Here is a 72,089-nt window from a genome sequence, read left to right as displayed (position 1 = left end):
TTGGGGCCTTGGATGGAGGTGAGGGGGGAGGTGTGGATGCAAGTTTTACATCTCTTGCAAGGGCAGGTGCTGGGAGTGGAGGGCAAGTTGGGAGGGAGGAGGTGGCATGGACCTAACGAGGGAGTCACGGAGGGAATGGTCCCTGCGGAACACAGGTGGGGTGGGGCCTGATTTTAGCTGACAAAGATGGCGGAGGATAAGCACTATTTCCAGAGGTTAGTGGGGTGGAAGGAAAGGACCCGGGGGTCTATCCTTGTTGTGGTTGGAGGGGGTGGGGTTCAAGGGCAGAGGTGCTGGAAGTGGAGATGGTGCTGGATGGCATTGTTGATGACATGGGAAGGGAAATTGCTGTCCTTGATCTGGGATGTCCTGGAGTGGAGTTGCTCCTCCTGGGAGCAAATACAGCAGAGATGGAGGATTTGGGAGTAAGATATCACACTTTTACAGGAGGGGAAGCTGCGAGGAGGAGTAGTCCAGGTAGCTGTGGGAGCCCTTGAATCCTATCCCTCCAACTGCACAAGGAAAGAAACCCCCTGGTCCTCACCTTCCACCCCACTAATCTTCGGATATAGCACATTATCCTCCACCATTTTTGCCACCTACAATCAGATCCCACCACCCATCACTTACAATCAGATCCACCACCAGGGATCCATTTCCCTCCCCAGCCCTATCCGCATTCATACGACAATCAATGGGACTTACATGGCCACCAGCATCCACAGTAACAGCATAGCTACAACAGATTTTGTTTTTTATTTGTCTCATAAAATCCCTTGTACGTTATGCACTTTCCCAAGCTGTGGGATCAGTCCCCAACCTTGTGCTGAAGGGCCTCAGATGGTGCAGTCCCTCAGTGTTCAGAATTCTGTTATGTCTCAAAAGATTGATTTTTGTTATGCGGGGTGGAGATGAGTATTGGGCCATAGATGCTCATGTGGTTAATTTCGGAGAGAAAACTTTCCTCCTCATTGCTGGCCCATGTTTGTAGCAAGTGAAGAATTAGACGTCTTTCTGAGTCTGTGGTATCAGCTGTGTGAATTTTTTACTGCTAAACCAATTCCATATTACGTGCTGCCTCATGGGTTTTCCCCTACCAGAAGAATGCACATGTTTTTTTCTTAAAGGGATTTACATTGCAGCGAGCACAGTTTCTCGCAGGACAGCAATGAGTTTTGTCAGTTCTTTGTTGATCACAGCTGCCCTGCATGTTCATTAAACTTCAGAGAGCTTTAGGTCAGGGCAGGATGTCTGGTTCCTATGCTCCAGCTTGACATAGGAAAAGTTGATGTACTCTTTTTCCTTTGTATGGCTTGGTGCATTAATTAGCAAACTGTTGCTACTCCTGTCGTGCTAAATCATGAAGCTGTTATATGAAGCTGGGAAAATATTGTGGAGACCCAAGTATCAGGGCCTTCCTCTCAGCATTGCCAAAGGTATGGGTGAAACCAGCATTGCCCTGTACTAGCTCTGCAGCAGCAGTTACCAAGGTTAGAGACAAAAAAAACTGCAGATGCTGGACTTCAGGGTAGACAAGGAGAAGGCTGGAAGACCACAGCAAGCCAGGCAGAGTCAGGAAGTGGAGAAGTCAACCTCTATCTGCCTCCGCTCAGACAAGGAGACATTCCACTCCCAAGCATTCCAGATGTCCAACTATTTTGAACAACATGCTTTGCCCCACTCTGTCATCCAGATAGCTCTCGATCACACCACCTCCTTTCCACGTTCCACTGCTCTAACAACTCCCTCCAAATGCAATAAAGACAGTGTCCCCTTGTCCTCACCTACTACCCCTCTAGTCTCTGCAACCAGCGTATCATCCTTAAACACTTTCAAGAACTCCAATAAACCTCACTACCAAGAACATCTTCCCCTCCCCACCCCTCTCTGCCTTCTGCAAAGACCATTCCCTTTGCCAATCCTTGGTTCACTCCACTCTCCCCACTAACCCAAACCCCAAACCCCCAGATACCTACCCTTGCAACCGTGAAAGATGCAAAACCTGCCAGCATACCACCCACCTCACTTCCATCAAGGGCCCCAAATCCTCCTTCCAGGTGAGACAGAGGTTCACCTGCCTCACCTCCAATCTAGTTTACAGTATCCGGTGCTCCTAATGTGGTCTTCCCTACATCGGGGTGGCTAAATGTAAACCAAGGGAACATTTCGCCGGGCATCTCAGCCGGGTCCGCAAGGACTGCCCTGATCTCCCAGTCACCGCCTATTTTAATTGTCCTTTTCTGACATGACTCACCTTGGCCTCCTCCATTGCCACAATGAATCAAACTGCAAATTGGAGGAACAACACCTCATCTTCCGCCTGGGCAGCTTACAGCCCGGAGGGCTCAACACTGAGTTTTCCAATTTCAAATAACCTCCCTTCCCATCCCTTGACTCTCTTCTGAGCCCCTGTCCCCTGTTTCCATTCCTCTCTTTGATCTTTCCTTCCAGACACAAAAAGGATTCATTCCTCCCAATGATTAACCAGGTTGTACCCTCTACCTGTCTTCACCTATCCCTAGCTCACTTCCCTGTCCTCCCCCACACCCTTTATCTGCAGTTCCCCTTACACCCACCCCCCGCCCTGAAGAAGGGTTACACCTGAAACAGAGCTAAAGAGGAGCTGCCCGATGGATCATAGATTACTATCTATGAACTGTCTTAGACTTCAGCTCTCTCAAGACACCCACAAAGTACTGTGGCAGTTTACCCATACCTGTCAGTCATAGAGTAATTTAGATGTACAGCATGGAAACAGACCCTTCGGTCCAACTCCTCCATGCCAACCAGATATCCCAACCCAATCTAGTCCCACCTGCCAGCACTTGGCCCATATCCCTCCAAACCCTTCCTATTCATATACCCATCCAGATGCCTTTTAAATGTTGCAATTGTACTAGTCTCCACCACTTCCTCTGGCAGTTCTTTCCATACACGTACCACCCTCTGAGTGAAAAAGTTGCCTCTTAGATCGTTTTTATATCTTTGCCCCTCACCCTAAACCTATTCCCTCTAGTTCTGGATTCCCCCACCCCAGGGAAAAGACTTTGCCTATTTATCCTATCCATGCACCTCATAATTTTGTAAACCTCTATAAGGTCACCCCTCAGCCTCCGACGCTCCAGGGAAAACAGCCCCAGCCTGTTCAGCCTCTCCCTGTAGCTCAGGTCCTCCAACTCTGGCAACATCCTTGTGAATATTTTCTGAACACTTTCAAGTTTCACAACATCTTAATATTCCAACACGTAATATTCCAACATTGTCCTAACCAATGCCCTGTACAGTCGCAACTTGGCCTCCCAACTCCTGTACTCAATACTCTGACCAATAAAGGAAAGCATACCAAACGCCGTCTTCACTATCCCGGGTCAGAGCCATGGACACTAAGTAATCCTAGTAGGACTGCATTCCACAGATCTGGGGCCCATGTCTCCTCCAAGCCCCTGAAAATTTATCCTGACAACACAAGGTCCCAAGTTTACATAAGTCACTATGGGGAGGCACTGCATAGGACTGGCTGACTGAGAGCTTTTGTACTGGGCAGGAAGAGGATTAAACACTCAGCTCTTGTTTTTATCTTGTCGTGCAAGTCAGTGGTAATAGCTGATAAGCAGACTAGGCACTAAACACCACTCAGCTATTCAGATGTGACATCCAAACATATACCATGGCCCTCACACTTTGTTCTTCCTTTGCAGAAGGAGTTAGCATATGCCAGAAAGCAGCAGAAATGAACTGAATATGTCTCATTTGGAAGCATATTTAAAGGTTTTATTCCATTGGTGGAAACTTTGTTGGCCAACATAGGTCAAGGCATCACCTGTGAACACAAATCGGGCTGAAACAATTGGTGATGGGGTTACCTCAGACATTGCGATCTGTATGGCTTGCTTAGTCATTAGGGACATGTGAAAATTTCTTTGTGCACTTCCTATTTCAAGTGTGCATACTCCCAGAAACAGACACGACAGAATCTACCTTCTCCATTCTCTGAATCCTGATGTACGTAACTTTGAATTCTGTACATTAAGAAGAATGATGTAAGATATATTAAATGTTGGACCATTTTACCTTGGCCATTCTGCTGGATCCCGAACCTTTACTGCCTGTATTCTAGTTTCACTCAATCCAACTCACTTATTTGGTACCTGGTCTGACAATTATACAGTTTTATTCCTGTAACCAAATCTCACAGTTACATTTCCCTTCGCTAACTCTTAAAAATCCTCTAACACTTCCTCCTTCAGAGATTTTTGCATCATTTATTTCTGGCCTCTTACTCATCCCAAATTGGTGGCCATGCCTTCAGCTGTCAAGGCCTTAATCGCCTCACAGCCCCCTAACACACTCCCAAAATCTAGCTCTTTTACTAAGATTTTTCCTTGTGTCCTAATTTTGCCTCATGTGGCATAATGTCATTAACTATTTGACAACACTCCTAAGAGGTGTCTTGGAACATTTTGCTTGATAAAGGTGTGACATAATGCAACTTGTTGCTGACAGCCCCTGCCAGAATCTGGATTCAATAGCTATCCGTCCCAAGAAACTGCTCCACAGCTAGCCAGCTAAATGGTTTGTGGCAATGATCTCAAGACTATACGACCTACTTGACTTTATAAGGACCAGCTTGTTCTAATGGCCTTGATAAGACTGAAGATTCAGTATGGATAAGACTGAAGGTTCTTGTTACTCAGTCATTATAAATAAAATACATTGTCTGACTGGAGGTGTCACCACTTTTATATTAATAATGTCTTGAGTTATCTCAGGGCAGTGGCTTGAAAGAAATTCTGAGATTTGCATAGTAATCAATTGAAACTTGCACCTCCATTCCAGCTGATTAAAGATTTAAGAGCCATCTTAGGTGTGTTCAACTCGTTCGCATGAGTTGGGAAACCTTTAGATCTTTTTGTCAAAAATTCTGTCTAAGGTCTTCCTCTGTCACTAGCATCTGATGAAGGAGCAGTGCTCTGAAAGCTAGTGTTTTCAAATAAATCTGTTGGACTACAACCTGGTGTCATGTGATTTTTGACCTTGTCCAACCAACACTGCCACCTCCACATCATGATATAATGCAGCATGAAACGAGTCATTTGGAAGTAAAGTGATACAACCATAGGGCAGATGTGAGCATAGCAGAGGAAAAGAAGGAGCAGAGATGAGTGTGGACTGGGAATGCATGAAGATCATGATATTTATGACAGTTTTTTTATGGTAGGTGTCTCCAATTAGATGATGGGAGGATGTTTTGGGACTCAAAGACCACTGGCTAGAGGTGGACAGGCACTCGTGTTTTCAACAATATGGAGCAGACATGGGTTAAGATTCAGCTATAATGGAGGAGATGCCCTTGGTCTCACACACATGGGTATCCTTCCTACTGACTCTGTAAACTCCTATATGTATGTGGGAAAAAGATCTGCCACCCTGCCTACCCACAGCATGGTCACATAAAAACACAGAAGCTGGCCTGCAAAACACAGAAATCAAGCCCGCCAACACATACAGAACATACCCACAATGCCCTAGTCTTGGCCAAACAGGCTAACAAAGAAACCAGACATGACCAAGCTATTCCCAGACCAGCAAATACACTTCCCAAACAACCTTCGCATTAATATCCCAGCCCTGATTAGCACTGCGATCCTAATACGCTCATGGCAGGCTTGATTCCCATTGAAACTGATACCGCATAACAAACAGGCAGAGCAAGAGACCTCGGAAGACTTTGCTCGCTGGAGGAACACAATGGTTGGCAACTTTACCAGTTCTTTGTTCAATGCTGCTTGTTCAGGTATGTCATTCTCACTTGGGTATTCCTGAACACACTTGGAAGTTCTATTTAGCTCTGTCAGCCTCCAGTTAAACTCTTTTTAGTGAGATACAATATGTTCCTGTGAAGCCGGAATACATTACAACTCTGATAACTAGGCATTGAAGAGAAGTGAAACCTAGTCTCTATGCATTTCTAAATACATATAAAGGCACACAGTAAATATCAAACGTCCCCCCCAATTCAACAACTATAGCATCAGCCTACTTCTATCAACATCAGCACATGAGTCACCAGTTAATATTGCGTCACCTAACTATAATTCCATATTCAGTGAATTCACAATGTATGGGATGTACTCCATATTGAGCTAATAGGAACCACAAGGTGGGTTGAGTTTCAATGTGGGTCGGACATCCGTTGATCGGAAATATATTTCTGAGTTAATTTTATTTCTGATCTTCATGGTAACTATATTTGAAAACTTAAAAGCTTCAATAGAACATTGTGTCAATTGGGTGATTCACAATTTTCCACATAACAGGCTTTTTAACATCACAAGAGTCCATTTCTCTGCTAGCCAGGCAAGCAGTCCTGTGACAGCCGCCTGAGGGATTTATGGCCTTTGGCTGTTGCACATTGTCGGAGAAGTTTAGCCCAATGGATCAGAGACCACAAACGAGGATTGCAGAGAAATCGACAAACGGTCTATTTAACGAAACAATACCATGGAAGAGAAATTGATCAGGCTGACACAGAACTGATTCTCAGCATAGATGGTCAGAATGGTCTTCCCAGAACAGAAGATGCAGGTGTGCTTTATAGGGGTACAACACAAAGGTGATAATTGTAAAGTCACAGTACAAAGGTGAAAATTGTGAAGTGATTAAAACAAGAATAAGCAAAATGGAAGTTAATCAAACGTCCCGCAGTAGCAATTCATTTGTAATTGATACAGGAGATCTGAGCCATCTCCGTGAGTGGGTGAGAATATCTTCTAGAGGATTCTTCATTGTATTTCCCATCCATGCGAATATGTGTAAATGTCCCTTCTCCTGGCATTCAGGTGCGTCCATTGTGTCAGAAGTGGGAATAGACCAATGATTGCACAATGTTTAGCACCAGTCGCGACTCCTCAGATAATGAAGCATCCATGGCCAAATGTTTAGTCTGACAAGTGGGAAGTAACATTTGCATCATACAAATGCCAGGCATTGACCATCCCCAACAGGGAAAATATCTAAACATTAGCCTTTGACATTCAATAGCAATAGTTGATGAAGTGTGGAGCTAGAAAAAGCACAGTGGGTCAAGAAGCATCAGAGAAGCAGGGGAGTTTCATCAACTTCCCAGTTCCTCATATGCAGTTTGACCTGCTGTGCTTTTTCCAGTTCCACACTTTATCGACTCTGACTTTCCAGCATCTGCAGTCCTCACCATCTCCATTCAATAGCATTACAATCACTGAATTCCCCACTTTGAATATCCTGACAGTAACTATTGACCAGAAACTGAGCTGGACTAGCCATATAAATATTATAGCTGCAAGAGCAGTTCAGAGGCTAGGAATCCTGTAGCAGGTAACTCACTAAGAAGTGCAGCCCTCCACTCCCTCCGCTCCAACCCCAACCTCACCATCAAACCTGCAGACAAGGGAGGCACAGTGATAGTTTGGCGCACTGATCTTTACACCGCTGAAGCTAGACGCCAACTCGCGGACACCTCCTCCTACTGCCCCCTTGACCATGACCCCACCTCCCACCACCAAATCATCATTTCCCAGATCATCCACAACCTCACTGCCTCAGGAGATCTCCCATCCACCACCTCCAACCTCATAGTCCCACAACCCCACACCGCTCGTTTCTACCTCCTGCCCAAAATCCACAAACCTGACTGTTCCAGCTGACCCATTGTCTCAGCCTGCTCCTGCCCCACCGAACCCATCTCTGCTTACCTCGATACTGTCCTGTCCCCCTTAGTCGAAGAACTCCCCACCTACTTTCGGGACACCACCCAAGCCCTCCACCTCCTCCATGATTTTCGCTTCCCTAGCCCCCAGTGCCTTATCTTCACAATGGACATCCAGTCCCTATACACTTCCATCCCCCATTGCGAAGGCCTCCAAGCCCTCTGCTTCTTCCTCTCCCGCCAACCCAACCAGTACCCTTCCACTGACACCCTCCTTCAACTGACTGAACTGGTCCTCACTCTTAACAACTTCTCCTTGCAATCCTCCCATTTCCTCCAAACCAAAGGAGTAGCCATGGGCACCAGCATGGGCCCCAGCTATGCCTGCCTCTTCATCAGATATGTGGAACAGTCCATCTTCCGCAGCTACACTGGCACCACCCCCCATCTTTTCCTCCGCTACATCAATGATTGTGTTGGCGCTATCTCTTGTCCCACGAGGAGGTTGAACAGTTCATCCACTTTACTAACATTTTCCACCCAGACCTCAAATTTACCTGGACTGTCTCAGACTCCTCCCTCCCCTTCCTAGACCTCTCCATTTCTATCTCAGGCGATTGACTCAACGCAGACATTTACTATAAGCCGATCGACTCCCACAGCTACCTAAATATCACCTCCTCCCACCCTGCCCCCTGCAAAAAGGCCATCCCGTATTCCCAATTCCTTTGCCTCCGCTACATCTGCTCCCAGGCAGACCAATTCCACTACTGAGCAACCCAAATGGCCTCCTTCTTCAAAGACCGCAATGTCCCCTCCGATGTGGTCGACGATGCTCTCCACCGCATTCCTCCACTTCCCGCACCTCCGTCCTTGAACCCCGCCCCTCCAATCACCACCAGACAGAATCCCACTAGTCCTCACCTTACGCCCCACCAAGCTCCGGATACATCATATCATCCTCTGTCATTTCTGCCACCTCCAAACAGACCCCACTACCAAGCATATATTTCCCTCCCCACCACTATCAGCATTCCGGAGAGACCACTCCCTCCGCGACTCCCTCGTCAGGTCCACACCCCCACCAACCCAACCTCCACTCCAGGCTCCTTCCCCTGCAACCGCAAGAAGTGTAAAACTTGCACCCACACCTCCCCCTCACCTCCCTCCAAGGCCCCAATGGATCCTTCCCTATCCTTCGCAAATTCACCTGCACCTCCACACACATCATTTACTGTATCCGTTGCAGCCGATGTGGTATCCTCTACATTGGGGAGACAGGCCGCCTACTTGCGGAACGTTTCAGGGAACACCTCTGGGACACCCGTACCAACCAACCCAACCACCCCGTGGCTGAACACTTTAATTCCCCCTCCCACTCCGCCAAGGACATGCAGGTCCTTGGCCTCCTCCATCGCCAGACACTGACCACATGACGCCTGGAGGAAGAGCGCTGTCTCCTGCGTAAGAACCCTCAAGGGCAATAAATGATGATACAACCAGCAATGCCCAAGTCTCAGAATGAAAGTAAAAAATGTCCCTTGAGCCTGTTCTGCCATAGTTGTGGGATTGCTCTACACTGCAATGGTATTTCCCCAACATTGCACCCTTGCCTTTAAATAAATCCATGGAACAAACATAGTAGGTCTGAAGAAGGGTCACTGGACTTGAAGCGTTAATTGTGTTTTCTTTCCATAGATGCTGCTAGGCCTGCTGAGCTTCTCCAGCAATTTCTGTTCCAGCTTTTGCTTGTTTCAAATCTGCAGCATCTGCAGTTCTTTGATTTATATTAATATATCAATGGGCTTCATTCCTGAAAGGTTCAATTGGACAGCCATAAAATGTTTTCAGGGAGGGAATAGCAGGTTTTTTAATCTTCTATGAAGGAGCACTTCCTGATTTCGATGCAGAATGACCTGGCCCTAACTGTAAGTTTTTGCTATCTTGCCCTGTACTCCTGCAGTGCATCCAACATTGATTTCATTCAGAGGCCAACAGTCACCTGATTATTACAGTCTGAAATCTTACACAATGCACGCCAAATTTCAAATGTTTGCGCACACAATTAGCTTAAGCTAATTTATTTCCCTTTCTCTGTCTATAAGTGCTCAATATGGTTAAGCTCCACTGAGAGAAATATGACCACAATCATAAGACTATAAGATATAGGAGCAATATTAGGCTATTCAGCCCATTCAGTCATGGCTGATATATTTCTCAATCCTATTCTCCTGATTTTCCTGTATAACTCTTGTTCCTTTACTAATCAAGAACATATCAACCTCTGTCTTAAATACACTCATAGCTTGGACACCACAGTCTTCTGCAGCAATATGTTCCCACAGATTCACCATCCTCTGGCTGAAGGAATTCCTCCTCCTTTCAGGTCTAAAGGATTATCCCCTCACTCTGAGGCTGCACCCTTGGGTTCACAGATCTCCTACAAGTGGAAACATCTTCTCCATGTACATTCTGATCAGGTGTCTCAGTACTCTGCTAGTTTCAATCAGATCCCCTTCATCATTCTAAACTCCATCAAGTACAGACAGAAATTCCTCAACCACTCCTCATACTCCAAATATTCTTGTGAAACTCCTCTGAATTCCCTTGCAAGACCAGCACATCTACCGAGTTCAAAACTATTCATTATGTTGCAACTGCAGTCTGACCAGAGTGTTATCCAGCCCCAACAGTGCATCCTGCTCTTGCATTTTTGCCATCTCAAATGATTGCTCATATTGTCCTAACTGCCATCTGAACTGCATATTAACCTTAAGAGAATTTTGAACAGAGACTCCTACGTCCCTTTGTGCTTCAGATTTCCACAGCCTTTCCCCATTTAGAAATGGTCTATGCCAATATTTGTCCTAGCAAAGTGCATGACCTCGTACTTTTCCACATTATATTCTTTCTGCCATATCTTTGCCCACTGTCTTAGCTGGTCCAAGTTCTTCTACGGCCTTCCCACCTTTTCAACACTACCTGTCCCTCCACTTAGCTTTGCAGCAATACCCTCAGTTCGTCTGTACAAATCGTTAATGTATAATATGAATAGTTGTGGTCCCAACATGGACCACTGCAGAACTCCATTAATCTCTGACTGCCGCCCTAAAAAGATTAGATTAGATCCCCCTGCAGTGGAGGTTGGGTTGGTGGGGGTGTGGACCTGACGAGGGAGTCACGGAGGGAGTGGTCTTTTCAGAACACTGATAGGGAAGGGGAGGGAAATATATCTCTGGTGGTGAGGTCCGTTTGGAGGTGGCGGAAATGGTGACAGATGATACGCTGTATATGGAGGTTGGTGGGTTGGTAGGTGAGGACCATTGGAGTTCTGTCCTGGTGGCGATTGGAGGGGCGGGGCTCAAGGGCGGGGCTCATCTCCTCCACTTCCCGCTCCTCCGCCCTTGAGCCCCGCCCCTCCAATCACCACCAGGACAGAACCCCACCGGTCCTCACCTACCAACCCACCAATCTCCATATACAGCGTATCATCTGTCACCATTTCCGCCACCTCCAAACGGACCTCACCACCAGAGATATATTTCCCTCCCCTTCCCTATCAGCATTCTGAAAAGACCACTCCCTCCGTGACTCCCTCGTCAGGTCCACACCCCCCCCCCCCCCCACCACCAACCCAACCTCCACTCCCGGCACCTTCCACAGCAACCGCAAGAAATGCAAAACTTGCGCTCACACCTCCCCCCCTTACTTCCCTCCAAGGCCCCAAGGGATCCTTCCATATCCGCCACAAATTCACCTGCGCCTCCACACACATCATTTACTGCATCCGCTGCACCCGATGTGATCTCCTCTATATTGGGGAGACAGGCCGCCTACTTGCGGAACGTTTCAGGGAACACCTCTGGGACACCCGGACCATCCAACCCAACCACCCCATGGCTCAACACTTCAACTCCCCCTCCCACTCCACCAAGGACATGCAGGTCCTTGGACTCCTCCATCGCCAGACCATAATAACACGACGGCTGGAGGAAGAGCGCCTCATCTTCTGCCTAGGAACCCTCCAACCACAAGGGATGAACCTAGTTTTCTCCAGTTTCCTCATTTCCCCTCCCCGACCTTGTCTCAGTCAAATGCCTTGAACTCAGCACCACCTTTCTAACCTGCAATCTTCTTCCTGACCTCTCCGTCCCCACCACCCCCCCACCCCCCACTCTGGCCTATCACCCTCACCTCGACCTCCTTCCACCTATCGCATTTCCAACGCCCCTCCCCCAAGTTCCTCCTCCTTACCTTTTATCTTAGCCTACTGGACACACTTTCCTCATTCCTGAAGAACGGCTCATGCCCGAAACGTCGACTCTCCTGCTCCTTGGATGCTGCCTGACCTGCTGCACCTTTCCAGCAACACATTTTCAGCTCTGATCTCCAGCATCTGCAGTCTTCACTTTCTCCATTCCCCTCTGACTAATGCACCTAACACTATGGGTAATTTAGCATGGCCAATTCATCTAACCTGCACGTCTTTGTACTGTGGGAGGAAACCCACACAGACTTAGGGAGAATGTGCAAACTCCACACAGACAGAGGCTGGAATTGAACGTAGGGCCCTGGTGCTATAAGGTAGCTGTGCTAACCACTGAGCCACCATGCAGCCCCAAAAAGAACCCTTTATCCCAACTCTGCCTTCTGCCAGTCAGCCAATCCTCTAACCATGCCAGTACCTTGCCTCTCACATACCATGTGTTCTTATCTTATTCAGCACTCTCCTGTGAAAGGCTTTCTAAAATCCAAATAGATCACATCCACTGGTTCTCCTCTGCCTCATTTGCTCATTCCTTCCTCAAAGAATTCTAAGAGATTTGTCAAGCATGGCACTCCCTTGCTGAAGCTAACTCAGCCCTATTTTACCATGCACTTTCAAGTACTCAATAATCTCATCCTTAAATATGGACTGTTAGTTCATACCAACAACTGAAATCAGGCTAACCAGCCTACAATTTCCTGCCTTATGCCTCCCTCTCTTCTTAACCAGGGGTGTTGCATTAGCTATTTTCCAATCCTCTGGGACCCTACCTGACTCCAGTGCTTCCTGATAGATTTCCACCAATGCTTCCACAATCTCCTGGACTAGCTCCTTCAGTACTCTGGGTGTAATTTACCTGATTAAAGTGATTTACCCATCTTCTCTCATTTCAGTTTGTCCAGCAACCTGTCCTTAATGAAGCCACTAAACTTCCTCTGTCCCTACTTTCTTAAAGTTCTGGAGTCATCCACTGTGAAGACAGATGCAAAATACCTATTCAGTTTCCCTGCCATTTCTTTGTTTCCCATCACTAGATCTTCAGCTTCATTTTTTTTTTGCTTTTATGCTGTGCCTGCCATTGCTGCACTATTGTCTTACCTACTCGGTTCCACTTACAAACAACTTGGGCCAGCTCCTCTGTGATATCTTCACTCCCTTATAATACCATTACATGTGATTCCGGCTTCTTCCTGTCAAACTTCAGGGTGAATTCAACTATATTATGGTCACTGGCCCCAAGGAATTCCCTCAACTTAAGCACCCTAATCAAGTGTGCTCTATTGCACATCACCATATCCAGAGTTACCTATTCCCAGTTGGCTCTACCACAAGCTGCTCGGAAAAAACAACTCCATAATAAGACCATAAGACATAGGAGCAGAAATTGGGCCATTCAATCCATTGTGTCTACTCCACCATTCAATATTGGCTGATAAGTTTCTCAATCACATTCTTCCGCTTTCTTCCCGTGACCCTTGATCCCCTTCAAACTCAAGAACCTACCTGTCTCAGCCTTACGTATATTCAATGACCTGACCTCCATAGCCTTCTGTGGCAATGAATTCCATAGATCTTGTGCATATTACACAAATTCCTTTTCTTGAGAATCTGCTCCCAACCTGACTTTCCCAGTCCACTTACATATCGAAGTCCCCAGTGAGTATTATAATAGTGCCTTTTTTACCCATCTTTTCTGTCTCTGATTTATTTTCTGTCACAAATCCTGATTACTGCTGGGAGGCCTGCACGTAACTCCAATCAGGATCTTTTTCTGTTGTGGCCCCTGAACTCAACCCACACACCTAGGGTTCCTGAACTCTACCCAGATGCTATGCCCTCTAACCCTATATCACTTCCTGCTATCAATTTAATTTCATTTTTTCCCAACAAGGCAACCCTGCCCCCTCTGCCCATCTCTCCATCCTTTAGAAAGGGTATTATTGGATATTTAGCTCCTAGCCCTGATCCCCTTGCAGCCATGTCTCTGGGATATCCACAACTTTGTACAAGCCAATTTCAACCTGCGCTACAAGTTCATTTACCTTGTCTCGTATACTGTGTGCATTTAAGTACAACACCCTCACTCCTGTGTTGACTGCCCCCCTTGTCATAGTTGTCCCCTTCTCTGCTGTTTCTAAAGTTAGATCCATGACCCTTTTCATACACTCTGTCCTATTACATGGAAATTTTATTAACCTCTCCTGAGCCTTGTCCCTCTTTAATGTTTCCATAATTTTCCATGCAACTGAACTCATACTCTCACTATTTAGTTTCAAGCCCTATCTACAGGCCTAGTTATGACAGGACTCTAGTCCCAACATAATTCAGTAGAGCCTGTCCCATCGGGAAAGCTTCATCCTTCCTGGTGCCAATGTCCTATGAAATCAAACCCATTTATCCCACACCAATCGTTGAGCCACATGCTTACATCTTTAATTTTGTTGATCATGTGTCAATCAGCTCATGGCTCAGGTAGTAATCTGGAAACCATTTTGGTTCTGCTTTCTAATTTAGCCCATGGCTATTGCCTCAGCAGAACTTCTTTCCTCTTACAATCAATTTTGTTGGGACCTACATGGACCAAGACAACTGGGTCTTTCCCCTCCCACTCCAGGTTCCCCTGCAGCCCAAATGAGGTATCTTGAACCTGGGCACCAGGCAAGAAACACAGCTTTTGAGGCCACAGCAAACAGTGCGTTTTCCCCTGATTATATTATCCCCAATTATAACAACATTCCTCTAGAACATAGAACGGTACAGCACAGTACTGGCCTTTCGGCCTTTAATGTTGTACCAACCTGTGGAATTAATCTGATGCCCATCTAACCTACACTGTCCATTATTATCCATATGTATGTCCAATGCCCATTTAAATACCCTTAATGTCGGCGAGTCTACAACTGTTGCAGGCAGGCTGTTCCAAGACCCTACTACTCTCTGAGTAAAGAAACTGTCCCTAATACCTATCCTAAATCCATCACCCCTCAAATTAAACTCTGTCCCCTCATGTTAGCCTTCACCATACAAGGAAAAAGGCTCTCACTGCCCACCTTATCTAACCCTCTATTATCTTATACATTTCGATTAAGTCACCTCTCAACCTTCTTCTCTCCAACGAAAACAGCCTCAGTTCCCTCAGCCTTTCCTCATAAGACTTTCCTTCCATACCAGGCAACATCCTAGTAAATCTCCTCTGAACCCTTTCCAACGCTTCCACATCCTTCCTATAATGTGGTGACCAGAACTGTAAGCAATATTCCAGGTGTGGCCTTACCAGTGCCTTGTACAGCTGAAGCATGACCTCATGGCTCCGATACTCAATTCCCCTACCAATAAACACCAGCACACCATATGCCTTCTTAACAACACTATCAACCTGGATGGAACTTTCAGGGATTTATGCACCTGGACACTAAAATCTCTCTGTTCATCTACACTGCCAAGAATTATATCAACAATTGTCTCTCCTGTTTTGAAAGGCTCTCTGTATTGTGGTGCTATGGTCTGTTTGATCATCCTCCCTTCAACCCCAATCTCGCTTACCCAAGAATTGAACTTGTGCCGTTATGATCTCTCTGCATTGCAGTTCAACCATCCAGCCAAAAGTGGTAACCCCCAGTAAATATCAACAGCTACAACATGAAACAGGTGTCAGGAAGCAAATGATCTGATATAATTCTTTAGTTAATGATGCAGAGCGGTGTATGGTCAATATCTTGTGTTTCCCTTCAACAATGATTAACCATTAATACAATGAGAAAGTTGCACCGCCACATTTAGGATTTGCTTACGATCATTTTTAAAATAGCTGGAATGAACTGTTTTCATGTAAACAAACAGTTATCCTGTATTGATGTGACACAGATTTTATAGTACATTGGCAGGGAATCTGATGCAATCTGGGTTTGTGAGTTGTTAATCTGATTGTGATCTGATGCTTGGTAAGCATCATGTTCAAGCAGATGGTTATTCAATATTTGACCATCACACCAGGTGCAGTAGAGGAACAACAAGTTATAAAACCACACTTTAATGTTTTTTTTCTAAATTGTGAAAAGGTCTAGTGAAACCATAAAGAGTAGCATCAAAAATGTCAATTGTTTTTAATGATTGCAGCACCATCATATTTTTAAGTACTCAGAACTTTGTCTTCCTAATAATAAAGTGACGGTACAATCTTATTTCAGTTTGCAATGCATTCAAAGGGATTTAGCATCAAATTGTGACTTGCAATATGTGCAGCATGAAGCCCTTGACTGAGGTGAGTTATCCCATTGTAAACGTCCTTAAAAATCACATGACTGTGCATGGGCCATTTTAGATAATTGTACATATGAAATATATGAGCAAACAAATGCAGCTCATTGTTAATAGGCACTCAATCATTAAACCCCCTCTAATTGCTACAAATTTGTATAACAACACTCCACAGCTTTTGGGTTGGAGTTGGAGGGAAAAGGTGGCTTCAATCAGGCTCTCTCAATCTCTTGATCAGGCATTTAGTGCCTCTAATTGAGGACCCCTCCCTCACACCCCTTAGGTGTTGATCTATTGGGCACACTCTGTTGGGCAACAGACCTACTTACAGTCACAATGGTGGCAGGAAGAGGCACTTGAATGGTCTTTAATTGCCACTTAATGACCTCAATTAACAACTGGACAGGGACGTCAACTATGAGCTTTACATTAAGACCTAATTCTGATGGAGGCCAGAAGACAGGGGTCTGCTGCTGCTCCAGTTAATTACCTCTCAGCTCAGTCTTCCAAGAATAAAAGTTTAGCCTAAGGAAGCTGACAAGATCAGTTGTAATGTGAGTCTTACGCTAAACTGATGTTAATGGAGAGTAAATGTGATAAAGTGCGAAAAGCTGTGAATTTTCTGGTTGGTGAATTAAATTAAAATTATCCCTTCAATTCTGGTAAAGTAAGTCAAATCTACACTATTTTTATAGAAAAAAATAATAAAACCTCATTTCATGGCTCAATTAGTTAAACCCCCAGGGGTGAGTAAGTGCACAGCTGTTGGACTTAATATTTTTTCCAGTTGCTGCTGCCACATTTTATTAAAATTGGCTTCACCAGGATTTTACAGTGGATACATTGGTTATTATTCAGCTTTGTTAATTTAATATGCTTATGCCAATAATAAAATGTAATTTCAGCAAGCCCCTTACATGTTGTTGCACTATTGATATCATGTCTAATTTGGAGCAGGAAGGGTGAGAAAGCACCATCATATTAAAGGGCCTCCCCCTTTGAAACTCCTTGTGCTGTGAGGAAATAATATTAAAGACTTCAGCACTAAGTCAAAGACCTATTCTGTTAGTTATCAAGTGCCATATTTTAATACAGAGAATAGGGTCATGTTCAACTGGTTACAGAAGGGCCATGTCAGAGCAACTTCCTCTGGCTTGTTTTCATGCAGATGCCACCTGGACGTATGAGGAAATCTGACCCCGAGGCCACTGGAAAGCAAGACAGCGTTAATCAATGAATGTAAAACTAAGGGCAGCACATCCTTAATACATCCTGACTGCACAAAATTGACGTTAAAGCAGAAAAATCCCTCTCTACACACAGGTGAATGGGATTGTGGTAGCCAATTAACCTGGTTTAAAATTGTGGTGGGCAATTAATTTGTGATTTCATTACATTACCGGCAAAAGGTTAAATTCAGGCTTACTGCTGTTTTGCATGACTGCTCTATGCAACCTTCATTTCCCGCACAGTTCACTGGCTGCATGCATTGGTTAGGAACCTGATATTGTGGGTGCCTGTTGCCATTTAAAGGCTGCCAGCTCTCTGATTGCGAATGTACATGGTGTCAAGTTGAAGTTGTAAGGGTCTTTTCCCAACTGCAAGATTTTGTGAAAGATTGAAGAGTGACTGCAACATGGAAGAAAACCTGATAATGGATCAGAGGTCTTTGTACAAGACAATGTCAGGAGAAACATTCTGTATTCTCGAGGGGGGTGATAAGAAATCTTTTAGGTATATGCTCAGGAGGCAGCTAGAGATAGCAATTGTGGTGGATAATGTTAGCCTGCAGCTCAGGAACATAAATGTAATCTCAGAAGACATTCAATGATCTCACACATTCCCAAATAGGTGAAGTGAATATTCAAGAGGCATATCCTACCAATTGATTGGGCTCTTGTGATACAGTAGTATTGTGCCCCTCTCAGAGCTCAGGTTCAAGACCAACCTGCTCCTGATGTGTGTCGTAACATCTCTGAGGAGGTTGATTAGAAAATATCTCCTACCAACTGATTCACCATCCTCATCTATTTTTCAATTCACTATGCTCCATCAACCATTTAACAGAAATTGATCTCGGGCAGTATACCATCTGGTGACCTCTATGGTTTATTTCACCCTCACACAGTGAGTGCATGAGACCAGCCTCACACATATAACTCACAACTTGCACCCCCTGACAGCTATTAAACTATATAAAGCTATGGTGCAACACTTCACTGACCCAACTCACTCTTTCTTGCATGAGAAGCTGATTCAATGAAGGAGGCAGCAGGAAGGAACTAGAGCTGGATAAGCACATCAGCAGCATTTCAATCCTGTGGAGGAGACAGTGTGGGTCATCATGTGAAATGGCATTATTGAGGTCATGTCCTCTGGAGGATATCTGTCTAGCCAATTTCACTTCCCTTTTCTTGCTTCTACTGTGTCCCACAATTGTCTCTGACTCAAAAGCTATAATTTGCACAGCCACATTCTACTTACTTTCTCCTTTCCCCTCACCACAGCCCAAATACTCCTTCAACCAGTCCAAAGATTTGCACATTAGGTGCATGTCCCATACCAAATTGCACTGCACAGTCTAGGGATGTACAGGTTAAGTGGATTAGCCATGATAAGTGTGGAATTACAGGCATAAGGTGGGGTACTTTGTCCGGATGGGATGCTCTTTGAAGGATTGGTGCAGTCTTGAATGGGTTATGATCTACTAACCTTTGAGTTTGATTACCCTAGATCCACTCTCTTACTAGGAGCGAAAGAAAAGGAAGACAGTTAAGCTGAAGAGGTGACATAATTCCAACTTGCACCTTCAGTCACCAGCTCGCCATCAGTTCATCCATGCTACATAAGGAAGGAATTTTTATGTGGTGAGGACCAGGCACAAGTGCACATCAAACAGGTAATGCAGTCATGGCTCTTTGTTCAATAAGTGTACAGAGGAAGGATAATGTGTAAATACACCAAAATACTTGGTACACTAGAAAACCTGATAGAACAACCAAGTTCAAGGAACACTAAGGAATCCAACCTCAACATATTAGTGGACTTTTCACAATGCTTGAAGTGCATTCTTTCCAGCATGTTTGCCTTCATTGCTCAGGCCTTTATAGAGAATGCAGCAACAGTTACAATATTTCAAGGATATTTAGGTAAGTACATGAATAGGAAATTTTTGGAGGGACATGGGCGAAGCACAGGCAGGTGAGACTAGTTTAGTTTGGGATTATGGTCTGCATGGACTGGTTGGACCGAAGGGTCTGTTTCCGTGCTGTATGACTCTATGATTCGATATGGTTGCTTTCCCCAGGCTCTACGCATTGCTGTTTTTGAAGATCAATGTGGCAGCTTCCATTTCAGTACTCACTTCACATCTCAAAAGCTTCAATGGTGGCGCAAAAAGCTTCCGTCAAAGATCTGAGTGCTGCAGTGGAGGTTCAGACCACTGCCTTTCAAGGTCCCAGACTGCAAGCAACGGGTTTCCTGTTTTCATAGTCCCAAGATGTTGCAGACGTGCTTCAGCAGGTTTGCTAGGACATCATCTCAGGAGAATGCCCATTTCTTCGCCCGCTCTCCCCATCACAATCTTAAATTTCCTGTTCTCACCCCCAATAAAATCTACCAATTCGCTGGCTGTCACTTGTCAGCCAGACATCTCAAACCTTTGCGAACCCTTTCCATAGTGCACTCGAAAGCCACAATACCAGTGGTCCAGGTTTCCATGGTAACAAGCCCAACTTGCATGACAACAATTGGAGCTTTCACTACAGCACTCTCGTGTAAGGAGATTGTTGCTGGGGCTGCATTGTCCATAGACACTGCATCATGATTTAGAGCCACAAACAAAATTGAATGCTACTTACTAGGAATGAGTTCCAAGTTCTGCACTAAGCACTTCTGCCAAGTTGCTTCCAGACTTCCTCCAAGCTCCTGTATGTTGGCTTCCTAGCAGGTTTCCCAGTGTGCCAGTTACTACATTGAACACACCCACCATTCTGCCCCTTGGTCTGCCCATCAAAGTTCTCATTTTGATCCTCAGCAGCTAAAGTTGATGGAATGTTGCTCAGTGGTGAGCTGATGGCTATGTTCTCGTCACCTCTAGCCCTGGATGCTGACCAATGTCTTCCCGCTGCCTCTGCATTAGCTTCTAAGTTATAAACAGTGTTAATATGGAGTTAAAATCCTAGAATCCTTGCAGTGCAGAAAGAGGCCATTCAGCCTACAGAGTCCTCACTGAAGAACATCCTTGCGAAGAACATCCTATGCAAACCCAGCCTCCCCACCCTCACATTCACCATGGCCAACCCACCTAGCCTACACATCCCTGGACACTACAGAGTAATTCTCAGCATGGCTAATCCACCTAACCTCCACATCTTTGGACTGTGGGAGGAAACCAGAACATCTGGAGGAAACCCATTCAGACACTGAATATGTGCAAACTCCACATAGGCATAGGGAGAACACGCAAACTCCAGACAGTTGTCCAAGGCTGGAATTAAACTCAGGACCCTGGCACTGTGAGGCAGCAGTGCTAACTACTGAGCTACCGTGCCACCCTTCAAGTGTCAAATGTCTCTTTATCATCATCATGTCCTTCCTCTAGTGGGCGGCGCGGTGGCACAGTGGTTAGCACTGCTGCCTCACAGCGCCTGAGACCCGGATTCATTTCCCGACTCAGGCGACTGACTGTGTGGAGTTTGCACATTCTCCCCGTGTCTGCGTGGGTTTCCTCCGTGTGCTCCGGTTTCCTCCCACAGTCCAAAGATGTGCGGGTCAGGTGAATTGGCCATGCTAAATTGCCCATAGTGTTAGGTAGGGGTAAATGTGGGGTATGGGTGGGTTGCGCTTCGGCGGGTCGGTGTGGACTTGTTGGGCCAAAGGGCCTGTTTCCACACTGTAAGTCTAATCTAATCTATTGTCTGGCTGGGTTACACATTTTGGAAATCTGAAAAGTGAAAGATTACAAGAGGAAAGCTGTGATGTGGGAATGGAATTATAAGAGGTGAACATTTAAATCCCCTTTAGTTTGTAAATTAGAAGCAAATTTGGGTTACGATGGTTTGCGATCGTAATATGAGAAAAACAATACTTGGGTACCAACACCTTCAGTCCTAGCAGCAAACATTGTCTTAGTGATCGATGTTTCAAAAGTCATCCTGAACGTAAATGGGCACGTAGGCATCCTGCACCCATTTGATTGAGCCTACCTTGACATGTGGAAATGGGGTTAGTGTGTCAGTGAGTTTTGTGCAATATTTTTAGGCGATATCACAGTCATGAATGAATATCTGGCTGTGTGTGCAAAGTATGAACTGTACATCTGAGGCTTACAGCAGGTCTATGTATGTGAGGAGGGGTTTGAAACTTGCTTCATGTTCCATCAAACTGAATCAAATCTAAATGTGAATATTAGGTAAAAATCTATGTTAATATCAAAGGTAATAGGAACAGTGGAGCTTCTTTATAATAAGCCAATCATCAAACTTTCTTTCTACTACCCCCTTCTGTTGTTAGACAGGAGATATAGAAGAAATGCCTAACAATCAAGCAGTAAAGATTTTGGCATTTAAGGTTTTCTGAGTAGGAAGCTGACTCCAAGATATGTTCTGGGCATTGTGTGAGATGACGATTCATACAAAAACGAAGACACAAGAACAACAGGCTTTTTAGGTTAAATTGTCTGGACAGTTAGAAGTGCAGACTCCAGAAGCCAACACTGATCACTATGGGTGGATAGAATGAGGTATATAGATCTTATGACGCTGTTATGCTGTTGCTCTCTGAGTAATAAACTTGCATTTGACAGTACATGCATGCCTAAACCAAAAGGAATAATGTAATTTAGGTGAACAGCTTTCTGTTGAAGGTGCACAGGGTCTACAAATGTTAAATATGACTCATGATTATTTGAGATTGTTGGTGAATGATGAAGTGGAGTAAAGTGAATGCTGCTTAATGCTGATATTGCAAATGATAGTGCGACGATGCTGTGGATTTAAGAGTTTATTTGTTCTAGTTTTTTTTCAAAGAGAGGTTGTATGGCAGAGACATTGAGCAGTCTACCAAAACCACTAGGGTAAACAGCTTGTGAGGCCTTGGGTTTTTTATAGTTGGAAGAATGGAGGCAGCCTGGATGTTGAGGCCAGCTCCCCCAGATCAGGCTTTTGAGGGTTTTTTCAGTTTTAGGTTTAGCTTTAAGCAGTTGTTGTTGAAGTAGAAGTAGAAGTCATTTTTTCCCTTCCCTCAGTTACAGCCAGAAGCTGGGGTTTTTCTCTCTGCTGCTGGGTTACCTGTGAGACAAATCTATTTTTCTGAGTTTTCTGATTTTGCCATGGGGTATATTTATGGGATGTTACTATATTGGTACGGTTAATTAGTATTAGTTACTACATCTATTATTTGGTTAAATTTTCTAATAGAGTTGTTATTCTAAAGTCCTTTTTCTTTGGCTGTATTTTAATATAGTGTTTAAATTATGTTTTGATTAACATCTAGTAATTTGACCAGTCGCATTACATCTGGAACATGGCATTTCACAGTTACCTTCCAAACAAAAAAAGTTAGGGTCTAGGCTGCCTTCTTGATGTCTAATCTGATCCATTACAATGGGGGGTATGCCTTTTAAAGATGCATTCACTGACCTTGACCATTCACTTGAGGACACTGAACATTGTGCCGTATTGCACCCAGCATTCATGATTAACCTTCAGCATTGACTTTGTGACTATCTGTTCCCATTATCTCCTATGGAGACATTATATCTTTCCTTTCAATGTTCTCCACAAAACCTCCAGTGCAGTCTCCAAAGGTTTTGGAGATTGTAGTTTCCCATGTTCTTCCATTATTCGATGTTTCCCTGGTCAGATTTATGTCTTTCCCTCTAGAAATCTGTTCCACCTACAATGCATTTTCCTGTAAAGAGGTATAAATTAGCCTTAAGCACCAATGACTAGCTTCATGTGGTGTTAGCCCCTTGTGATGTTGGCTGATCTGTCCAGTCAATCAAAAATGAAGTTAACATGAGCAGGGAGTATGAAGATGAGATATTAACTATAGTGTAGTTATCAGTCATAAAATAATGTTCCTTGCTCTCTATTTCCAAAGACGTTAGCTCCCCAGGTTTTGAAGTCAATGTTTTTCAATTAGTTACCTGATGAAGGAACAGTTCTCACAAAACTAGTGCTTTCAAATAAACCTATTGGACTATAACCTGGTGTTGTGTGATTTTTATCTTCATCTTGGATGCCCCAGATGACCCTGGTGGAGTTCAGTCAGTGTCTGGCAGAGAAATTTGCTCAGGACAATCACTCTTGCTCCCTGTAATAAAAATGCCATCCCCTATAGTGATCTGATCTTGCTGGGTCCAAAACGTTTCAATTCTAGTTGTGATGGCCCCCTTATTTCCCCACCACCAGCTGTTTTAGTTTTGAATCCACAGTCTAATATTGTCAGTGATAACTGGAAGGGTGTTCCGGAAACTTCAAAACCAGAATGGACTATTACAGTGATAGCACCATCAATGGTGTGTTTGCCAGCAGGAAGTGACTCAAGGCATCTGCATTTGCAACTTGGACTCCTGAATAGTGTTCTAACCTGCAAATATACCCACTTAGAATGAGAGCCCATTGCTGAATCCCACCTGAAGATATGGATAGCACAGCCTTGTCCTCTTTGAGTTGCCCTAGCAGAAGTTTGTGGCCTGTCACTATTACAAAATTTCAAAGGCATTTGTGAGACTTTCTCACACCAAAGATGACTGCCAAACCTTCCTTCTTTACCTTAGCTTATTTGCGGTCCATTTCAGCCAAAGTCCAGGAAGCATATGCTATTAAATATTCCTCTCCACTGGGCCACCTATTAGCCAACAATACCCTGATACTGTATGGGGAGGCATTGTGTATCAGCACCAAATCTCACTTGGGATCATAATGTGCTAACACCTTGAACAATGTTCACTCCTTCCTCACTTCCCTAAAGGCTACGTCTCAGCTACGAGATCATTTCCAATGGCTGATCCTTTTTCAATGGCAGATACAAGAGTGCCAGAATGGAGGCCAGGTTACATATAAACTTTCCATAATAATTCACAAACCCATGAAAAGACCTAAGTTTTGGTCTAGTCATGAGAGCCAGGAAATCCTTTATTGTCCTCACTTTATCTTCCAACAGGTGTAACCCAGTCTTATTGACTCTGTAATCCAAATAGGTCACTTGGGATAGGAGAAAGTGAGGTCTGCAGATGCTGGAGATCAGAGTTGAAAATGTGTTGCTGGAAAAGCACAGCAGGTCAGGCAGCATCCAAGGAGCAGGAGATTCGACGTTTCGGGCATAAGCCCTTCTTCAGAATTCCTGAAGAAGGGCTTATGCGCGAAATGTCGAATCTCCTGCTCCTTGGATGCTGCCTGACCCGCTGCGCTTTTCCAGCAACACATTTTCAACACAGGCCACTTGGGATGCCTGGAATACAATTTATTCCCGTCTAAGGCCTAAGCCCACCTTGGAGAAATGTCTAAGGACTATGTCCAGGTTCTCTAAGTGCACTTTATTGACCTTCCCTGTTATTAGCATGTCTTCCAGATAAATGACAACCTGGTGTAGATCTTATAAAATGTTCTCCATCATCTGCTGAAAAATGGCACAGGCTGATGATACCTCAAATGACAGTCTCGCAGATTGGTACAAACCCTTATGGGTATTAATTGTAGCATATTTCTGGAAATCCTCATCTAACTGCAAAGCAAGTATGTCCAGCTTCGTGAGGGACAGTTTCCCCTGCCAGGTTTGCATATAAGTCATCTGTGTGAGGGATTGGGTATTTATCCATTATCGTTTCTCCACAAAAACAAACCCACCCATTAGACTTCACGATCAGTACAACTGGTGCTGCCCAGGTCAATATGCAAGATGGCTCAATTTCTTCAATAGTCCCTGGACCTTGCTGAAAAATTTCAGGGTATATAATTAGGACTTCACTCAGGCAGCCATTTTGGAATTGAAAAATGCTAAGCCAATCAAGGTGAATCTTTCTCAACCACTTCCATCCCATCAGCCTTGGCCCTGAACCTTTTACTACAATCAGCGGTAACTGAACCAGTTGCTTCTTGTACGAAATTGGAACTGATGTCGTGCCATTAGTCTGCAACGTTTCCCTGGTATGGGTTCTCAATCTAGCTGAGGTCTTAATCAATCTTAAGGGTTGGAGTCCAGAGTAAAGTTTGTTAAAGACTGCTTCGACAATCACCAATACAGCTGCGTCAGTATCAACCTCCATTAGAACCAAATGACCACTAAATCAGACATTCATTTTCATTGGCTCTGATTTCAATGTCACAAAGCAATTTAACTGTTCCAAAACAGATTTAGGCAGGCTTTCCAGGAAGTGCACTCTCCTGTGAATTTTCTTACTCAGTTCAAGTCTACTGAGACTCTTTTGTTCTCTTGAGTTCAAATACTGGCAGCAACTACAATGGCTTGCTGGCCCAGATCCTGGAGTAAATTTTAACGGTTTGGCCAAAGTTTGGCATTGTTTTTGTTTTTGCTGTGTGCTGTCTCTCTGTTCAGGATATGTCCTGAGGGAGACTACGCAATTACCTTCACTCCAATGATACCCATAAGCTCAGTCAACGTGGCGGGGTTGTCCATTTCCATCAGCATACCCTGTATTCCATATGATCCATTTGCCACATTTTCCAATGATAAAGCCAGACGTAGTGCCTGTTTGAAGTCCAGTTAGGCTTCAGCAAATATGTGCTTTTGCACGGTTACACCATTAATCGCACATTACCGAATGGTCTCGCAGGAGAATTACCTGTTGCTTTTCATCTGTCCCAATGGTATTTGCCCAGAGAATAACATATTCTTTCCACATTCTGGGCCCAATCATTGACGACAGGCTCGAACAAGTCAAGCTTACCAAGTCAAGTTTCTGACGTGTTGCCAGAAATATTTACTCCAATTCAAAGGTGACTGTTGCAAATAATTTTCTTTAAGATTGTATTTTTTTCTCTCATCACCACTAAAATAACTCCACTGAGGTCAGTATCCTGCCTTCAAGTCCCCCCTTATTTGCACACCAATAGCACTTGACACTGGTCCGGTTACTTTAGAACCAAATCCTCAACTGAACAGAACCTTTGACACTCCTATTTATTTTTTTTTGACAACAACTGTGTTTTTTTTGTTTTTTTTCTTTTTTTCGCTATTAACCCCCACACTACTGCCTAACTGCGGTAGTACACTCCTATTTATATCTGTCAGCCTGAGCTCCCTGATTGGGACAGGTTAACAGCCCCAATCAGGGAACCCATATGCTATGAGGTCCACCTGGCTGACCTCATCACTATCACTACATCTAGTAACACAGATGCCAGACATCAGCCAATCCAATTCACTCCATAAGACATCAGGAATGGTTGAAAGCACTGGATATTGCAAAGGCAATATGCCCTAATGAGTTTCAGGCAATAACATTGAAGATGTACTCTAGAACTTGCCACACACCTAGCTAAGCTGTTCCAGTACAGCTACAACACTGACATCTACCTAGCAATGTGACAAACTGCCCAAGTATGTCCTGATGACAAAAGCCAAATCCAACTTGACTAATTACTACCCCATGACTCTACACTCAATCATCAATGTAACCAATCAGCACCTGCTTAGCAATAATTTGTTCACTGCTGCTTAGTTTGGGTCGCTTTACTGCTGACCTCATTACAAACATGTCCCTCCATGACATTATCACTCCCTAACTCTGCAATTTCTCCATGCCTGTGCATATTTTCCAATCTGTCCATTTGTTGCCCCGTTCTTTTTAAATTCAACTTTGGTCGCAGAATCCTCAGGATTAAGTGGGTGATTTCTCAGTGGCTTGGCCAAAATGTATCCCTCAACCAGTACACTCAGAAAAGATAGAGCAAATGATTGCTATGTCAGATCCAGCTCTGTGCACATTGGATACTTTGTTGTAATATTGATTACATTTGGACAGTACTAATTTGGTTAGTTCAGTTGGCTGGATGGCTGTTTAGCAATATAGACTGATGTCAGTATGGGTTCAATTCTTGCTAAGGTTGCCATGAAGGATTCTCCTTCTCATCCTCTCCCCTTGCTTGAACCTGGTGGCTCTCGAGTTAAACCACCACTAGTCATCCCTCTCTAATGAGAGACCAGGACTATGGTGACCTTATTTTTACTCATTTGGCTGTGAAGCACTTTGGGATGCCTCAAAGTCCTGCCAGGTGCTATGTAAATGCAATTTCACGTGTTCATTTATTGGTAACGTCATGACATCAATAATCCAGAGTTTATTGCTAAATATTCTGAGGACTTTGATTCAAATGCCATCTTGTCAGGTGGTGAAATTTGAACTCAACAAAAAAAAGTCTGGGATAAATAAAACTAGCCTAATGTGAATGATTGTGGTAAAACTCGAATTCACTCATGTCCTTCAAGAAAGGAATTCTACCATCCAAACATGTTATACCTACATTTGACTCCAGATCAATGTTAAATGGTTTATTCTTTACTGATTTCTGGGTTTTTAGAGGATAGCAATATATACTGTCCAAGCTATCGACACCCACTTTCCATGAATAAATGTTTAAAAAGCCACCTTACTTAGAAGGGAACTAATTTAATGAGTATGTGTAAGGAACTTTTGTTTAAAATGTGTTTTTCACCAGTTTGAAATTGTATCTCTTTATCATTTCTGATTTTGACTATTATATGCTATTTAATATTTATACATCTCCATACAGTTTTCTTAGATGCATTTCTGGTCTCTTAATTCAGGATTTCTCAATCTACAAAAGGTCATTGTGACTCTTTAATGTTGACTGTAGAATTGATAAAAGTATACATTCTCCAAAACAAAAATCACATTTATATTTAAATGTAGAGATAAACGCATATGCAAAAGATATACAACTTGTTATAGTTTACTCCATATGACATGAAGTGAAACTCTTTAAAAATTGCAGTTTATGCAATTTCAATCCTGGTTTCAAAAATATTGCACATTACTTTCAAAATGTTGTTAAAACATAATATAAAATGTAACTGTTTTAAAATGCATGTATCTATAAAACATTCTGGTGTCTGGGGACTGGGTTCTTCCTGTTTCAGCTAAAATTAATGACAAAGGAAATCATACATTAACATTCAACTGTGTTCATTGCATTTCACCAATAGGAGGTGAAGCTACAATGGACAGGGTTGATGTTTCTTGATCAAGATAACTTAGTAAAAATAACCAGTACTGTAGTGTGAACATCTGCAGCCAGAACAAAAATTCTCATTGAAATTTCTGTTCCAATTAATTGTACAATGGCTCGCAGTGCTGGCAAACCGAGACCAGTATCAAGCATTTTGTTTTTTATACTCAGCATTACAACCGGTAAGTGTTTCTTCTTAAATTCTCATTTGATGCCAAAGTACTCATTGTTCTTGAAGGATTTGGAGGTCTGAAATTGAAGAAGGCATTAGTGCACATTCTTTTTTCCAGTCTAACTTGCACATGTTTATAGGATCACTTCAAATGATTTTCTGCATGAATTTCTGTTAAAATCTACAGTTCTGAGGAGCACTCTGTCATGGGTCAAACTCGGAGATCTTTTCAACTCTTGCAAAATGATATTGCACAATGTTGAACCATACATGTTGAAGCTGTATTCTTAGTGGTTTCCTTGGCCATTTTATTGTAATGCTTTCCTAAATTTTACAAAAACACAGGAAGTTCAGATTCCTTTGTTTTTAATGTTGTGGTTTAGTTTTACGTCACTTTGTGGAGAGCAACCTGAAAGTAGTTTCTTTCTGAATTGCTAAATGACTTTCTTGATTTTTGTTCAATTCTCCTGGAGTGATTTGCAAGAAGCCTAGAAAAATAAGTTGATACTCAAATCTGTCAAAAATTAGTAACACATAGTTAAGCAAATATTCCTGTTTCTGTTGCTTTATCGTGTGAAGTTATTTCTTCATTGCTCACCTTTAATCCATATGTGTCCCCAAAAGGTAACTTAATGCTTGTTTTAACAGCAGCCATGTTAAATGTTTTAGCGTTTCATACTGGAATCCTGTTGAACTGTCAATTCTATGTCGATTGTTTGTTGATCTGAGGAGTGTTTCATGCAAGAAAATTCCTGCCCTGGACACTACTTTCCTGAAAAGGACAAATTACTTTATATAGATTCTTCTCTTACTCCACTTTTCGTCTCACCTCCCTTCCAAGTTTCCTTCTGTTGGAAATTTGAATTTTAGGTTCTGGACGTGTTCTTGCTCATCGATGATCTTGAATGTGACCTTTTTAGAAGCCTAGAGACATCCTCTTGTCAATTTTCCCTTTCGCTCTGTCACAACAGAACATCAACACAAAATCACCCAATTCGCAGCCCAGCCAAGAACCGATATATTTAACATGGACAGTGCAGCAACAATTGAAGGGATTTCAGTTCCAGGATAATGAAATTCAGTCTTCTGTAAAATTTCCTAGTATTTGGGTTATGAAGCTGGGTAAAACATGACAGTCACAATTTTTGTAGGTGCTTCATCTGAAGTTTAATCTCTTCAAAACAAAAACTGAGACAAGAGGCTGACACGCTGAAATATTTGTATATAATTATCTTGTAGATGGCATATCATTCCTGTACCAAACAGATTTTCAAATTCACAAAATTGGCTTGTAGGGAGAAGGAAAAAGGGCAGAATTATAATTTTTTTGACAGATAGGAATTACATTTAGAATCCAGTGGATATTTTGTAGTGTAGTGATAGATTTAAAGTTCTTGTCTAATGTTTTCTTCAGATAAATTTAAATCTATTTTTCAGTTAGTTTGTGTTTCACAAGGAACAAAAAAGGAGAGGACATTTTGTATGTTAGGCTAGGAGAGAAAGAAGTAGGCTTTGATTTAGCAGGTACTGAAAGAAACATTCATAGGTTTCAAATGTTGATCCCAATAATGTAGACTCCTTTTCACAAATTCTCATTCCTGTCTCAGCAATTGCCATGAATCAAATTCATATATGATACTAATTAACCTAATCTAATGAACTACAATGCAATTAGGAAGTTGTTGGATTTTCTTTTCTGTGAGCCGCCATACCTCCATTTCCAAGATGGCAGTGGTGGGACCAGCAGCATTCAGCTACGAACCTGGGGCTCGGTTGTTCATGGGCACCATGCTGCAGGTGCCGGCCAAATCTATGTGTGAGATCCATGGATCTCACACATCCGTATCATTCAGTGCTGTGGCGGCTTCATTGTCTTTCCATGGTTTTTTTGTGGGGAGTCAGTTGGAGCCAGGACTCGCACAGACCCAGATCCATGGCCAGCGTAAAGGCTCCAGCATCAGCGGTGGAAGAGCCTGGAGCCAGGATTCCAGCGACCGAATACCAATGGCAGGGCCTGAAAAGTCATTGTACAGAGATCAGGAGGCATGAGACCAGGCCCAAGCTCCAGCTGGAATGCAGTGGTTGCAGGAGTTGTTGCGACAGAGGAAGTGGTCCTATAACCAAGACCCCAAAGCCCATTAGAGGCCCTGGATGATCTTAAGCAGCAAATGAAAAAGAGGGAAAGGTGAACACTTTTGCACTAAAACTTTGCATTACATTCAGTGTTTCAAGATGGCGCTGGAGCTTGATGACGCTTTGCATTCTGCATGTGAAAAACAGTTTTTATTGTATTTTTATCTACATGTGGCAATAAATCTAAATGACGCAATAACTTATACAGTCAATTATTGAGACAGATTCTGTGAAATTCTCTTGGATTCATATGAATGTAGATGAAGTGGTGGTCTGACTGAAGTGCTTGACCTGTTAAAAGGATTAAACAGGAAATATGCACGAAAACAATTTCTGCTGATGGAAGAAATCAAATGTTAAGGGTGTGTTCATCATATTTAAGGAGAAAGTTAGGTAACAATTTTACCCAAATAGTAGTGCAAACCAAATTTGGAATTCTCAAAAGTCTGTGGATGCTGGCCAAATTGAAACTTTTGTAAGTAGAATTAACAGATTTTTGTTACTTCAGGTCATCAGGTATAGGGAGCTACTGCAGATGAATTAAACACAAATTAACTATGACCTAAATGAATAGTGGAGCAGGCTTAAGAGGCCAAATTAACTATTTCTGTTTCTTTTACACACTAAATCACAGGTATGGTGGCATGATGAATATGTTATTAGTTTAGGAAATTGAGAGGTTTATTACTTCTGGGAACCTGAGTTCAAATTCCCCAATGGTATCTGGAAAATTTTAACCTCAATTAATTAAATAAGTCTGGATTAAGAAACTAGTCTCAATTATGGAGATCATTAAACTAGTGAATTGTTGTGAAAAGCTAACTGGTTCACTAATGTCCTTTAAGGAAAGAAAATTTGCTATATTTGTGTGGTCTGGCCTACATGTGACTCCAAAGACACAACACTATAGTTGACCCTTAATTGAGCCCTAGCAGTTCATTCCATTACATCAAACCCATAGTAAAATGAAGAAAATGAATCTGGATCACCCAACATTGACAAAACCAAGTCCAGCCAGTTGATTTCACAAAGGACTTGACTCAAAACTGGCACAAGTCCCACACACTTGTCCAGCAATAGCCTAACATAGTAATGATTACTGAATTAAACTTTTTTGCCACAGTCCACAGCACTTCGATCACAACTTCCTGTGTGGGTCTTGTAATACATTGCACCAAATGTAACAGTGCAATGGTGACTCTGAATCCAAGAGTGAAATCCAAGGGCAAGGAATTCCTCCTGCTGATTACTACCTACCACTCCTCTTCAACTTATGAATCCATATTCTTCCATGTTCACCACCACTTGGTAAAACCTCTGAGGGTAGTCGGAGCATAGAATGTAATCTAGGTGAAAGAATTCAATGTGCATTATCACGAGTAGCTTTGTAGCACCACTACTGACCAAGCTGACTGAGGATATATCTGCCAGACTACGCCAAACAGGTGATGAGAAAATTAGCAAAAAGGAGGAAATAATTTGGTCTTCACCTATACACTTGGTGCAGACGCATCTACCCATGACACCATGCAATTTGTGATTACTGCACAATTCTTGTGGAGACAAAATCCTATCTTCACATTGAAGACACCTTCTGTTGTGTTGCATTGCACTATGGCTGTGCTAGATGGGACAGATTCAGAAGGTATCTTGCAAAACGTGATGTTGTGGGTCATTAGGGGCAGCACAATCGTATTCCACCACAATCTTGGATTTCATGTTCAAGCATGTCCCTCAATCTGCCATTGCCATTGAATCAGTGCACAGACCTTGACTCAATGTGAAGTGAAGGAAAGCCTAGTAGGAGCAAGAGACATGCCTTGAAGCATTCTGCCAACACTGTGAAGCTCATTCACAGGATTACATGCTGACTAAACAACAAACAGGAACATGTGATAACTTACAACCAATAGTTTAGATAAAAAAACTTTGCATTCATGGGATATCTAACCATGAGGAAAGTGCAACAATTGAATAACTAACAAAAGGCAGAGGACCTGTATATTCATACCCATAGTGATGGTGGAGTCAGCAATGCAACCAACATCAGCTTAAGTTCTGGATAGATGGTCTAATACAGCCTCTATCTGAAGTACCCAGCAACACAGAGACATGTCATCAGCAAATTCAATTAACCCCACATGACATGAAGAAATTGTTGGGCTACACTGAATGAATTCAATTGCTATCATCAATAACTGGGGTTGCAGTGGGTGTTTGATATAATTGATCAAAAACAAATATTGTGGCAACAAGAGGATATTAGAGACTGTGAATTGTGACTATGGCACTTCCTGAACTTTAATCATCTGTTCATCAACTACAAGGCAGAAGCTGGATGTGAGATGGAATATTCACCAATTTCTGGATGATTGAATCTCCAATAGCATTCAAGATGCTTGACACCATCTTGGATATGGCAACCCCCACTTGATGACAACACACCTAACACCTTAAACATTCACTCCCTTCTATTACTGGCACGACATGGTTACAGTATGTACCAGTTACAATTCGCACTGCAACAACTTGCCAAGATTTCTTGGATGGCACCTTCCGAATCACTTATTTCTAATTTCTTGTTCCAATTTACTTTTACTGTGGAAAGTCTATATCTATCTGTTAACACTGGGTATTAGTTTTCTGTCAGAACAATGTCATGTGAAGTGTTTCAAAGAGAGGAAGTTACAATTATAGCAATCAGGATGAGGCTGCAGTAAAAACAAAATGATGCAAATACTGCTTTGCATAGTTGATATTGCTGGAAACAGTAATTTCTTCCCTGCAGCATTTTGATTTGTACTGCAAGAGATACTATTTGTTGCTTTAATTTTGCCACAGCTCAATAAACAGTGATTCCTGTCCATTTGCACAGAAAGAGGAAGCAAGTGTAGTAGATATCTGAATACACCACAAACTTTAAAGATCTTCTACATTCTGACTTGTGACTCCAGTTCATTTGGCTTCTGGAATGTCATTCACTCTGCCACTAAGATGCTAGATTACTGTCTGTAGCGACTGGAAAAGGCAAAATAAAGGAGGCAGTGACAAATTACTTCCTAATGTGCATGAAGTCACAGTACAGAGATAGCCAGAAGGTGGCATTAAGTTTCTGATTTTACCTTAAGCTCCAAATGAATCCAGTTGCAGATCCAAATGGGCTTAAAGGATAGCCAGAGAAAAGATGAGGGCTTACTAATGCAAGAGGGCTTACTAATGCAAGAGGGATGTTGTTTTGAAGTTGAAATTAAGGTGCCTTGCTGAAATCAATTCGAAGGTTAACTTCCTTTCTGAACAATCATTTCTTTCTGTGGAGGGGATCAGAAACAAAATGTCACTATCAGCTCCTGAGAGAATTATCCTCTCACAACCCAACAAAAACAATTCACAACATACATTGTTAAAAGCTAGGTCTTAAAATGTAACATCAATTCCACATTGAAGCAAAGAGCCCTCTTGTGGTGTAGTGGTAATGTTCTGGCTGTTCACTGGGAAGCCTAGGTTTAAGTCCCACCTGCTCCAGAGGTGTGTAATTACATCTCTATACAGGGTGGTTATAAAAGTAGACATCCATGGTGAGGCCAAGGGGACCCACCTTTTGTGCAGTGGTAGTGTCTCTCCCCCTGGACTGAGGGCCGTGTGTTCAAGTCCCATGTGATCCCAAAACATATATTTACATCTCTGAACAGATTATTGAGAAAATTAGGTTAATAAATAAAAATGCTGAATTATGAATATAACGAGGCAAAGGTGGGTCTCTTGTGGCACAGTGGCAATGTCCCTGCTCTAGACCAGGAGGCCTGGTTTCAAGTCCCACCTACTCCAGAGGTGTGACATAGCATATCTGTGCAGGATTGATTAAAAAACATCTAAATGCTGAGATAAGTGTCCTCATGATGCAGTGGGAATGTCACTACTGCTGAGACCAGCAGCATAGGTTCAATTCACATTCTATTCAAGGTATGCAATAACATCTCTGATGCAGGTTAATTAGGAGCATATCAATGGGGCTCTTGTGGTGCAATGATAGTGTTGCTCTCTCTGGGCTAGGCGAAATAGGTTCAAGTCCCAGCTTTTCTGAAGGTATGCCATAACATCTTGCAACAACCTTTTTTTAAATTATGCCATAATGCAATGGGAGCTCTTGTGGTGCAGTTTTAGTGACACTACCTCTGAGGCAGAAGGCCCAGGTTCAAGTCCCTCTTGTTCCAGAAATGTATAACAATAGCACTGAGTGTGTTGATGAGAAGCAGGGTGTAGTGGTAAATTTGCTAGTCTAATAATCTACAAGCCTGGTTAGTATTCTGCAGGTCATGGGCTTAAATCCCATCATAGCAGATAATGAAATTTGAACTTGATAGATGTATATTTTAACAAAACTGGAATAAAAAGCTAGTCTAATGACAACCTTGTAACTATTGTCATAAAATCCCATTTGGTTCACTAATACCTGTTATTAGAAGAAATACTGTTCTCCCTACCTGATCTGACCAAATGTGGTTCTAGACCCACAGTAATGTGGTTGACTCTTAACTGAAGGATTGGCAGTAAATGCTTTTTGGCTACCCACTTACCAGGAAAAAGATCCACTCCCTTTGGCTTTCCTATATGTTTCCCATTGAATCATCTCCATAGTGAATTTCAACCCTGGTGTGCTAGTGAATGTTTGCTCTTATCTGAACACTGTCAAGTTCTATTCTTTGAACTATGAGCAACATGTTGGGAGATAAACTATGATGATAGGATATAGTTTGCATAAATCTAGAATTTATCCTCAAATAATGCAGCAATCAACACCAATGCACAGAATGTCATTACAGAAATTCAATTCAATCAAATTTTTTAAAAAATAAATATTCAATTCTTTCCTCTGCTGCATCCTAAAGCTTGGAGATAGTGAGAACTGGAGAATCAGAGTGGATGCAGAGTGGAACTAGAAAAACCCCAGCAAGTCAAACAGCATCAGAGGACAAGGGGAGTCGATGTTTCAGGTCAGAATCTTGCACCTGGATGAAAGATTCCAACTTGAAATGTCAACTCCCGTCCTCTTCTGCTTGACCTGCTGTACTTTTTCCAGCTCCACTCTGCATACTAAAGCTATTTTCCTTCTCCATTTCAACATTTAGGTCTCTTATAGCATTATAACTTGACATTGTAATCAAAGGGTGCAATACAGGCATTTTTATCAAAGGTTTTCTGGAATCAGAAGACAACAATGAATCTTTTTCTTTATTTTTCTCATTCTCATTAAAGTTTACTCTCTGCATATCAGAGCAAATACGTATTTGTGTAGTAAATATTGATCCTCCTGTGGGTCAGCATATGGACAGGTTATGGATTTGAAATAAATAGCTACCCCCACAGTAAGCTCCCAAACTTAACTCTAGCATCAGGGACGGGTTAGGGACTGGATTTTGATGTAAACTGAAAACCAGGATTTGCATTTTATGGTTTTGAAATGCATCCACACAGAGTGAAATGACACAAAAATAATTACTGAGCGACTCAGCCTGAAATCCTAACTTCATTTCCATCCAGCACCATTTTATGCAGTTCAGGAGAAACAGCAAGAGGAAAGCAGCCTTGCATCTATTAACAAGGTACTTAACATCATTGTGGGCTAATAAACAGCCAATGACTTAAGTCTTTTTAATCATCAGGGTAGCGGCCCAATTTTTGTAGTTGTTATTTTACACATGAAGGCATTAAACACAATTTGGAGGCAAGAAGAATTTTAAGGTTAAGTAAAATAGTTTTTGCTCCCTTAACATTTCATCATAAAATAACATAGCATGAGTTGTACTCATCAAGATGAGCCATGCTAAATTGTAATTGAAAGATGTATCTCGCCATTAAACCATATTTATGTCAAATTGCTACTTTTGCCAACTGGCAAGCTGTCAAGTAAAGGATTAATGCTATAAATGTGGAATCATTTCTAAAATGGAGTAAATGGTATAAATGCAAAGATGATCACCAGCGTGGTCTCCTGCACTTGAGAAAACAGACCCAGTAACATCAGTTATCAGCAACAAACATCCCAAAGCCAAAATAAATCTTGGCATGTGTGTTGAGATCGCCATACTCCATGAGTAATAACTTCACTGGTTGTACTTGCACAACTGACACTGACACATAGCTGGGGGTATCAAGATCTGAGAATCTGGGAATGAGCACAGAGGCCTAAAGTGATGGCTAGAAGTGAAGACATGGGCCATAAAGCTTGTGCTGGTCAGGCCCCACCTGTAATAAGGCAGCTCTTCATGGTGCGGAGGGTGAGGTAATGGCTCCATGCAGAATTTGGACATGAGGGGAAGATCTGACAGCATTGAATTCACTTCTCCAGCCCTTCCCTATTTCACTGGACATCTGAAAGCTGGCTTAATAGACTATTCTTCCACTTAGAAGTCTGTGTCTGTCACTTAACCATGACTAGCACTGCCATATGGTTTGTCTGTGCTTGTGCACTCCTTGTACCACTTAGAGGTGGCATTCCAATGAAATACAGCCTTTCCAGAGTCTAGTTTGAGCACAAACAGGCGACAGAGAACAGATGATTACAGCAAAGAAAAGAGCATTGAAATGAGCCTCATGTGTCAAAGGTCAGGCCATGCTCAAGATCACCATTGCTCTCTCGAAGCTGGTTACTCCATTGGAAGAAATGGATTGATGTTTCTGAGGACCAAAGGTCAGTCTCGTTAACCTACTCACTCTGAAATCAGTACACCACCCACACCCCCACACTCCACCCCCAGCTCTGACCAGTCCATCTGGGGACCAATTAAGACCATGGCTGCTGGCAAATCCAGTTTCCCACTGACCAGATGACAGAAGCAGGCATCTTGCCACCTTATGCCACCTCAGTGATGGAAATCTGGGCCCTGGATATTTTCTTTCACATTTGGAATAAAACTAGGTCAGTTTCTCACTTCCCGGTGAACAATTTAGTTTAGTGTTGATAAGGCTATCAGGAGGAGTTTTGGACATTTATTTTTCTCAGCTCATTTATTATATGTGAGCAACTAAAATATAAAAGTGCAAGTGCCATAAAAAGGCAGGAAAGCTCAGACCTATTTTCACCAGATAATTCATAATTTAGAAAGTACAATTTGATTCCAATTGTTTGGCGAATGGTTCTGAGCACACAGCAAAATTGCCAAACTTCTCTATTATTTTAATTCATAAAACATTACTTGTGATGGGGAGTCGAGAACCAGAGGTTTCAGGATGCAGGGTGGAACATTTAGGACTGAGACGAGGTAAGTTTTCTTCACTCAAAGGGTAGAGAACTTGTGGAATTATCTGCCCCAGAAGGCTGTGGAGGCCATGTCACTGAATATATTCAAGAAAGATTAAATTAATTTTCAACTTTCAAGGCATTGAGGAGCGAGAGAATATTGCATTGAGATTAAAGATCGAGCATGATCATACTGAATGGCAGAGCAGGATCGAAGAGCTAAATGGCCTTGCTTCTATGTCTCTTCTTCCTTGTAAAGTACTAAACTCATATTGATTAGAAGATACTAGATTTGATTTGTAATTTAAGTTAACTGACTGAGACTGGGCTAATAATTGAAGTGCTACAAGTGGCCACTGTAATATATATTGGCAGTAGAGAAATCCCATACCTGACTCCAATCTTTGTCATCTTATTGGTTAGTGTGTACCTGTTCACAATGAGTAAGAACAGAATCAACCTTACTGAGTGCCAGAACAGCCGCGATAGACTGCATGGTATACTTCTGATTCTGTGTCTTATTTTCTTATAGTTAGATTAACAGAGTTCAATTGCATTACTGATATCTAGGCAATAGTATCCCTGTTTATCACTCCTTTCAAAAGAAAATTTGCCATTTAAAATATGTATATCTACAGTATATTGGTTTTAATTGCAGGTGCATTATGTCAGGGGCTCGTCTTTAAATACTCCGTACCTTACCAAGCCGTTAAGCTCGGAAAGAAGATAAAAGTAACCTGTTCCCTTGAACCTCCTGCAAACTTACAGATGTTGAATGTCAAATGGTATAAATTTGGAAAAGAACCCATTGAAGCACATAATATATCGGGAATAACAACTGGAGATCAACAGGCATTTTCTTGGCTTTATATTGCGAATGCATCAAAAAATCATTCTGGGATTTACTACTGCAATTCTTCTTTGAAGAGCAATTTAACTCAGCAGTGTGGTACAGAAATTAATGTGATAACAAGTAAGTAAAAAGAAACCTTTCAAGATATTTTGTGCTGTTAAATATGTGGTTTAATATTTCTGAACAGTACATTTTAGAATTTCATTTCATAAGTCAATTACCAGGTTGTATTTTTAATATAAATTTGCATATTTAGAATATGCAGCTATTTTTCAAATCAGAGTATTTGCCCAATGTACTTCCTGTGGAACTGTCTTCTCCTATGGGTAATCCTGGGTAACCCTCAGTCAAACTAGTACAGAATCTTCAATGTTTTATCTATATTGGCTTCATTCAAACATTTGAAAGTTTAAATTTACTACATCAAGTACTAGAGTCACACGTTAAAAAACAGGTTAAACTGAAAAATCAATGGGCTAAATGCTAAAAAAAACTCTCACTGCATTGAAAAGTCCAAATATAAACCTGCATGAAAACTGAAGAATGAGAAACTTGGAAGAGACATCAAATAAAATCATTTTATCCAGGTAAATAGAATTAATGGACAAAGTAATGATGCTGGTCATTGGCACATCAAATAAAATTAGATTGATGGGGGAACTGAAAGCAAAGTACCGAGGATAAAGTTACGACTGAATAGAATGACATAATTGAGAAATTAGGTCAACTTTAATTTTTTCTGCCCTAAATATTTATACCTTTTTTATTGGAGGACTGTATGCTTTGAAATGCAGAGAGAGCAAAATTTAACTTGTGGAATGCAAAATTGGATGGAGTGTGTAACCAGCAGTTATTCTGTACCCACTTCTGCCAACATCAAGTTTCACTCCCAAAATATGTGTATAAATAATTAACATCTTAGACAATGTGTTCACCTGAACTGCCATTCTTTACCTATTGTTGACGTTATTGCTTGTTTCAATCTGTCACCCTAACACCTGCTAACTATCTATCCTCCCATAAGAGACATTCACATTCATAACAATTTGGGAGCCAAACTGTTACTCCAGCATCTTTGGTGTTGCATAAAGCTCTCACAAACCCGAGTAATCTAGTTATCAAATTAATTTATGAAAAAGGGAAAGCAATGGTTTAAATGCTGTCAGGCAAGAGAAAAGTATATTCATACAGCTGCGGTTTACGTTCCTAGTCCATGTGTAAAACACATGACCGTAATCTCAGTGAACAGAATGGATTGAGGGTTGTGAGAATCCCAGTGGCCACTTACATATTCTTAGCACCCACACCAATTGATCTCTGAGGCCCCAAGGGAATTATATCCTTAATTGGCAATGGGAATACTGTTGCTGGAGTCTCTGTTCCACAGGGACATCTACTTCCAGGTCTTATCCCACTATTGTAGAACTCTCAGCCCAAAAAACTGCTGGCCCATCAGTTGTGTCACTGGGAGTATTGGTTGCTGATGGTATTTCACTTGGTCTTCACCACAGTTCATCATAGGATCCTTTTGAGAAAGGTAAGTGGTGGTGGTATGATGGTAAGGAAAGGGATTCAGAGGAGAGAGTAAGGAGCTTACAGTCTCCCTCAATGATAAGTTGCCCACCTGGAATACCAACAGCAGTGGGAGGCCCCAAAATGGGCATTAAATAAGGCTTCATTGGCAAGTGGATGGGAAAACTTCCTGCAAGCTTCCTCGTCCAGACTTAATCAGAAGAGGCAAGAGTGCCCATATTCCATACCCTTTCCCAGTCAAACAGCTCCCTGTCTCAGAAGCTGCTGTCAGGTGTTGTGGAGTTAAATTCGATTTGGTTTAGAATGTATGCATTAATGGAATATTTCATTGGAGTGTGATATTGTGGGTAATTGCCACTTTTTGTCAATTATCTTAGATTTATGTAGTCTAGGAACAGCTTCCTGCTATCTATTCTGTCAGGGCCCTTCATGATTTGCATATCTGTAACAAATCTCCTGTCAAACTCTATTCTCAAAGATGAACAGTCCTAGATTCTCCAATCTATCCACACAACTGAATTCCCTTTGCAGATACGAATCACTATAAATGCCAGAGGAAACATCACAGAAGCGCTTCACAGGAGGCTCCCAAGCACTGAGGATGTCACCTAGACAGGGGACGAAATGTCTGCAACACAAATTCCCAGCTCGTCGAACAGAACCACAATGAATTCCCTTATCTCGTGTTACTGTATTGTGTCTTTTCTACATCTCTCAACAATTCACATCCTCACTAATGTGTGATTCCCAGACTGGGTGCAATATTCCAGTTGAAGCTGAGCAATGTTTTATATATGTTTATCATAACCTTACTATAGAACAGAGGACGTTACAGTGCAGTAGAGGCCCTTTGGCCCTTGAAGCTGTGCCAACGTGTGAAACCAATCTGAAGCTCATTTAATCACACTATTCCATTCTCATCCATATATTTATCCAATGACCATTTAAATGCCCTTAACATTAGTGAGTCTACTACTGTTGCAGCCAGAGCATTCCATACCCTTAATAGTCTCTGAGTAAAAGAACCTACCTCTGACATTTGTTCTATATCTATCACCCCTCAATTTAAATCTATAACCCCTCATGCTAGCCATCACCCTCTGAGGAAAAAGGCTATCACTGTCCACCCTATCTAATTCTCTAATCATTTTGTATGTCTCAATTAAGTCACCTCTTAACCTTCTCTCTAACGAAAACAGCCTCAAGTCCCTCAGCCTTTCCTCATACCATACCAGATAATATCCGAGTAAATCTCCTCTGTACCTTTTCCAATGTGAGCCTTCATAAAGCTCGAGTTGAATCAAACTTTCTTAAAAGGTATGATTACACATTACAGGGACATTCACCTTCTGGTCAACTTGACAAAATTAAAATTTTATGACAACAGTAATCACAAATAGCTTGAAGTTTTCAATTTAATTCTTTCAAAAGCTTAATAGAGTTAAGGAGTATCCAAAGGGTTTTTACAAATACATTAAGGACAAAAGAGTAACTAGAGAGAGAATAGGGCTCCTCAAAGTTCAGCAAAGCAGCCCGTGTGTGGAGCCACAGGAGATGGGGAGATACTAAACAAGTATTTTGCATCAGTGTTTACTGTGGAGAAAGACATGAAAGATATAGAGTGTTGAGAAATAGATGGTGACATCTTGAAAAATGTCCATATTACAGAGGAGGATGTGCTGGATGTCCTGAAACGCATAAAAGTGGATAAATCCCCAGGACCTGATCAGGTGTACCCTAGAACTCTGTGGGAAGCTAGGGAAGTGATTGCTGGGCCCCTTGCTGAGATATTTGTATTGTCGATAGTCACAGGTGAGGTGCCGGAAGACTGGAGGTTTGTTAACATGGTGCCACTGTTTAAGATGGGTGGAAAGGACAAGCCAGAGAATTATAGACCAATGAGTCTGACGCTGGTAGTGGGCAAGTTGTTGTAGGGAATTCCTGAGGGACTGGATGTACATGTGTTTGAAAGACAAGGAATCATTAGGGATAGTCAACATGGCTTTGTGCATGGGAAATCATGTCTCACAAAATTGACTGAGTGTTTTGAAGAAGTAACAAAGAGGATTGATGAGGCAGAGCAGTAGATGTGATCCATATGGGTTTCGGTAAGACATTTGACAAGGTTCCCTATGTGAGATTGGTTAGCAAGGTTAGGATTCATGGAATAGAGGGAGAACTAATCACTTGGATACAGAACTGGCTCAAAAGATAGAAGACAGAGGGTGGTGGTGGAGGGTTGTTTTTCAGTCTGGAGGCCTGTGACCAATGGAGTGCCATGAGGATCGGTGTTGGGTCCTCTACTTTTCATAATTTATATAGATGATTTTGATGTGAGCATAAGAGATATAGTTAGTAAGTTTGCAAAGACACCAAAATTAGAGGTGTAGTGGACAGCGAAGAAGGTTACCTCAGATTACAATGGGATCTTGGTCAGATGGGCCAATGGGCTGAGAAGTGGCAGATGGAGTTTAATTTAGATAAATGTAAGGTGATGCATTTTGGGAAAGTAAATCTTAGCAGGATTTATACACTTAATGGTGTGGACTGAGGGAGTGTTGCTGAACAAAGAGACCTTGGAGTGCAGGTTCATAGCTCCTTGAAAGTGGAGTCGCAGGTAGATAGGTTAGTGAAGAAGGCGTTTGAAATGCTTTCCTTTATTGGTCAGAGTATTGAGTATAGGAGTTGGGACATCATGTTGTGGCTGTACAAGACATTGGTTAAGCCACTTTTGGAATATTGCATGCAATTCTGGTCTCCTTTCTATCAGAAGGATGTTCTGAAATTTGAAAGGGTTCAGAAAAGATTTACAAGGATATTGCCAGGGTTGGAGGATTTGAGCTATAAGGAGAGAATAGGCTGGGGCTGATGTCCCTAGAGCGGCAGAGGCTGAGGGGTGACCTCATAGAGTTTTATAAAATCATGAGAGGCATGGATATGATAAATAGGCAAACTCTTTTCCCTGGGGTCGGGGAGTCCAGAACTAGAGGGCATAGGTTTAGGGTGAGAGGGGAAAGAGATAAAAGGGACCTAAGGGGCAACTTTTTCATGCAGAGGTTGGTACTTGTATGGAATGAGCTGCCACAGGACGTGGTGGAGGCTAGTACAATTGCAACATTTAAAAGGCATCTGGATGGGAGGGTTTGGAGGGATATGGGTCGGGTGCTGGCAAATGGGACTAGATTAGGTGAGGATATCTGGTTGACATGGACGAGTTGGACCAAAGGGTCTGTTTCTGTGCTGTACATCTCTATGACTCTTAAAGCTAACTGAACAAGTGCTCACTAAATAAAATGAGGCATCATGTTAATGCCAAATGCAAATATAATCCCAATTTCACTTTTTTTCACATTTCACTGACCTTACTGTATGTTATATACTGGTAACTTGTTACAAACAATAGTGGGAACTGGACTGGGAACAGAGTGGGCAATTGATGCAGCAATTTTTCAGCTGGTGCACGGTAGGCAGCTGGCACAGGAAGATGCATCCATGTCTGACGACATAAATAACCAATGCACTGCCAAATCAATGCCAAATGCAATTTTCTTTCTATTTTGGACAGGAGCACCTTTGTGCAAGTTGACATAACAGGACCTGACTAACAGTTTTGAAATTCAGAGCTTAATAAAGGCTAGCATTGAAAAAGGTGCAGAGGAGATTTATTTGGATATTACCTGGTATGGTATGAGGAAAGGCTGAAGGACTTGAGGCTGTTTTCATTGGAGAGATGGTTAAGAGGTGACTTAATTGAGACATACACAATGATCAGAGGATTAGATAGTGTGGACAATGAGAGCCTTTTTCCTTAGTTTACTAATTTTATCAAAAAGTAAGTGTAATTACCAAATGGAGAATTATATCTTATACCCATGTCTTGTTCTCCATGAAGATCAGTGAACAGATTGTATAATTGTGGTAAGGTTGTTGTGTTTGTTACCAGACTGATCTGGAGAATTTGCATTTATATCCTTAAAGCCGCTTGAGAATTTGAATTCAGTTCTGAAGCATCTTAAATAACTGGACCTATTAAGTTGATTTTGGTAAAAGAGATCACAAAACAAAAAAACTCCAAGTTGCTCACTAACATCCTTTAGTAATATAACCCTGTTGTTCTTGTTGAGTCAGGCCTCTGCTTAAATGCAACCCACACCAATGTGGTTGACCCTTATCCATCTAAATGTTACATCAAGCCATTTTTAGCAGTTTCAGAAAAAGGCCATTATCAATTTGTTTCTGAGCCTTAACGGGAGCGATTAGGACAAGAGTTGATCAGAGAGAAAACAAAAACAGAAATTGCTGGAAAAGCTCAGCAGATTGGCAACATCCATGGAGAGAAAGATCAGAAACGTTAGTTTAAAGGAATGGCTTGAAACAGTAGATTCAAGGTTTGTGTGAAGATTTGTAGCTTGGGTGCTCGTTGTTGTGGTTCTGTTCGCCGAGCTGGAAGTTTTTGTTGCAAACGTTTTGTCCCCTGGCTAGGCGACATCATCAGTGCTCTGGAGCCTCCTGCGAAGCGCTTCTTTGATGTTTCTTCCAGTATTTATAGTGGTCTGTCCTTGCAGCTTCCGGGTGTCAGTTTCAGCTGTCCACTGTAGTGGTTGGTATATTGGGTCCAGGTCGATGTGTTTGTTGTCAAACACATCGACCTGGACCCAATATACCAACCACTACAGCGGACAGCTGAAACTGACACCCAGAGCGGCAAGGACAGACCACTATAAATACCGGAAGAAACATCAAAGAAGCGCTTCGCAGGAGGCTCCAGAGCACTGACGATGTCGCCTAGCCAGGAGACGAAACGTTTGCAACAAAAACTTCCAGCTCGGCGAACAGAACCACAACAACAGTAGATTCAGGCAGGAAGGAAATTCAGAGGTCAGGGAATTGTCACTAACAAAGTGATAGAACTCAAGAACCAAAGAGAGAAACTAGATCAGCAGTTGCAAGGATGAAGGAGGTTGAAGAGATAAGAAGGAGTTCGGTGTCATGGAAAGATATTAAAAGAAGCAGAGATAAAATTGAGGCTTTAGTGGATAAGAGTTTATGTTGGCCAATGTGCGTAGGTCAGATGAGTGAAATTGAGCTTGGTGCAAGTTAAAATATTAGCAGCAGTACTTTAGATGAAATTAAGTTTAACAAGGATGCAAGGTGATTAGGAAAGTCTTGATTGTGAATTCAGGTTCTGTCCATTTGTGTTAATGTTTGTCACTATTACATCATAATATGGAGCAAAGATGATCATCGGGGTGAGACTTAATGATATTTTCTGCTGCATTTTCATCATTTTTCCACCTAAAATTAGAAAAGGGAAAAAACCTGGACACAAGCCTCTCATTGTTTCTGCTCTATTTAGAAACCATTCAGGTCAGATGAAAAATAATAATGGGATCTAGGGGTACACATACAAAAATCATTAAAAACAGTAATGCATGTTAATAACTTCAGAAAAAGCAAATCCAGAAAGGGATTCATTTTAAGAGAGTTAGAACTGAAAAGCAGAGGTTCTGATGTTGAGTCTGGATCTTCAATGTGCTGTCAGGAACTCAACCGCATGAAGTTTGTGTCCTGAGCCTGTGCCATCACTATTGTGATGCTATTTTGTTTAAGCAAGGGGTAAGTTTTGTACCAATTAGAGGCATCAAGTGCCTTCGGATAGGTAATGCTAGTCTGGCATCAGTAGCACAGGCAGGTGGTAGTCATGTTGGGGGCTGCTAGAGCCTTTGCCAAAAAAAGAAAGTAACACCCTATAGAACAAGCCATATCCACACATTGCGAGAGGCCATGCAGGCTAGACTACTGTAACACCACTGGAACCAGTAATCCAAGATTTAGGTGTATAAATCTACACAGAGAAAGTTGCTGGTGGCCTCACAGTAAGGTTGACAACTGTGCACTACAGCACACCAGATTTTATTTTATACATTCGTCCGTTCTGGGTGTCAAGAGCTGAGCCAGCATTTACTGCCCATTTTTGGTTGCCCTCGAGAGAGTTGTGCTGAGTTGCCTTCTTAAACTGCTGCAGTTCATGTGCTGTAGGTCGACCTACAATGCCGATAGTGAGAGAATTCCAAGATTTTAACCCAGTGAAGGAATGGTGATATATTTTCAAATCAGGATGGTGAATGGCTTGAAGTGAAACTTGCAGGTGGTGCAGTTGCCATATGTCTGTGCCATTGTCCCTCTAAATAGTAGTAATCATAGGTTTGGAAAGAGTTACCTTAAGACCTTTGGTGAATTTCTGCAGTGCATCTTGTCAATTGTACACACTGCTGCTACTGAGGGCCAGTGGTGAAGGGAGTGAATGTTTGTGAATATGATGCCACTTAAGCATGCTGCTTTGTCCTAGATGCAGTGAAGTTTCTTCAGCCTAGGTTGATAAAATTTCAATGGTGAACTAACAGGGATCTTAATAAGCTCCTTAACAGCCTGATGAACTCATTCATTGGTGCCAACTGTGTTTCTTACTTCATCCCTAATAATAGCCCTTTGAAAATACAACAATGTCCCAGAGGCATCAGAATTCTGGGATAGCCTCAAGGATTGCAATTTTTAAGTGCAATCTGCAGTACGTTTTAGCCAATGTCTCTTTGAAATTCTTGTCCCATTCTCCCTGTTGTACAAATAATATCTAGGATTTACGAGGATGATACTAGAATTGACAGGTTATACTTTTAAGGAAAAACTGCTCAAGTTCAAGTTATTATTTCTGAATAGGGGAAACTGATCGATGACCCTTGGAGGTGGAATGATTTTGGGGCAGCACAGTGGCTCAGTGATTAACACTGCTGCCTCACAATGCCAGAGACCCAGGTTTGATTCCAGCCTTGGGTGACTGTCTGTGTGGAGGTTGCACATTCTCTCCATGTCTGCATGGGTTTCCTCCGGATGCGCTGGTTTCCTTCCACAATTGAAAGATATACACGTTAGGTGAATTGGCCATACTAAATTGTCCATAGCATTCAGGGATGTGTAGCTTAGGTGCATTATTCAGGGGTAAGTGTAGTGGAATAGGTCCGGATTGGTCATTCTTGAGAGGATCAGTGTGGATTTGTTTCAAAATGGCTTGTTTCCACACTGTAGGGATTCTACGGACTGGTAAACATAGGCAAAATGATACAAGTCTTCCACAGGGTAAAATGTTTACATGTTGGGGAGAGACAAAAGAAAATGGAAACATGAATATATGATATACATTCGTTGATATTGCAAATGAATGCTATGAGGTAAGGTGAGATTGACAACGCTTGACATCAAGTTTTGCATCAAGGAGCCTGAGCAAAACTGGAATCAACAGGTATCAGAGGCAAACTGGCTGCTGGTTGGAGCCATACCTGACACGCAGGATGATAGTAATGGTTATTGGACGTCAGTCATCTCAGCTCCAGGACATTTCTGCAAGAGTTCCTCCAGGTAGTGTCCTAGGCCCAACCATCTTCAGTTGCTTCATCAATGAATTTTCCTCCAGGATGTACAATACCTCAGATTCTGAAGTAGTCCATGTTCAAATGTAACAAGATCATTTGTTGGGCAATATTTAGGCTTGGGCTGGCAAGTGGCAAGTAACATTTGCGCCACACAAATGCAAAGCTATGAACGCTACTGATAAGAAACAACTGTCCTTTAACATTCAATGATGTTACCATCACTGAATTCCCCACTATCAACATTTGGGGGGGTTACAATTAAACAGAAACCCAACTGGACTCACTATATAAATACATTGGCAATACTGCAGAGAGTAACTCACTTCCTGACTCCTCAAAGTCTATCCAAAATCTACAAGGCACAAGTCAGGAAGATGATAGTGGGCAGCACAGTGGCTCAGTGGTTAGCACTGCTGCCTCACAGCGCCAGGGACATTGGTTCAATTCCAGCTGAGAGCGACTGTCTGTATGGAGTTTGCACATTCTCCCTGTGTCTGCATGGGTTTCCACTAGGTGCTCCAATTTCCTCCCACAATCCAAAGATGTGCAGGTCAGGTGAATTAGCCATGCTAAATTGCCCATATAATTGGGTAAAGATAGGGTAGGGGAAGGGTCTGGGTAGGTTGCTCTTCAATATGGACTTGTTGAGCCAAAGGGCCTGTTTCCATGCTGTAGAGTGTCTAATCTAATGCTCCCCATCCCTGATGAAGGGCTTATGCCCAGGATGCTGCCTGACCTGCTATGCTTTTCCAGCACCACACTCTCAACAATACTCCCCATTTGCCTGGATGGGTGCAGTTCCAACAACATTCAACAAGCTTGACACCACCCAGTCCATTTGATTGGCACTACATTCACAAACCTCCACTCCCTCCACCACCAACGCTCAGTAGCAGCAGTGCGTGCTATCTACAAAGATGCACTGCAGAAATTCACCGAAGATCTTAGATAGCACCTTCCAAGCCCACGACCACTTCCATCAAGAAGGACAAAAGCAGCAGATACATTGGAACACCACGACCTTCAAGTTTCCCTCCAAGCCACTCATCATCCTGACTTAGAAATATATTGTCATTTCTTCCCAGTCGTTGAGTCAAAATCCTGGAATTCCCTCCCTAATGGCATGCTGGTCAACCCACAGCAGGTGGACTGCAGCTATTCAAGAAGGCAGTGCACCATCACTTTCTCAAGGGCAACCAGGGATGGGCAATAAATGCTGGCCCAGCCAGCAATGCCCATAGCCCAAGTGAATTAAAAAAAACTTTCTTATATCCAAGTTAATCAAAATAAACCAAAATTGAACTCAACAGCCATTTCTTTACCCTGAGAGTGTTAACAACATGAAACTTTCTGCAGCATGAAGTGATTGACAGAAATTATGTAGGTACATTTAAGGGGAATCTATACAGGTATTTAACGGAGACAGAACGAGAAGGAGATGATGACAGGGCTATGTGGAGAAGGATGCCTTATGGAGTAAAATGCAGCATAGACCAGTTGGGCTGTGTTTCTGTATTGTATATTTGGTGTAATTTTATCTCCCTTAAATGTTTCTCCTTTGCTTATGTAAATCATTATGGGATGCCTCACCAATCTCTGGCCACACCGATTCCCCCACTGCCACATGAAGCCTGGTAGTAATCCCTGGAGCATTAGCAAAATGCTCATCAGGATTTGAATGCTTCATCCATTAACAAGGAACTTAGAAACAAAGGGTTTGCGAGAAGGGCAAATGTAGTAGCACAAAAATCTAGCATAGTCTTGTTCTAGACTTCTGTAGTACTAACTGAAGGCTTGGCATGATTAAAGTTGACGGAACTGGTGAATGTAACAAGGCAGCAATCACATCTGTACTACAGAAACAGTTATAAAGAGAAACACTAATAATAATGAATATGGAACTGAACAGAACATTTGGCAAGTGAACTAATGGTGTAAACAGAACTGTCAGCACAGCTGGCACTAAAGCTCCTGTTACAGGGCAGGATTTTCTGTGCACAGGCTATGCTGAGAAAATATAAGCATGAATTGTGGAATGTTTAAATGCATCATGCTGTAAAATAATAATATATTTTATATTGCAAACTCCATTATAATGTAGTAAGTCCATTGCCTGTCATCGCGAAGAAAGAAATAATTTGCATTGATATCGCACCTTTCCCATCACTGATATGTCTCAAAGCACTATGCAGCTGAAGGTTTTTGTGTTAAATATAGGGCAATTTGTGCACAGCAAGGCCCAACAAATGGCTGAAATGCCGGTTTAATCTGTTTCTGATATAGTGACTATAAATGCTAGTCAGGACTTTGCCTCAATTCTAAATACAACCACCTCGTGGTTTTTCAATCTAATCCAAAACAAGCTCCTGGTGCACAATCAAAAGCAGATGGCAGCCATGGTTGGATTTGTAATTGCCTTCGAGGTTGGAGAAGTCAGAGAGGCAGCAGCATCTTGGTGTGTACAGGTAGCTAAAGAGTCAAATACAAACCTTTGTGAGATATTTTTAAGTTTGCTTCTTTTTCAACACTTTAATTCAGCAGCAAAATCACGAGAATCCTTGATGCATCAGTCATTGTAGGTGAATGGGTTGCTGGCTTTCCCAAACATTTAGGTATAAACAAGGACTGCAGATGCTGGAAACCAGAGTCTAGATGAGAGTGGTGCTGGAAAAGTACAACAGTTCAGGCAGCATCCGAGGAGCAGGAAAATCGACGTTTTGGGCAAAAGCCCTCCAAACATTTCCCCAGTTTTGAAGAGTGGCACACCACCTATACCTGCACCAATCTCACCATCATGGGCATTTGAAAAGCAAGTTCTAGGAATATGATGTAAATAGCCATTTGTGGCATTCCTCCTTTATCAGTACAGATTATCCATGGAGGTTATAGCAGAAGATAGAGAAAAATCCATGAGAGCTATACCTTAAAACATTTGATATCTAATTCCAATCTCTTTCAATGTGCAATGTTATAATGTCATAATATACTCTGCTATGCACAAGATATCAGTTTAGCTTGAATGTGAATTCATCTTTTGATGGTCTCCATGATGATGTGTCAAAAGAAGGTTCCATGGCAATACCCAACCAGTCAGAATCTATTTGCCTGGGCTGAGAATTAAGATTGATAGGCATCTCCATGTGTAACTAAGTAATCAACAGCCATTTTCATGCAGTATAAAATGATGTCCCCTATGTTCAAGCCCATTTTGATAAGTGCAAGGCAAAAACTTACCAACTTCTTGTTTACTTTTAGTCATGTTTAAGCTCTGTACTACTACCAAGCAATTCTGGATATACCACTAGAAGTGTTGCAGCCCACCCAGATTGACCTTGAATCAATAATTACATGGTAGTCAATAATTCAAGAGAAAAGAACCAACAAATATACAACATAATGCAGTCCAGGTGAAGACGTAATCTAGTGAAGCTATATATAAGTAATACCTGGAGTACAAGGCATTATGGCCACTCTAGCTGTCATCAATCACTTATGAATCAGGCTACAAGTCAAGTGATTAACATGGATCCTGATCACAACTTGATACAATTAGACTGAAATACTGTTGTCTCTTGTAGAGTTATACTTTGTGTCTTTCGCTTCAGGAACCATCCCGAAAGAAGAGCCAAATACCACGTACACAATGAAGGATATGTTGATTTTAATTCAAGGTGTTCTGCTGATCCTGTGTCTGACTTTGCCAGGAATGTTGTTTCTGAAAGTAAGTAAGCAGCAATTCAACCTCACAGCTACTTAATGCATTTCAGTAAATATTGTAGACTGTTTGGGATCACTGAGATTTTTGCCTTTCATACCTGGGTATTAAAGATTCCCTATGCAGTACCTAAGAAAGGATCATCTTTTATGAAGGATCACTTATAAAAAAAACCTTTGCTTAATTTTCACAACAACAGAAGTAAGTCTCTTGAGTCTGTTATTCAATTCATGGTTGTTCCACATCTTAATTTCATTTACCAACTATGGTTTGAAACCATTGATATCCTTCCCGAACAAAAGTCATAATTTAAAAATATTCAATTAATTCCCAATTTCAATGACTTTGGGGAGAAAATTTCAGATTTCCCTCATATAAAGAAGCATTTAGTTATTTCAGCTCTAAAAACTCTGGCTATAATTTTAACCACATTCCCTTGTCCTGGACTCTCCCATCACAGGAAGTAGATTCTCTCTACGTATACAATACAGTTCAATACAATACAGAAGCAGGGCCTTTGGTCCACCAAGCCTGCATCAATTCAAATCCTTATTTAGACATAACTAAGGGCAATTAGCAAGATCTAGTAAGGAAAACCAAGAGATCCTTGATGCTTTGTTCCTACGCCATTCTCAACATTCAGGTATTGAAGATTATATTTGACCTGCTCAGTGCAACATGAATAGATAATATTGTAATAATAAACAAAAGCAAAATACTACAGATGTTAGAAATCTGAAATAAAAAACAGTAAGTGCTGGGGAAACTCCAAAGGTTTGACAGCATCTTTAGAGAGAGAAATAGTTGACACTTTGAGTCCAACATGATTCAGGTTACCACTTGTGAATTTCCTTTATCCTCCGGTTCTGAAGAAGAGTCATATCAGACTCAAAATGTTAGCTTGTTTCTCTTTCCACAGATGAGTTCCTGTTTTTATAAATATTTATCTCTGGATTGACTAAAGCTCCCTTATGAGAATGGGTGACAGAGAATCAGTAACTTGTTTTACCACTCACTCAACGTGAAATAGTCTTTAAAAGAAATACAATTTTTTTAATCCACTCATGGAAATATGGTCATCACTGGCTGGCCAGCAATTTACTACCCATCTCTAGTTTGCTTCAAGGAAATGGTGGTAAGCTACCACCTTGAACCATTGCAGTCCACAAAATAGGCTGTAGACCAGTTGTCATTTGCTTCCACATTGTTGTTGTAAGTCAAGGTCAACCCTTTAACTAGAAGACCAAGACCAAGAAGTGTTCCCTGCCTGAAGTTTAATGAAAACACCGAAAACAGATTTGATTTTCTTTATCCTCCTTTATTTCCCTATTTTCTTCCATCCCCCTCTGCTGAACGTATTATTTCTTTGCTGGCATGTAGTTGTTCTCCTATTTAAATGGCAAGTTTTCTTCCATGTGACCATTGTCAGTGAGTGTCAATTGGTTATTAGGCTATAGATTTGTCCAGTCCAGTACATAGAAGTACATTTCTAGCAGAACAATGCTGGAAAGCATCAGGCATAATAGCTGGCTGATTATGTCGCCATAACCTGTGAATATTCAGGCAAGTTTGGTACTATAAATGTGATCAACTGTTCACTTTCCTAACCTTCAGGTTCTGAAATGATCTGATTCAGGAAGGAATTATTTCCATTCCTGCAGTGACCTATACTGAGTAAATAAGTACTCTTTCATTGTGCCAAACAACTTAGTGCGCGATGTTAGCTGAATTAAATAGTGTGGTGTCAAAGCTAGTCTCTGTCCCTTGACTGCAGAGGGGAGAATAGATAGCCAGGGCCTTTGCTCTTTTGGAACTTGACTAACATTATTCAAATTAAAATTAGAGCTCTTGCCAGCAGGGAGAAGAAACTCTCATTCTAGCTATTTCTGGTGTAGCTTAACCTCATTGATCGGACCATTTGTTTATCCAAAGTGCCAAAAGATCTGATATACTTCCTTTTAAGATATGGATATGATGGAGATGATTTATTTTTAAGTCAGTACATGGAGTAAGGGAATATCGAATAAAAGGCAGGCCATTGAAGACTGAGAGGATTGTGAATCTTAAGGCTGTTGAAGCTTATTCAAGACTGAAATCAATTGATTTCTGAATACAAATGACACCAAAGGATACAGAGATAATGTAGGATAATGAACATAGAGTAGAATATCAGCCATGATCTAATTGACCAAATGGCTTACTCGGTTACTATGTTTCTATAGTTATTAGCTACAAGTCTGGTGTTAAAATGCCCAACATGCACACGTATATTTTAACATTGGAGGACATTAACCTTACGATGTTTACCATACTATCATTATTAGAGTTAGCGGGAAACTACAAAGTATAAGTAGACATGTTTGTTGATGTACAGCATCTCCACTTGCAGCTGATACTTCAATCACAATGTGAAACAAAATATTATAAGCTCAACAAATGGGCATACTATTGAGGTATGAATGCCAACATTTCTTAAGGACAACGTTTAAAAAAAATCAGCCAATGATAAAGAAAGCGGAGTTGAAAGTATATCGATTTTATTTTTCACAGAATAATCGAACAAAGAAGACTGAAGAAATAGAGACGTACCATATGTATGAGGTATGAAATTAATAAAGTGGAAAATTTTAATATTAACATTACACCAGCAAGAATGTAGACTTGAACCAAGTGATATGAAAAATTTGTATTTTTGGAGGTACTTTCAAACTATCTTGATCCAGATATTCCAGTTTCATGAAGCATCTATAATGTGGATGTAGTCAGGCTTGTTCTGAATCGGCCAATAGAAATTGGTGACTTGCCACTAACTGTGGAGATTGCAACATCACGTGGTTACATGCACAAATGTTGGATAAAATGCCTGACACACACTTGCACAATGCAGATATATGTACTTGAGAGATATTAAACACCCACAATCATTCAGTAAGTAAAGAAATAGTGCACTCACATTCTGCTCCTCATCTTATTTTAGCAGCATAAGCACAACGAGGCAAATATACACAAAAGCAAAATGCTGCAGATGCTGGAAAACCGACACAAACGTAGAAACTGTTGGATATACTCAATAGGATTCGCAGCACCTGTGAAGCAAGGGTTAACAATTTCAGGTTGTGATCTTTTCACCAGATGAATTACATGTACATATTCCATGCTTCATAGTATCAATAATTCACATTTTAAAATTTATTGATCAGCAATGGAATTTGGCTTATTGGATTCCCAATCTGAGTTTGAGTAGGCTATTCAAACACTCAGATGTTCTAAATATGTCACAGCAATGTTAGAGCATTTAATTTTGAGTCCAACCCCTAGTTTCATGACACAAGAAAATAAATACAAGATCAGCAATTCACAAAGTCTAGAAACATTACACTAACCCATTCTCTTAAACAGCATTAAAAGTGATATTAAAGGTTTCACCAAATTGCAAACTGAATTGTTCCTGATGCCAAATATTTATTCAGCAAAAATTATTGCTGTTTTGGCTTTGCAAAGATTAGCATGTTTTATTCTGTTTATGAATGGCTATGCCTCTCCTGATTGGAATATTACATGAAACATTTTAGTGCCTTGAAAAATAGAGTCATAGAGATCTACAGCCAGAAAAAGCCCCATCCGTTCATCAAATCTGCGCTGGTCAAAAACAATCACCTAACTATTCTAATCTCATCTTCCAGCACTTGGTCCTTACCCATGTATGTCATGGCACTGCAAGTGTTACATCTAATTACTTCTTAAATGTTAGGAAGATTTCTGCCTCCATCAGAACCCTCTGGGTGAAAACGGTCTTTCTCATACCTCCACTAAACCTCCAGTCCCTTACCTTAAATCTATGCCCTTAGTCATTATTCTCACAATCAAAGGAAAGGCTTCTTCCTATCCAACCTATCTACAGTCCTCATAATTTTATAGATCTTGTTCAGATCGACAAGGGCCTATAAACAGCTGCAAGCTGTCCAGGAAATCCCTCTGTGCAGAATGGAATGCCCTTGACAGAATTTCTGCCAAAAAGTTCAAACTGTGGGGCTCAGGTTCCTGAGGAATGTTTTGAAACCTGAGGCCAATGTGAAAGTTTGAGTGTAGGCTGGGATCAGGCAGAACTTAATCATATGTCTTTATACCATGAGTACCATCATGGCATTTGCACCACATTCCTCAGACTCTTGTTGGCCTTGCTGAAAATGTGTTGCTGGTTAAAGCACAGCAGGTCAGGCAGCATCCAAGGAACAGGAAATTCGACGTTTTGGGCCAGAGCCCTTCATCCCCGAAACGTCGAATTTCCTGTTCCTTGGATGCTGACCTGCTGTGCTTTAACCAGCAACACATTTTCAGCTCTGATCTCCAGCATCTGCAGACTTCACTTTTTACTCTTGTTGGCTGTACCCACAAGCAAGTCATTTGATCCATATTAGTTATTCTGGCATCAACCTCTCGTTTCTCTGCCATCCAGCACGTCTATGTTTCTGGTCACCCTACCAGCCTGAGCAACCCCTCACCTGTTGCATGTACAAACCTGTGTTGATGAAGGTGTGGATTCAGAAACAGTGGCTCTCTGATGACAACAGCTACTCCTGCTGAAGAGAGCTCCAGCACGAGGCAATCATGTTCAGTACTTGACCAGCTCCTGATAAAAGACGGCCAATTCCTGTAAGAAGTCAGATAGCCCCCTGTCCATAACCAGAAGCTGCCAGTTGCAATTGAAGCTGTGTATCCGGCAAAAGAAATATATCACCTGTGCACATCATCTCGGAAAGGGCTTGATGTAAAGATATCACTGTAGGGTCTAAAGGCAGAAAACTATCACCTGGATGTCTAGGCACACCTACCTGACTGCCCTCCCTAAACAGGAAACTCAGTACCTCAACAGTGACTCAGGATTGTTTTGTACCAGAAGTTTATGAGCATCTTCTGGACTGAGAGTTTAGAATATTTTGACAGTTAATCCTGCCTGCAGTGTAGATTTATAAACAGTTGCCAATCAACTGACCAGTTCCTTTTCATAATACCAGTTAGTGTCTAATTCTCTTCCTGTAGTACCCATACAGCAGAATGAAATGTTACAGTTTTAAATAGTTAGGTCACATTAAACACAAAGTCAATTCAACAGAGTCATCCACTCTGTTAATGGTATAACATACAAAATCTTATATCCTTCAACTTACTACGAATATCAGCAAACATCTTGTTACAATTTGTACTGTAGTTTTGAATTTTACACATTTCAACTGTTTAAGAGTTTTTAATAAGCTTGCAGATATTATGTCATAATTGTTAATGCTATACTGCAAATTACATCACAGAAGATTATGGCCAGCACTGGCAGGTACGTGAACTTTGCAAGTATAAGAGCTGATTTACTAGTAGGGATTGACGTTCATAATGGTGTTTCAATCTGAAGTGTAGTGCTTATTTTCTGTCCATTCAAATGAATGAAGGGAAAATTAACAGCAATTGACCAATTTATTGTGAGCTCCACATTTCCAGTGAGACCATCCAACTGAAGAATCATCACTAGAGTTGACATCAAAAGTGGTAGCTCAAAGAAATTCAAGCCTGCCTGTCACAACATGTGACATCAGGGTAGGAATTCTGTCTGACACAGTTGTTAGTTTAAATTTTACTCTATATGTTTGTACCAAGTTCTTTCTTGCTGCTTTAACACCTGCGTCAAAGTTGTGTAGATGACAATTTAGTAGAAGCAGACTAAGCTTCTTATCCAACAGAACCAATCTTAATTTCTATCTGATCATCCAAACCTAACTGACACTACTGAGTTGTAATTACTCATATTATTCTCAAGTCTTCTAAATGATTTATGAGCTGTTTAATTTGGTACTTTAAACAATGTTTCACTTATTTAAGAGAAACAGGCAACACGACCTTTTTGTGTTGAATTAAGGACAGCACAGTGGTTTCGATGAGGCACAGCAAATGGGACTTGCCAAACTTATTGATATTGTTATAGCCCTTTAACATCACAAGAAACCCTTTCACATTTTCTCTGTGGATATAGATTGGATTTAACAATGAAATCGAAGTGGAGATGTTTATATGGGTATATTGGAAGTTACTTACATTTCTTTTCTTTTTTTAAAAAAATCCATTTTGTTTCTTTTTAGGGTTTGGAAGTTATGCAGACAGCCATGTATGAAGATATCGGCAATGTTAGACCTGCAGATGCTAAATGGACAGTTGGCGAGCAACCCAAGGAGTAACTTCCACAGCCACCTCCTTACTCACTTGTATTAGGAACCCATAACAATGTTTCCCTGAACAATATTTTAGAAGAAATAATATTACTGGTATAAGAATCAACTTGAAGAAAATGCTCAAGGTGGCTCACAGAAGTGATTGTGGTTCCCAGTCAACACTTCAGTCAAGTCTAAGTGTCTGATACAGTAATATTATAAGCCCTAACTTTTGCAGATCACCCCTTGCCTATCCACAAGCATGTATAAATTGTTTTGTTTGCCTTTATACTTTAATAATGGGAGGATTTATTTGAAACTTAATTGTGCGACGAGGTTAACAATTTTTTAAGAAATATTGGAGATGTTTTTTGATGATTTATAGAAAAATTCTGTACAGTTTAATTGAGGGGTAGATATACTTCATCAACTCAGAGCTGTTAACTAACCACGTCACATGTAGCATAATGGATAGTCAGGAAAATTATCAATATATGCACATTGCATTTGTAATTGGTGCAAATTATGTCCAAAATAATGAAGCATACACCACCAGTTAAACATTTATCCTTTGATCATTCTTATTTTGTCAGCTAAGTGTAAAGTCTTCTATTACATAAAGATGAAATAATGTGCACAATGGAGGAGACTATTGGTAGTGAAGGGAAGAAATCATCTTTTTCCAGAGATCAAAAACTGGAGAAAATTAAGACTTATCCTGATATAATTTGTACAAATTTTCACCTGTTGTGAGGCATGTTATAAAGACTTTAAGGGTTGAGGTGATTCTATAAACTATATTAAAAATCACACGACACCAGGCTATAGTCCAACAGGTTTATTTGTAAATATTAGCTTTCAGATCGCTGTTCCTACATCAGGTAACTCGTGGAGCAAGATCACAAGACACAAAATTTACAGCACAAGATGATAGTGTCATGCAACTGATGTGATATATTGGACAAACCTAGATTGCTGTTAAGTCTTTCATCTTTTAGAATGGATTGCATGTTTTGATTCTTTAAAATGTAAATCCCAGAACTACTTTCAAGTCACATTCCCTAGATAACTCAAGGTTTTGTTTAATAAAAGCTGACATCTCAGCTCAGGAAATGCATTAAAGATGTGAACTTGCAGTCTGTCTGTGTCCCAATCTTGAGTCTGACTGGTTCTATCTCCAAAGTAGGAACTAAAAGATGAAAGAATTAACAACAATCCAGGTTTGTTCAATATATCATACCAGTTGCATGACACTATAATCTTGTGCTATAAATTTTTTGTATTACGATCCTGTCCCACTAGCTAACTGACAAAGGAGCAGCGCTCTGAAAACTAGTAATAAATAAGCCTGTTGGACTATAGCCTCGCGTTGTGTGATTTTTAACTTTGTCCACCCCAGTCCAACACCGGCTCCTCCTCAACATGGTCTCAGTAAACTACATGGGACACTTTTTGGGGGGTTTGTCCATGTCATCTTAAGCTCAAGATAAAACAATGTTGAAAAAAAAACACACTGTAAACACAGCAATCTGTGTTTTTCTGTAAGTTAGACACAGATGGCATTACAGGCTATAGAGTGTTATTTCTTTTCTGGCAATTTTTTGACAGTTTTAATAACTTTTCTATCTGATGGTCACACATGTCAGTTTTAGTGACAAAATCAGCTGATTTATCTAATATTGATACAGGAAGAACTGATTTTGATCAATGATGTTGACATCTATTTTAAGGGAATTTGATCATGTATATATTGTACAAATAATTCAGTGAGAATCTTGCTATTATTACTAACAATGTGCTAAATACAAACATATGTATGCTTGAGGTAAATGCCACATTTCGTCACCTCTGTACTGTAGAATTCAATGGAAACCTGTAAATTCAAGGAGTTTATTGAATTGTTCTGTACTTGGTATCTGTGATAACTTACCGGCTTTTAAGTTCTCTTCATCAAAGGGTATCTGTGTGTAGCCTAACTATAAATGATTGAAAATCATTTCATGCTTTACTTTTTTTAAAAATTCTTGTGAGGTGCAGATAAGAACATCAGGCTTATCAAGCCCACTCTTTCCAGCAACATAAAAATTTACATAATGTTTACCCTCCTCTCACAATGCTTTAGAGATGAGGCTAATGTATATCCTTCTTACATTGTAGTTTAGAAAATAATTAAAGGGAAGAAGCATGATCCCCTTTCTCAGAGATCGCTGTGTCAATTCGTCTTATACATGTCAAACTTCACATTCCAAAACATATAATTGCCTATTAAATAAATCTATTAACTGTGAATGAAAATGTTGTTCTACTTGACTTGTTATCCCTATGTTTCTTCTTCCTTCCTCTGGAATTTGGATCCTTTATCACTGTAAGCTATTTATTTGAATTAAATTTGTCAACAATTTTTAAAACTGCTGTCAATGTGATTTTGTGCACACCTTGTCTTTTCAATAGATAAAAAGGAGTTAACTAAGTAGAAAAAAAGTTTCTATTAAACATTTAACATGAATGAACTTTACTTGAACGTTGCTTCAACTTAGTAAACATAGTTTTGTACCTTCATCTGACAGGAAAAAAAAACAAATTAATGCAAATATATTTTGTTTCCTATGAGGTAATTGTTGACTTTTATCACCAGGTGATGATGTCACACTGCTGGCTCCTGCTTGCTAAAATGCACAGGGACAAAATAAAAGTCAATGCAGGATTTTTTTTACTTTTTGGAAAATTTATTAAAACAGGTTTTCACAAGCAACCTAGCAGAAACAGAGAGGTTTTCTCTCAGAGATTAATATCTATCCTGTGAACAGGCGCAAGTGATATAGTATAAAAATGCACCTAACTTCGCTGCCTTCAGTGTAACTTCAGCCAGTAGGAGGCAGTGTTTCATCATGCTCTGGTAGCACATACTCCAATGGCTTCTCTTAGTAAGTGCATACAATTGGCTTTCTTTTGATCATGATTTATCTATATGTAGAGATAAAGTGAACTCAAATAGATTTAATTATTAGTGTTAGTTTTGTCCATTAGGTGGAACTTTGATAGTAATTGGAATAATCCTTTTAAAGTGAAAATACTTTTGTACTGGAAATCTTTGCTGGATAACCAAAGCAAAGCAATCTCTAAAATAATGTAACCTTACCATTTATCCATTTGTCCAATCAACACAAAAGAAGAAATCAAGAAATATCTGATCAACATATTTTGGTTTACCAAATTTATTTGAGTGTTTCAACAGGAACTTTAAAATTCAGCGTATTTCTCCTTGTTACTGCACTTCTATCGTAAATTTTAAATAAATGGATATTTTAGCAGGATAGTGTAATCTGCATTTCTGCAAAATACTAAAATTGTGGTCAAATTCTGATCTAGAATGGTGGGACGACAGCCTAAATTTTCCACTGGATTAATGGTGCTGGAAGAGCACAGCAGTTCAGGCAGCATCCAAAGTGCAGCAAAATCGATGTTTCGGGCAAAAGCCCTTCATCAGGAATAAAGGCAGTGAGCCTGAAGCGTGGAGAGATAAGTTAGAGGAGGGTGGGGTTGGGGAGAAAGTAGCATAGAGTACAATGGGTGTGTGGGGGAGGGGATGAAGGTGATAGGTCAGGGAGGAGAGGGTGAAGTGGATAGGTGGAAAAGAAGATAGGGAGCAACGGATGCAGTCTCCTCTACATTGGGGAGACTGGGCGCCTCCTAGCAGAACGCTTTAGGGAACATCTCCGGGACACCCGCACCAATCAATCACACTGCCCCGTGGCCCAACACGTCAACTCCCCCTCCCACTCTGCCGAGGACATGGATGTCCTGGGCCTCCTTCACCGCCGTTCCCTCACCACCAGATGCCTGGAGGAAGAATGCCTCATCTTCCGCCTCGGAACACTTCAACCCCAGGGCATCAATGTGGACTTCAACAGTTTCCTCATTTCCCCTTCCCCCACCTCACCCTAGTTCCAAACGTCCAGCTCAGCACTGTCCCCATGACTTGTCCAAATTTGTCCTACCTGCCTATCTTATTTTCCACCTATCCACTCCACCCTCTCCTCCCTGACCTATCACCTTCATCCCCTCCACCACACACCCATTGTACTCTATGCTACTTTCTCCCTAACCCCACCCTCCTCTAACTTATCTCTCCACGCTTCAGGCTCACTGCCTTTATTCCTGATGAAGGGCTTTTGCCCGAAACATCGATTTTGCTGCATTTTGGATGCTGCCTGAACTGCTGTGCTCTTCCAGCACCACTAATCCAGAATCTGGTTTCCAGCATCTGCAGTCATTGATTTTACCTCATAAATTTTCCACTGACATAGTTTGTAATGATAAAAACTTGAAGCTTGTAATTGATTCCCATTTGTATTGCTGCACAATTTTATTACCCTAACTGATGGCAATATTGAAGAAGTCAGATCGCAAAGTGAAACCTGGCTTGATAGACCATAACTTTTTATTTTTGTTTCTGTTTATTGTGGAAGTCAGTCACTGCATATATTTGCAAGAGGCAGGCAATTTACTTTCAACCATAAACTATAAATGTTTGATAGACAAGAGGAGTAAAATGTGCACTATATCGCACTATACAGGACCTATTCAAATTATTACAAGAGTATAGCGTCTCAAACCTCAGTGAAGATTCACCCTGTCTCCATGTTAAAGCTTCTTATTCAGCTGGAACAGCTTAAACCTATTTCTGCTTGGCAAATTTCTGTTTTACATTCATTCAATGCCATTTCATTTAGTTATTGTATCTTCCTGCAACCTTTAAAATAAACTGCTAAGTGAGCTGACTTATTTGCTAAAATGGATTCCTAAAACTCATGTCTTCAACAGTCTTGAAGAATGTTTTCTCTCTGACATGTTCACAGCCTTCTGCTTTGGGTTAAAATCACACAACACCAGGTTATAGTCCAATAGGTTTAATTGGAAGCACTAGCTTTCGGAGCGCTGCTCCTTCATCAGGTGGTTCCGAAACCACCAGTGGCTCTCCAAAAGCTAGTGCTTCCAATTAAACCTGTTGGACTATAACTGGTGTTGTGTGATTTTTAACTTTGTACATCCCAGTCCAACACTGGCATCTCCAAATCATTCTACTTTGGGAACTTACTTCACACTGACTTCATAGTTTTTCAGGGCTTCTCACCAGCCAAGATTGCTTGGACACAGCTACATTACCTTTGCTGTTAAGAAGTACTGCTCTCTGAATGAATCTGCTTTTAGCCCTGTTGTTTCTCTCTGTTTCTGTGGATCATATGCAGTCCTTTTCCTGGAGTCTTACTGATTATTTAGCTAAAATCATATCCATTCTTGGAAATGTGGCTTTGAACTCAGGAATCAAGATACCTTTCTGATATTAAAAAAACAAGTCATGCCTTTACAGAAGTAAAAATTAAAATCTATTTTTCCTCTGCTTTAGATCCAAATTTTCCAAATAACAAAATTCTAAACCTTAATCATACCATCCCAGAAAAAATATTTTCATTTCCTATTGTAACTTCACCGTTACCATTTTACTCATGCATATTTCTTTGAACAGTACCAATACAGTTATACAAAAGGGGGAAGGACTTTCCATATCCATCAAATTCCACGCACCTCCATTTTGATCATGACATCCATATTTGTTGTTAATAAAATTATGTCAACTTCTTCATGAACAATTTTCAAATTGTATGCATGTCGCATTAAACTCCAAGGAAACAATCTCAGATTTTTGTTATGCATTTTAGAAGATAATAATCCATGAAAGTAAGTCTCTGGGGAGTAGTTAGATATTTAACTGTCAAAATGTTTTGGAGACACAATCAAATTCTTTTTTCCCAATGGTTGAATACATTTGTTGGCACAAATTCAGTTTCATTTAGAAAAGGAACTGACTGGCCATTTGGTCCCCATGTCAGCCTCCAGTAATGAAATTGCATCAATATCAACATCACCTAATTTAAATGGCATGGTTTAATTCTGCTGAAACCAGTTTGAACGTCAAGTTTCATGCCTTCAAAGGCACACTGACATTCCTATATCCATTTTAATTTTTTTCACATTCTTTAAGAAGCTTGTTCATGGAGCTAAAGATCACAACACATTTCCAATAAAATCCACTCATGCCTCTCATTTTTGTCTTAGGCGCAGGAAAATCCAAGATAGCCTATATTTTTGCCTCTCTGGATGGTATGACACTGTAGTTTGATCCAAGTAAGTTACTTTCACTTATGATTGAACATAGCCAAATCATCGATGTAGACAGGACAGTTCAATAAACCTGCAATGACCTTGTTCTCTAATTGCTTTAAAAGTGCTGGTGCATTTTCAATCCACACTGTGTGAGTTTACATTGATAAAGTTCATTTGGGGTCACAGTAGATGAAAGATCTTTATACCAATAAATGGAATTTGTCAAATTTCTTTAAATTATTTTTTGCAAAAATCCATGTTTGTCCAATCCTTCTAATACAGTCCTCAGATGTTACTGTGTTGATGTTGCAATAGTTTGTGCAACATCATTGTGATCCATATGGTTCAACATTGTCACAAAATGTGAATTCCAGATATGATGACATGGTTCAATAATATAATTTTCTATCACGAGCTTGCTCTCTGCTCTCACTTCAGCAAAACTCTGGGATAAGTCTATAAAACAGTTTCTTTATGGGTAATGCAATTCACCATTAACTACATGTAGGCCAAAGATATTTTCCCCTACTTATTTGCACAAAGGATTCATGAGACAACTGTTAGCTTGTTAAGTCACCTCAATAGTTTTCTGGACAAGAGTATAAGATCTCATCCAACATTTCATCACTTCTGTATTATCCAATCTGATTATTGCAGAGTTGACATTTAATTTCTGATTCATTTCACTCCCTACTTCTTTAGCTACTATAAATATACTTCTCTTCCAATAGTTTGCCTGGTCATAGTATTGGTTTAACATTAACATAACACACTCGCTGATCCTTCCTTCTGTCAGGAGTACTCACTGCATGATTCACATTATTGGGGTGTTTTCTTTGAATTGATATAGTCCAGCAAAAACTGTTTTTAATGGTTCCATAGAAACAAGTAACAATAAGGCACCTTGTCTCTAAAGCACTGTTTTGAACTTTGGGGTTTTTAAAAATCATTCCTGATGAAGGGCTTATGCCTGAAATGTCAATTCTTCTGCTCCTCGGATACTGCTTGACCTGCTGTTCTCTTCCAGCACCACACTCTTGACTCTGATCTCCAGTATCTGCAGTCCTCACTTTCTTCTAGTTTTTATTAACCGTTTACTCTACTGAATTCAAATAAACAGCTTGTCACCTTGTCTTAAAACCTCTCTTCAAACCAAAAACCAGGACAAAATACATCTTTTAAAGCCACAGTATCATCACAGATTCAATTTCTGAGTAGGTAAATTGTTACAGTTCTCTCAGAATACATTTGTATTTCTATTAAAGAAGCTAGGCAGACATGTTTAGCCTGTCAGAATCATTGTTTTATCTTCACCATTTTCATTTACGTTTTTTCAAAAACCTATCAGCTCACCTGATTTTTCTACATCTCTTTTGCTTGGATTGTTTCTCTTCCCATCTGATTGAATGGATTCTGATATCCAATCACAACACAGTTAGAAAACAATCCAGGATGATCCTTTTGGCACATCCCTGTTTCTTTTTGCAACCTCCGTTTGCTCCAATAACCTGAGTGACGTCAATATTTGTGAACTGGCCAAGTCATTTCCCCAAGATAAATTCATCCTTTTGACAAAGATTAGTTGCACTACAACTACAACTTTTCCACTAAAACATTCTCCAGTCAAATGGAATTGATTTTACACTCCCATATATGCCTGCAATTAATATTTTCTCCTTCACTGGGAAAGTAGATCGTTTGTCAGACAGCATCAATGACTGACCTGCTCCAGTATCTCTCAATATTTTTATTGGATTTCCCCTTGATTAGAAGAATAAGGAAGGATCACTTGCTTTTGAAAAATACATATTCGGAACCTCCAGTGTTCTTAATTTCTTTAGCATTAGTCAAGAAAGCTGTTTCTTAACTCTCAGAAACCACTTCTTCCTTCTTCTTAATGTCTGGTGAAACATTCCATCTGTGCCTTTTGCTACAGATTTAATATTAATTTTCTTTTCTAATACAACCTTTCTTTTTAAGTATTCCTGTGATTCAATATGTCCCTCATTCAGTTTTAGCAATTAAATTTAGAATGCCCACTCTTATTACAATATAAGCATGTTATGTTCTTTCTATCAATCCTAGATTCTAGCCTTTTTACTTTATTGGTTTGGTGCACTGGTGTTTATTTCTTTAACCTAATACTTTTTACTATCTCCAGCCTTTCTATTTCAGCAGTTTGCTTGTTGATTCCTCAATGTATATGTGAAACTCTCAGATATTGGAGACTTGATACTTATCTGTACACACTGAGGGTTGTCACAAATCTTTTTGGAATCCTTCCCTAATGGTGATTTCTTTCACATTCTCAACGTTTCCAACTTCTTCAGTGAGCAAAACCAATGAAACCACAGCATTTCTTTGTCTCTGTTAAACTTTACAAATGTCTGGTTTGGTTTCTTTCTTATAATCCTGCAGTTTAAATGATAGCCTCCTGAGACAATCGTTGAGTATTGCCCTTTTAAACAACTTCATAGTCTGCAGACTGCTCTTCTGATATACTGGCTGACTTTATCAGGACACAGTGTAATATTAAGTTTAGAGCATCTATTGCCCATTTCAACCACACAGATATATTTTCAAATGAAATTAAATATCTTTTCAAATCAATCCTTTAAATTTAAGCACTAAACGCGAAGATTTTTAATTAAATCAAATCACTCATTGTAATCCGAATCATCCTCTGAATTCTTACCTTTTCTTTCTTTACACTAACCTTTCCTCTTGCCAAACATTATCTAGGCTCTCCACTTTAATTTTCTAGCCTCTTAAAAGTTTTTTTTTTCTCCTCTCATCCAGATTATTTGTTTTTCAGGCTCATGTCTTGCAATTCAAGTTTTCTTACTTCCATTTCTGTTTTTCTCAGGCTCTACTCTTTTAATTTCATTTTTTTTCCATTTCTAACTAAATATTAGCCAAATCCTTACAAGATTATCCTTTTCATTTTTACCTTCCATTTATCTGGTAATTCTCACTCAGTTTAGACTTAGTCAAAGATTTCAAATAATCCACTGTCACAACATTTATTCCCAAAACAATATTAGCAATAGTCAAAAATATTCTAAAATTCCAGCTCATGGAATGTATCAATTCGTTACAGAATCCATTATAGACCCACTGACTCCCACAGTTATTTACACCATACATCCTCACACCCTGCTTCCTGTCAGGCCTCCATCCCATTCTCCCACTTTCTCCATTTCTATTGCATCTGTTCCAATGATGCCACTTTCCACGGGGTGGGAGGGAGTGGGGGGCCTTAGAAATGTCCACATTTTTCCTCAACCGAGGATTCCCTGCTACAATGGTTGACAAGGCCCTTGGCCTTGTCTGACCTATCTCCTGCTCTTCTGCCCCCCACTCCTTTTCTTCTCTCTCTTAATATTAATAGAGTCCCCTTGCTGCTTGGTTACCGCCTAACAGCATTCATATCTATAAGATCATAAGCCACCATTTCTGTGAAACACGGACAATCTTTTTTTTTTAACTCTCTGTCTACCAGTTTTTCCTATCTGCTTTCTTCCCACAGATGCTGTCACACCTGCTGAGTTTCACCATCAATTTCTGTTTTTGTTTCAAATCAATTATTCTGTTCCTATTCTCATTACCTCCACATAACTTTTTTTAAACATTCTCAAATTCAAGGATGTTTCATCCCACAGACAGCCCCACTTTGTTATGATCTTAGCTGATGCTAATACTGGAGAAGATACATCCCAATGTAGAAATTGACTCGATAATTTAAAAGTTTTATTTTGAATTTTAGATACCATAAATGTCAGTCATTGAACAACTTCACAAGAGGCTACCATGTATTATTAACAAAAAACATTAATACATATGGAAAAAAATCAAACTGTATCACACATTTGAAACAATTTCATTACAAATATTAAGTATTACCCTAGCAATAACATTACAGATAATCTCAGTGAAGTCAATCTATGTACCTGCTAAAACCTCTTGCTCAGTTGTCATGATTGTAATTTATCTCTTTTCAGCAAATTTCTGCTGTGCATTCACTTGATGCTGTTTTCTTTAGATAATGTCTCTCTCCGAGACCCTTAACTTACACTTAATAAGTGTTCCTTGTTTTCCAGTCTTTAACAAAATTGCAGGATGCTGTTTTCCCTGATAGCTTATGTTGTATCTTGACCAAGCTTATATGGTATCATAGAACATAGAACAGTATAGCATAGTACAGGCTCTTTGGCTCTCAATGTTGTACCGACCTTTTATCCTAATCTAAGATCAGACTAAACTACGTCCCCTTCATTTGACTATCATCCATGTGCCTATCCAGGAGTCATTTAAATGTCTCTAATGTATCTGAGTCTACTACCACTGCTAGCAGCCATTTCCATGTGCCCACCACTCTCTTTGTAAAGAACCAACTCCTGACATCTCTCCTAAACCTTCCACCAATCACCTTAAAATTATGCCCCCTTGTGATAACCATTTCTGCCCTGGGAAAAAGTCTCTGGCTATTCACTCTTATCTATGCCCCTCATCATTTTGTACACCTCCATCAACTCACCTCTCATCCTTCTTCACTCCAATGAGAAAAACCTTAACACCCTCAACTTTTCTTCATAAGACATGCCCTCCAGTCCAGGCAGCATCCTGGTAAATCTCCTCTGCACCTTCTTTAAAGCTTCCACATCCTTCCTATAATGAGACGACCAGAACTGAAAACCATATTCCAAGTATGGTGTAACTAGAGCTGCAGCAAAATCTTGCAGCTCTTAAACTCAATCCCCCTGCTAATAAAAGCCAACACACCATACACCACCTTAACAACCTTATCAACTTGGGTGGCAAGTATGACGGATCTACAGACATGGACCCCCAAGATCCCTCTGTTCCTCCACACTGTCAAGAATCCTGCCTTTAACATTGCAATCTGTATTCAAATTCATCTTTCCAAAACGAATGACTTCACACTTTTCCAGGTTGTAATGCTCCAAGTAGCATAGCCCTAATCATAGCATTGACTTTAAAAGAAAATACTTGTAAAGTTCCAGGGAAAAAAAGAAACTTGATGAGTTTATTAAGGAAATCAAGAAAGATTATACAACATGGATCAAGGACTTTACATTCTAAGCACTAATTAAGGTGCTATATAAGGAAGTAAATTTATCCCACTCCTGTTCCTAATCCACACCAGCCTAGTATTTAATGCCCATTTGTACCACTCAGGAAACTGTGCTCAAATGACAGTGCATTCTGATCAGGTAACTTTACAATTGCCACACTCATCACAGCATCAAACATGGAGGAAGAAGCCAGCAAAAAAAATTCCAATTTACAGATGAAGAAAAAAATTAATCACTAAGAAGCAAGAGACAGCATCAAGCAGACCAAGCATCCAGTCAAGCTACTCAAAGGTAAATAAAAATGTATTAATTAAGCTTTTTTAGCTTGATAAATACACAGAATTCCAGTGCTATATTCTGTTTTGATGTTTATGTTTAAATTGTTTAATCCTAAAAAGAATAAATTATAAAACAAGAAATATTTCTTCAATGATTCCACTCTTTGTAATTAGTTTTACTGGTTAATGTGCACTTTGCATAAAATTAACACAATTGCTCATAGCTTCTGTGCACCAACCTATACTTAACAAGCAACTCATTTAAAACCAACAACAAAACCAGAAAGTGCTGATAAGACACAATGAGCTGGGCAGCACCTGTGTTGCAAATAGACAAGTTGATAACTTGACTCGAGCATTTTCTTGATACAAAGCCATTGTTAGTTATTGCCATGCATCAAGCATAACCTCTGCTGTGATGAACTGAACTCCATCATGTCAGCACAATGCAATTTCAGAGATATTGTCATCACCATTTTGTATCAATTTATTCTACCATGGATTATCAACTGGAATCTGCTGAGGGAGATAAAGTTTCTCAAAAGCCAGTTGTTAAAAGGTTGGTTTAAAATACAAAATCTCACTCCCGTGTTCACTTTCATCCAGCAATCATTGAATCCGATTGTAGATATCAGTGCCACATGCTTATAAGCAGGATTTCTCTTTCAGTGTCCAAAATAAAATTTCTGTTTAAAATATACAGTTTTACAAGAAATTGGAATCCTAGAGATGTACAGCACGGAAACAGACCTTTTGGTCCAAGTTGTCCATGCCAACCAGATATCCAAACCTAATCTAGTCCCATTTGCCATCATTTAGCCAGTATGTCTCTAAACCCTTTCTATTCATATATCCTTTTAAATGTTGTAATTTTACCAGTCTCCACCACTTCATCCAGCAGCTCATTTCATACACACATGACCCTCTGCATGGAAACGTTACTCTATTGGTCCCTTTTAAATCTTTTCTCTCTCACCCTCAACTTCTGCCCTCTAGTTCTGGACTCCCCCACCCCAGGGAAAACACTTGTCTATTTGCCCTATCCAGGCCCCTCATGATTTTATAAACCTCTGAGGTCATCTCTCAGCCTCTGACAATACAGGCAAAATTGCTCCAGCCTATTGAGCCTCACTTTCACTCAAACTCTCCAACCCTGGCAAAGTCCTTATCAATATTATCTGAACCCTCTCAGGTTTCACAACATCCTTCACATAGTAGGGAGACCAGAATTGCACACAATATTCCAAAAGTCGCCTAAATAATGTCATGTACAGCTGCAACATGAACTTCCAACCCCTACACTCAATGCTCTGACCAATAAAGGAAAGCATACAATACACCTTCTTCACTGTCTTATCTACCTGTTACTCCACTTTCAAGGAACTATGAACTTGCACTCCAAGGTCTCTTTGTTCAGCACCACTCCCGAAGATCTGACCATTAAGTATATAAGTCTTGCCCTGATTTGCCTTTCCAAAATGCAGCACCTCACATTTATATAAATTAAACACCATCTCAGGCAAGTGAGATATCAAATTCCACTCTGCTGAAGGGACAACAATCTAAATATTAAATTGCCTGCCTAACCTGCTGAATGTTTCCAGCATTCTTGAAACCTGTACAAATGGCAGATTGAGTCCTTTATAAGAGTTTATTTTTCTCAAGCGTAAGTAGTTATGTCAAACAATCACGTGATTTTACAATCATTTCAAGTATCAAAGTTACTTTCTAAAACAATTTATGACGTGTCTGAAAGCCCAGATGTAATGCCTTTTTCAAGTTCCATTTTGTTTGTAAGCCTGTTTTAAAGTGTTTTATTTATATACTTGGCAATAAAACAATAGCCAAAACATTAAAATCTAAAGCAAAAACAGAAATGCTGGAAACATTCGGCTGGTCAGGCAGGCAATTTAATGTTTAGAATGTTATCCCTTCAACACTGGAATTTGAAATCTCTCTTGCCTGTGACAACTGCTCACAAATATCAAAAAGCAGAAATCAAATGATCTCCATTGACAAGGTTCTTTTCAATGGGGCCTATGGCGTTATAGGGGGATAGAGCAGCAACAATTCTTCCATTCCACCTGTTTTGACACTCAGCCTCCATCCCATGTGACTACAGCTTTTTCTAAATTTCTTCTAAACAATGCTTTTTTCAAAGATTTCCTCAGTTGTTACTTCTATACTTGATATGCTATACTCAAGTCTTGAAGGGTAAGCACAAAAATCCACTAAAGTGTTTTTTTTTGCTTTGCAATTTGGATATTGGCAGCTGTTTTCTTTATTCTATGATTATAAATGTTCATGAATAGCACAAGTCTTTGATATGTTTTCCACCTTCTGATAGAACTATATCCATGTCCATTATTTGTTGTTGGCCTTAATTGGGTAATTAGAAATCTGCAACCAAAAAAAGTAGGTGATGGGAAAGCAATGACATAGACAAATCAGTACTTGTCAGACTGGCTTAATATTAGCATTCATATCTCTGACATGGACTAATTATGGATATAATCCATTCACAATATTGTCCACACAACTTAAAGCTGACAGTTCAGTGCAAAACTGAAGGAGCTTCTATCCTTTATTTTATTATCCTATTTTTCTAATCCAACCTATTCAGGGATGTTATTACACACCTCTGCAATAGTGGGATGTGAACCCAGACCTCATGGTCCATGGGTAGGGACACGATTAGATTAGATTAGATTACTTACAGTGTGGAAACAGGCCCTTCAGCCCAACAAGTCCACACCAACCCGCCGAAGCGCAACCCACCCATACCCCTACATTTACCCCTTACCTAACACTACAGGCAATTTAGCATGGCCAATTCACCTGACCTGCACATCTTTGGACTGTG

General features: G+C 40.8%; 1 protein-coding gene across 1 annotated transcript; it reads left to right on the top strand.

The window, feature by feature from the left end:
- The first annotated feature begins 28,410 nt into the window (after nucleotides 1–28,410).
- Nucleotides 28,411–59,311, top strand: LOC132830909 (B-cell antigen receptor complex-associated protein beta chain-like). The gene is made up of 5 exons (XM_060848852.1): nucleotides 28,411–28,605; nucleotides 38,624–38,938; nucleotides 51,384–51,499; nucleotides 54,044–54,094; nucleotides 57,619–59,311. Exons 1-5 carry the CDS (start codon nucleotides 28,536–28,538, stop codon nucleotides 57,712–57,714), a joined length of 648 nt encoding a protein of 215 aa, XP_060704835.1. The 5' UTR covers nucleotides 28,411–28,535; the 3' UTR covers nucleotides 57,715–59,311.
- Nucleotides 59,312–72,089: the final 12,778 nt, after the last annotated feature.

This window comes from Hemiscyllium ocellatum, chromosome 32 (genome assembly GCF_020745735.1).
Source record: "Hemiscyllium ocellatum isolate sHemOce1 chromosome 32, sHemOce1.pat.X.cur, whole genome shotgun sequence".
Taxonomy (NCBI): domain Eukaryota; kingdom Metazoa; phylum Chordata; class Chondrichthyes; order Orectolobiformes; family Hemiscylliidae; genus Hemiscyllium; species Hemiscyllium ocellatum.
Note: the sequence above shows the minus strand (reverse complement) of the source record. Positions and strands in the feature narration are given on the sequence as shown.

Excerpts from the sequence above, each read along its gene's own strand:
- LOC132830909 (XM_060848852.1), top strand. The coding sequence starts at position 28,536 with ATGGCTCGCAGTGCTGGCAAACCGAGACCAGTATCAAGCATTTTGTTT. Across the intron at positions 38,939-51,383 it reads AGAAATTAATGTGATAACAA|GAACCATCCCGAAAGAAGAG; the intron begins GTAAGTAAAAAG and ends CTTTCGCTTCAG. Across the intron at positions 54,095-57,618 it reads AGACGTACCATATGTATGAG|GGTTTGGAAGTTATGCAGAC; the intron begins GTATGAAATTAA and ends GTTTCTTTTTAG.